At 47.9% G+C, this 70,921-nt stretch overlaps 2 protein-coding genes across 2 annotated transcripts; one reads left to right on the top strand and one right to left on the bottom strand.

The window, feature by feature from the left end:
* Positions 29,491 to 47,250, bottom strand: ZIC4 (Zic family member 4). Its single transcript, XM_018049149.1, is given in 6 exon segments — positions 29,491 to 32,288; positions 34,381 to 34,699; positions 39,198 to 39,815; positions 45,746 to 45,830; positions 47,010 to 47,030; positions 47,032 to 47,250. Coding segments are annotated over 6 exon segments (1,158 nt in total). The 5' UTR covers positions 47,146 to 47,250; the 3' UTR covers positions 29,491 to 32,287.
* ZIC1 (Zic family member 1) lies at positions 52,420 to 60,243 on the top strand. Its single transcript, XM_005675469.3, has 3 exons — positions 52,420 to 54,242; positions 55,668 to 55,831; positions 56,547 to 60,243. Exons 1-3 carry the CDS (start codon positions 53,261 to 53,263, stop codon positions 56,742 to 56,744), a joined length of 1,344 nt encoding a protein of 447 aa, XP_005675526.2. The 5' UTR covers positions 52,420 to 53,260; the 3' UTR covers positions 56,745 to 60,243.

Genomic DNA, 70,921 nt, shown 5'->3' with positions numbered 1-70,921 from the left:
CAGCAACATCCTGACAGTGCTTAAATCTTATGGTATGATTTTTGCTTCCAGCTTCCTAAATCTAGGAGTTGGTTGAATAAAAGAAATAAGAGAGAAGCTACCTAAGCCAGATGAAGTCTTATTCTTTAATGTCTGGGAGATGGTCATTATTCAAAATGGGATTTAATGGGTTTTTTTTTTCCTCAAAATAGAGGAAAGGGATCATGAGGGAGTTAGCACCAAGCACCAAAGAAAGAGCAGCCAATTCTTTATTTTTTCCCCTCCCCAGAGCAAGAAGGCAAGTGACTGACCCTTTGGCAAGTGTCATTAGCCACAGCTCTGGAATTTAGGCACCACTCTCATTTGAGGTAACCCAAGTCTCTCTGAAAATCTGAACCTCTTGGTTGACTTTGGATTCAATGAGGGCCCAAAAAGCAAGTCCCAGACATTTGACAGGCCTTGGACTTGACCCATCAGAACTTAATTTCAAGAAGTGCTTCCCACAGGTACCTCTGAACTGGGAAGCACAGAGTCTTAAGAGCTTGTCTGGGTGGAGGTGGGTCTGGAAGCTGTAAGAAGCCTCATCTCAGGAGCCATCTCTTGACCTCATCAGGTCCTGCGAATTTCCCCTCAGCCTGCACCCCCTCTTGCTCCAGGCTCTGGGCTGGGGGAGGGAAAAGTCATTTAACACTACTTAGTAAACTTTGGCTCAGCAGCTCAGGCTGAAGTTGCCCTGTAGTTCTGGGAGAACCTGAACCAGACAAAACCAGTTTAAAACCCTGTTACCCCTCCTGAGCGCTTCCAGCGCCCTGCCCACCCTTGTTGGATGGGGAAAGAGCAGGTGTTGCGGGGAGAAAGTGTAAAAATTTTAATTTTCATCCTTTGGAGAATTTAGGCCTACAAAGTGCCACCCAAGTGGGTTGAACCCTCAGGGCATTTCTGTCAGCCCCCTCAGTGAATCCAAGATCAACACACCTATCTCACAGCTAAGGAAAGGCACTTCTCTGGTCCCTTCCCCTGCCTCCTGCGTCTTTCCTCCAGCACCTATGCCAGCTTCTCCAAGGCAGACAACTTTCAAGATAAACAAGTGAAAGTCGTTCAGACATGACTGAGTCTGACTCTGGGACCCCATGAACTGTAGCCCGCCAGGCTCCTCTGTCCATGGGATTTCCCAAGCAAGAATAATCTAGTGGGTTGCCGTTCCCTTCTCCAGGGGATATTCTTGACTCAGGGATCCAATCCGGGTCTCCTGCACTGCAGGAAGGTCCTTTACCATCTGAGCCACCAGGAGAGCCAAAGATCCCCTGTTTAACAAGACCATTCTAGCTTTCGTGTTTATTGAGATTTTCAACCCCCTATTCTTTTGTTCTGTAATAAAGTCCTTCTCACCCCCATTCTCGGGAAGGGAGGGGGTCTTTCCCCGACTCTCCCCCCCTTCCCCGTCCCATTCTCTCCCCAAGTTCTGCATTTTTCGCACCCGTGCTCTTATTACTTAAGAAGAAGAAAAAACGTCCAGAGAGGCTGCGCTGCTTAAGGAAAGACCGAAGACAAGCCCTGGCGGCCTCGAGGGAGGTGGGAGGTGGTATGTGCAGCCTGGTCCTGTGTGTTCTGGTGCACAGGGTTGGCGCCGGAGCAGCAAAGGAGTCTCCGGCCCCGGCCAGACAATGCACGGCTGGACAACGGCGGCCCATACAAAGGGCCCCCTTGGCCGCCGCTCTGTTTACTTAGTGTCGGGCCTGACCCCGGGCCGCCGGCGGCGGTAGAGATGCTGATCCTGCCCTGGGAACCGGCTTTCTCCCCTCCGGCCGCTCCGACTCCGGCGAGTCCGCGCCTGCCCGCGCGTGTTTACAAACAGCTTCATTGACTTCTCCAGTATTCGTCTGCTGGCTTTGGAGAACTCGAAGGGGAGACTCGTGGGGCAAAGGCCCGCCGCCTCCAGAGGGTTGGCTCCCCACACACGCGTCCAAGCCGTCTGGCTGATTATCTTCGCCTCTTTCCGGAGGAGGCGGAGAGTCTCCAGCTTTTGAAAATTTACTGTTTTAATTTCTCAGCCACGAGGTCCAGAAGAAACCTGACAGCAAGCCCACAAGCCGCTGGGCGGATGGAGCAGCCGTTCTCAGAGTGCGCGCGCACGCACGCGCGCGCACTCTCTCTCTCTCTCTCTCTCTGTCTTTCTCTCTCTCTGTCTTTCTCTCTCTGTCTCTCTCTCTCTGTCTCTCTCTCTCTCACTCTCACTCTCTCTGCAGGCTAGACCAGAGGATTCTCTCTGTGCACGTGGACGAGACATCCATCTAGGACTGCTGCTGCTCCATTCTTTCCATGCTCATCTACCGAATCACCTTGGAATCCCCATCCCTGACTTTGCAACTTGCCTTAGACTTAAAAAGCGAAGTCCGTTAGCCTATTCTGCCAACAGTATCTCAAAAACATTTAGAATTTGTTTCTTAGATGTGCAATGAGGGGATGTAATGGGAGGTGGGGCTTCCCTGATAGCACTAGTGGTAAAGAGCCCGCCTGCCAATGCAGGAGACTTGAGAGACCCAGGTTCGATCCCTGGGTTGGGAAGAGCCCCTGGAGGAGAGCATGGCAACCCACTTCAGTATTCTTGCCTGGAGAATCCCATCGACAGAAGAGCCTGGGGAGTCCATAGGATTGCACAAAGTCAAACACGACTGAAGTGACTTAGCACACACACAAGGTGGGAGGTACCTCACTGAACTGCCCCCTCAAAGTCTTCCCCTTTGGCCAGCCCCTCTCTTGGAAGAGCTGCCAGTAACCCACATCTGCAAAGACAACTTTTGGGGTGCCAGAAAACTCCCAGACCCAGGATGTCCTATGGCCCACCCTGAGTCCACACCTTAGCCTAAAGACATGTCCTCTGCACCCCAGAACTGCACACCACGACTTAGCCTGTCCTGAGTTTAATTGGGTGATGTGAGAAGCCGGCCTAACACAACTTCTCTTCCCCTAATTTCAGCAGATCTCATTTTTCCTAAGTGCCCCTGTAGGGTTGAGGGTGAGGGTAGGTTTCTGCCAGGAGCTCCTTCTTTGAGTGCAGTGCTGACACCTCCCTGAGACCCACTGGAGAAGATGGTTGGAAACCAGGCTGGGCAGGGGAAGCCAAGTTCCTGGTGCCCCTGCTGCTGCTGCTGCTAAGTCGCTTCAGTCATGTCCGACTCTGTGCGACCCCAGAGACGGCAGCCCACCAGGCTCTGCCGTCCCTGGGATTCTCCAGGCAAGAACACTGGAGTGGGTTGCCATTTCCTTCTCTGATGCATGAAAGTGAAAAGTGAAAGGGAAGTCACTCAGTCGTGTCCGACTCCCAGTGACCCCGTGGACTGCAGCCTACCAGGCTCCTCCGTCCACAGGATTTTCCAAGCAAGAGTACTGGAGTGGGGTGCTATGCCCAGTCCCCCTTTTATTCCCCTTCATGGCATTGTTCACAGTGATGGTCTAGTTCAGATATGATGAGGCCAGCACCTCCCTTGAAATGGAAACAGAGGACTGAATAAAGAAGAAAAAAGTACTTTGTAGTCTGCATCGTCCATCTTTAATTCACAGACGCATCTATACTCCTGGGAGCTCTGCCTTTGATCTCTTTGATTTTTTTACACCAGATCTGTTATGGACTAAAATTCCTAGGTTTTCCATAGAAACATCTCCATTCCTTCGGGATATTGATGTTTTCTTCTTCCTGGGGGTTATGATATGGTAAATCAGATCCAAAAAAAGAAGAGACAATGCCAGCATTCATTGGCCTGGGGTGGGGTTTCTCTTGGCCTTCCCCCCCTTCCCCTCTCTCGTATTCTCTTCTCTTCCCCTCCCTCATTCATTCATATCCTCTCTCTCCCTCTGTTTCCCTCTCTCTTCCCCTCTCCTCTTTCTCTCCTTCTTCCTTTCCTCCTCCTTTCTTTCTCTGCTTCATTTTCACCCCGTTGTTCCCGGGGAACCGAAATAGGGTTGTGATTCTGGTCTCTTCAAGCCCTTTCAAGCGCCTTCAACTTTGGCGGCAGCAGCAGCAGCAGGTTGCGTTGCCATGGAGACTGTACTGTATGGCAGCGGCGGCCGCTGCCGCAGCTCGAATCTCCGGAACAATGCCGCGCCAAGTGCAGGTTTCTCGCCCTTTTCCGTGCACTTTTCCCTTCTAATGGGGCTAGTGGCCTCAAATGGGCGCTGCATCTTGACACGACAACAATCCCTACACCCTCTCTTTCCCCCTCCCCTGCTTTTCCTTCCTCCCTCCACGTCTTTGATCTATTAAAAATCAAAAGAACAAAGTCACAGAGGAAAGTTGGGTTTTGTTGTGTCTGCCACTGCACAAAATGGGGCTCTTCAAACAGTGTGGTGGAACCGCGGTCTGACAATGCTGATCCAGGATTGGTTGTAACTACAGGTCAAACTGGACAGCTCTATACAAGAGGACGCAAATTATAACCGGGCCGGGCAAGAGGCAGCCAGCCTCTCCAGCTCAAACTGGCTGTAGCTAAGAGCTTCTGGTGGTCAGAGATGCACCCACTAGGGCTCCAAGTGCAGCGTGGATGAGATCAGGCTTCTGAAGAGGCCCCCAGGTGAGGAGCCACACAGGGACCCAAAGCTAGAATATCTACTCAATCCTAAATCATGTTACAAAGCCCCTGCAATGGCAGTGGGCTCTGCCCAAACCTGGACAGGCTTCAGCTTTCTCCACAGTACTTGGCATACAGCAGATGATCAATAAATAATCGCAGGTTGTCCTGGCTGCTGGTAGACTGTCAAACCCTCCGCTAGGGGGCAGGAGAGGGGTGTACCCAGCCAGGAGGGAGTGGTTAAGACACAGAAGTCAAGAAACAATCAACAGCCATCCTTTCCCATAAAGGACGATAAGAGGGTTAGGGGAAATGCCAAACCATCTGTAAAGACACTAAATTCAGTGGGTCCCCCCCAAAAGTGACAGTAACAATATTATTATAATCATCATATGTCACTTGCCACAATAGATTTCTGGAGAGACACCTTTGAGCCAAAACATACTTGGGCCATTTTCCCCAAGCCAAGACCATTGTAAGAACTTCAACCTTAAGACACTTGAAGCATTTCTTTAGATAATATGTTCATCACTCATGACTTGAATATAAGCAATATTAATTGAGCCAGTTACACCTGTGTCTTATATGCAAACATGTTTACAGATTGATTGTTGTCCCAATGAATTTTCTACTTAGAAGAAAACACAAATAGATGTGTATTACATTCATATCAATTCAAAATTAATAAGAAAAGAGGACTTAAAATTTTTTACACTTAAGTATCCAATTCCTTTGGCAACCAACCTCTGGCTTGCTGTATTTAAAAGCTCCCATTTGAAATAAAACTAGGTAAAGCTCCACTCTGTTATAAAATCAGAAAGTAAAGAAAGGAAAGCAAGACCAACTTGAAATCTTTGAAAATCTGGATGATGATTGTTTTGGTAGTGTGATGTCCAACCTAGCATTTCTCAAGGAGCTAGTGTGCTTCTAATCTCTTGGAACATTTTAGCAATCTCTGTAATGTTTTGGGCTAGAATATAACTAAGAAAATGTGCCAACAAGTGGACATTTGGGGAAATTTATCTTCAAACCAGGAAAGAAGCTATGCATTAACAAAATTCCAGTCATTTTTAATAACAGGATTATAAGAGGGACATGTCAGTGCAGTTAGATGTTTCATAATGCATATTAGAACAGAATAATTATTTGTAATGTGGAGGGAAAGTTTGGGGGTTTTGAAATATTGCTAAGGATTTGTGAACATAGAAAGGTTTGTACAAACTCTAACCAAGATCTCCTTAGACATAGTCTCCAAAGGCAGACTAGAAATATTGGTCTATAAATATTCTCTTGGTCACTAAACCTAGAGAAAAGAAGATTATACAAAGTGAAGTAAGCCAGAAAGAAAAACACCAATACAGTACACTAACACATATATATGGAATTTCGAAAGATGGCAATGACGACCCTGTATGCAAGACAGCAAAAAAGACACAGATATGTATAACGGACTTTTGGACTCAGAGGGAGAGGGAGAGGGTGGGATGATTTGGGAGAATGGCATTCTAACATGTATACTATCATGTAAGAATTGAATCGCCAGTCTATGTCTGACGCAGGATACAGCATGCTTGGGGCTGGTGCATGGGGATGACCCAGAGAGATGTTATGGGGAGGGAGGTGGGAGGGGGGTTCATGTTTGGGAATGTATGTAAGAATTAAAGATTTTAAAATTTAAAAAATGAAAAAACTAAAAAAAGAAAAGAAAAGAAAAGAAAAACTGTTGGCAAAATCAGCTGGGATCAAATATATAAAGATGTTCTTGATCCATGTGACCAGGACTTGGGCTTTATATTGTCAAGTAAACCGAAATCTAAAACAAACTATTGCCTAGAATCATGAAGGCTTATGGTATGTGTTCTCTAACCAGTTAAGCATATCGCATAGACACACATATACCCACACAAAGAAAGTTGAATTTGAGAGATTTTCTTTTCTTTTTATGTTTTTCCTCCTTTATACACATACATTTGTAGTTCCAATAAATTAAGAAAACCATTCTCTAGAACATACATTGGCTAAAAGTTTCTGGCCCACCTTCCAGCCTTCAAGGACCAAAGGGAGAGGTCTATGATGCTTCTTTACAAGCAGATGGAGAGAGACCAAGATGTAATCATGGCAACCACCACCTAGGCTAAAGAAGGTGATTCTGTAGGGCCTGAGTTCTCCTGTCCATTTAGAATTAAGCCTAAACACAAAAGTAGTCAGCAAAGCCTCTAACACACACAGACACCAAGTCTCACAAAGAGTAAACCTACCCAGAGTGACTGGGCTTCCCTGGTGGCTCAGAGGGTAAAGTGTCTGCCTACATTGTGGGAGACCCAGGTTCAAACCCTGGGTCGAGAAGATCCCCTAGAGAAGGAAATAGCAACCCACTCCAGTACTCTTGCCTGGAAAATCCCATGGACTGAGAAGTCTGGTAGGCTACAGTCCATGGGGTCACAGAGTCGGACACGACTGAGCAACTTCACTTATCCAGAGTGACTAGCACTTTCAGTGACCAAAGCCCAATTCCCTCCAGTTCTAAACACCATAGCTTCATGAAAAATGGACACTAAGGGCTTATAAAAAGACATGTCCTGGACACAAGTCTTCTTTCTTTTTCCCAGCCTCTCATGTAAGAGGCTCTCACCATGAAGATAATTTGGTCATTTCTGGAGGAACTAAACTTTTGTCCGAGTGAATTCACACTTCCAAAGTATCTTCTGGCTTGGGAAATTTGGGGAGGGCACTCTTCCCATCTAGCCAGCATCATTCTACTGTTGAATGTCTATGTTCTTCAGACTTCTCTCTGTCTCTACTGCTGAGATGTTGTTTACATTTTCTCAAAAGGTGCTCCCATAGCTGCAGCCTCAGCACCACCTGAGAACTCATTAGAAACGCAAACTCTCTGGTTCTACCTCAAGTCTACTGAATCAGAAGTCCTGGGGTGGGGCCTAGCAATCTCTGGTTGTTTTGGTTTTTTTTAAGAGACTCTGGGTGATTCTGAAGCTTGAACAAGCTGAAAAACCATCAGTTTAAAGGACCCTATCACTCACGCTGCTGATGGATATGTTATACTTTTGAGTTTGTCTCTTTGAACTCAGAAGACAAATCTGGGAGTAGAGTCCAGGAAGCTGGACTGACAACTCTGAAGCTGAAAACTGACAGCAGAGAAGCCAAATCAGGGGACTGGCTTCCAGCTGCTCCTTATGGATGAAGAAGGTGGAGGGGAGGCAGCCACGCCTCCTTCCCCCAAAAGAAGTCTGTTTCCAGAATGGGCAGGGGAGATACTAACCTCTGGTGTGGAGGGAAATGTGGAGGGAGGAGGGTTTGAGGGAAAGAGGCTGGAAGCTAGCTTCTCCAAAACAGAGAAGAGCTCAAATATCACCAGGCCAAAGGCAATTTGAGGGGCTGGCCTCTGTACATGATTGAGAGTGGTGGAGGAGATGTGAATCAAGTGGGTGCAAGAAGTGGAGGCAATGCCAGGAGGCATTTGAGGAGTGTGGAGGATGAGGACTTGTGAAGGAAGTGGAGGGGAGTGACTGGTGTAAAAGGATTAGGGAGGTGCAGAGGTATCAGAAAGCAAGAGGAGCCTGTGGGGTTGTGAGAGGGTGTGTAGGAGTTTAATGGGGTATAGAGGTGAAAGGGTGTGGGTGGGGTGGTGAAGGACATGAGGAGGTTGAGAGAAATAAGGGAGTGCAGGACATATGAGAAGTTGGTGTGTGTGTGGGATAGGGTGAGAAGGAAAAAAAGTCAAGGCCTGGGAGGGACTAGGAAGGAGTGTGAGGACTAGAGGATTTGTGAAGGACTGAGAGAGTGGGAAACGATGAGAGAGTATGAGGTGTCAGAGGAAGTGGGAGACAGGGAGTAAGGAGGATGGTGCTGACCACAGGGGTCAGTCTCAAGGGCTGCTACAGAAGGCGGGGTCCTGCAAATAAACAGGGGTCCAAAAAGCCCGAGGAACTGCGTAGGAAGCCAGGAAAACTTCACTGCCGGCCCCTCACTCCCCCACCAGCCAGCGTTCTGATAAATCTGAGTATGAGCCCCCACCCCTCCGCACTCTCTCTCGCGGAACCGCCTCGCTCTTATCAGTGTAGATATGCTTCTGAGAGTAACAGATTAACATGCGCTGCGCGGAGCCCTATTGACAAATTAAGGGAACTCCTGAAATGTCAGCTGAGAATATGTTCCCAGACCTTTCAGGTGTGGGCTCTTTCCAGGGCCGGAGCCTGGGGCCCTTCACCCCTCTCTAATGTTTTCACTCCTCCCTCTTCTTTAACTCTGAATTCACAACTTTTACCAAAAATAGAGAGGATTAAGATGGAGGGGGTGGATTTTCCACAACTGTTCATAGGAACAAATTCTGCTTATCCAGGTCTCAAATCTCACTTCTCAGGGCAAAGATCTGCATGACCCTTGGAAATGCCCCTTGGCATTCAAGCCCAGTTCAGTATTACACCAGCCTTCCCCTTCTCTTGTCCAGGACCAGGTAATTAGGGCCTGATGTCAGATGCAATAGGCATTGGAGATAGGAGCACAATTTGGTCAGATTGTGTATCAGGAAGGAAGTGAGAAGACTCTCCTTTTCTGTTCCAAGAAAACCTAGATTTGTCATCAACCAGGGAATAGCTGGTCTCTGAACCCCAACGTTAACACAGCCTGGCTATTCACTTGCAGAAACGCAATGTCTAGGGGTGGCAAATTTAGGCTATTTCAACTCAAGTTCCCTTGTTAATAGTAAAATTCACATGCCTCCAAGCCATCTGTGAGTGTTCACTTGCTGTGTAGAATGGAATTTAATAGCAAGTAATTGTTGAGGATTATTAAAACAATATATGCCATGTCTGCATGAATTAAGGGATAAGAATTATCTTTGAAGGGATAAAATGGTAGGAAGGTCTAGGATGCTCTCTCCAGCACCTGAAACCTTACTTTTTCATTTTATTAATAATTTCACTGCATAGTAAGATTTTTAAAAAATTCACAGATCCTGGCAGATGTCATTTTATAGTCATCAGTAAGAATATTATTAACACAGAAGTTAATGTGTACTATAGAATCATCTAAAAGATGTTAAAGTTTCAGTGTCAGCCAAATGCAATCATTTTACCTTTAATGAACTGAACATTAATTTCATATGCAAATAAATTTTCAGCAAAGATTTTCTGAACTACTCAACTCATAAGAATAAATCAGTTGCCTTCATCCTTCATTTCTCAACTGTAGTTACAAACTAATTTTAGATCTATTTTTTCCTCTAAGGAAAATAACATTACTATAAGAGCTTGATTATTTTCAGAAATGATAAAAATCTTTCCTCCTTTATTTTCCATTAAAGTTGTTATTCATTTGAATAAGAATGGTTTTGGCAACTATGTATCAACATTTTGTGTCCATAAAATTATTATATGTCATCTTAAGCACTGCCAGTAAAAAACACAGACTTCACAATATAAATATTTGATGATATTTTAACTTTGGCCAAAAATATGCACAATTTCTAGATGTCTTCCAGCAATAAGATTGAATTGATCATCTCTCTTCAGTTTGCTTTATTAGAATAACTAAATGAACACAGAGACTAAATTTTTGATACCTAGAATATATGTGAAGTATGTTTTATATAACAGATACTTTCTAACTAGATGTGGTTTATCAAAATGTATCTATTTAGAACTAAGCAAACTTGGAAATTTCTTGGTTTCCTAAACTGATTTTTACAAGAACTAGACCTGAACCTCTCTTTTATATTCATCATCATGGGTTGTGAATTCTAGGTCCTAATTCACCCATAAGCCTGAACAAACTTCATCTACCTCAAGCACGACTATAGAATAGCTGGAAACATATTGCTAGAGGCTAGAAATATATTACTGCCCTGCTTTCTCCATATCATTGTAGAATATCTCAAAAGACTGAGCCCTAAAATGTGCATTCTACCTCTTTAATTTCTAAATTCTCTAAAAGATTGGGGAATGGTGACAAGGGGCAAGGAGGGAAAAGGGAATTCCTAGAGTCATTTTACTTTTAAATGAAACAATTTTTATAAGTTTAAGAAAATAAGCAAATATTCTCTGACAACTTAAGTCTTATTTCTGTGTATGTCCAATTTCCTACATTCCTAAACCTAAAAGCAAATTACACAGGCTATCGTTCACAGTGTTTTCTGTGAAACTTACAGACTGTTTTGAAATGGTTCATACCTACCACATTATTAATTAAATAAGGATAAACCAACGAATCTTACATGTAAATGAAGAAATTCTTAAGGAGGAATTACTGAAAAATAGAGGTAGTGTCCTTAATTTTCTTCTGTATCCCTTAGGTTCATTCTTCTTTTGAGCCCCTCCTGATTCCAATTCTCTGCAAGTTACTTGTTCTCAAATTTATCTTTTTCTTTTGCATTCTGGGCTTGTTGTTGTTACGTTTCTACTGTTTTTGTGCTACACCAAAATTATATGGGGGACAAAGGTTTTGTTAAACAAACTTCCCCCAGCTCTGACCCATAACCCCCCCCCCCCAGAGTGAAAAAGTAAATTCAGCCCAGAGAACTAGAGAAGGGATTCCAAGGAGAACTGGTGACCCATCCTCCTGCCCACCTGCCTAAGGTTAAAGGAAACCGGAAAGAGACCTGGCCAGTGTTTGGAGAAACTATAGAGGCTCTTGGGACGTTCATATCTGCATCCCCAGACTGTGGCTTGAGTTTGTGCTTCTCTGGTCAACACCACCCTTTTGAAACAAAGTAAACACTCCACTCACCCAAAGGAATGACACTCCCTAAAGGGAGTATGTCAAATGCCCCAGTTCTTTTTAATTTGTCCTCTCTGTTACTAGAGTTCTACCTGCCACAGAAATTAAGCCCTGGAAATTTGTGATGTGTTGCCATCTTGATGGCAAAGAAAGGAATGTGGAAAATTCTGAAGCCAGCTAGGAAACAAAGCCAAGGAAGTTCATTTTTTTCTCCTGTGTCAAAGTTCAGGGAAAGGCAGCCCAGCCCTCTAAATCATTTCAGATCTACAAAGTACTAGTTTTAAAAAAGGGTTTGAACCAATTTTAGATTTCCACAAGATGTTTTTCTCCACCTGCTAAAGTATTTAGTTTTATTGGAGGAAGTATTCAGAACCATAAAGCTCAAAAGTCGAGAAAACTTCCCCAGTCCCACAGGGTTCCTGGGGCCCGAGAGAGCTTCTTCACTCTCATGGCTCCTCCAGGAACAATAAATCCTCCAGGATCTTCGGGTTCGTTTCCTAAACCTCCCCATTACCAACTGTCCTAAGCATTAGTCCCCCAGTTCTCCCCACTGTTCCCCTCTCTTCCTTCATCCACTCCCCATCTTTGTGGAAACGTCATTTGTAGGAAAACTAGTCTTGTGTCATGGGTGTAATCAAACAAGAATTTCTTGACTCCCCCAAATATAAACTTTCCCACTACCAGTTTTGTTTCCTGATTATCTTATTGACTGTTTGAAGAGGGGAAGAAAGAAAAGACCAGAGAGAGATGTGTATCCCACACCCGAACTTTCTTCTATTTAACTAGCAACTAGCAATCATCCGACATTAATTTATACGGTTTGCACAAATACCTAAGCTATTTAAAAGGCTGCTCTGGGTCGTGTGTGGCAGGGAACATCTATCTGGTGAATAGGCAGTGTCACACGGTAGCATGCTCCCTTGTCAAGGCCGATTGTGTTTTAGGCAAACATTTGCGCAAACATAAAGGCAAAGGTCAAGGACTGTTCAGTCCCAGTATGTGCTAATTCACCTAGCGAACCAATGGGGCAAAAGTTGCATTTTATATGCTCGCCCCGCCAGACCCAAGAGCAAGAGTCGCGCCTGCTAATGAACAAAATCGCCTCCGATCCGCGATCAGCTCTCTTGTCAACTTCTCTCTGGCTTCCTAAGTCAGTTTCTCTGGGCTTCCTCAGCAATAACTGGCAAAGATTTGTTTGCCAACAACTGGATCGGCTCTGCCCAACCTTTGGCGCAGCTCGCGTTTCTTCCACTCTGCTAAGTAGGGGAGAACTGAAACTGATTAAAATCTGGCTCATGGAAGACGCAAGCAGATTACTGTTCAGCGCGTCAATGAACGACCACTCAGCACGGATCCCTAAATATTCGTGTCATGAAATACACAGCAGACCAACAATATTATTCAAACCACAAATCCGAATCCCAGAGCAGCGAGTTCGCGACAGTAAAGTGCATACAAGTACGCATCTCCAACACATATCTGTGGAAATGTGTGTGCGCGTGCTGGGAGCCGCCTTTCCAGTTTCTATGGGGCCACTTTTCTACAATTCAGCGAACACGGAGTATCGCTTTCCGGTGAGATGTGTCTCTCACACTAATACATGTCTACACCATCTCCCACAGATCACTCCTAGTTATTTTTCCCACCCCTGGAAAAAAAAAAAAAAAAGATACAAGCGATTTCGAGTGGAAGTCAGCGTAACCAATTCGGAAGTGGAAGACTTTTAGGGTTAAAGAAACGCGCCCGCGCTCCAACCCGTAGGGTTCACTTTGCATCAATAATCATCTGGGCGAGAACCAATGGCTGACTTTTTCGAAACCCTCCATTTAAGGGGAGAGTTTTTTCCCCTGATAAACCGGAGTCTCAGCTGTGCGCATCCACAGGCAAATAGTTTACACGTGCAAAATTCATTCCTGCGAAGCAAGTCCCTGGCTCAGCTGCGGAGCGGCGCGGCGCTCGCCCGGGGCTAGAGGCCAGGACTTGTTGCCTCTGCGGCCCGAGCGGCTCTCCAAACCCTTGACACCCTGGGCTCCCGGGCCTCTGGGACCGTGATGACAGGGATCGGGAAGAAAACGCCTCCCTGTAAAACACCCGCAAAAACAGAGCAAAGTAGCAGGAGGCAGCCATCCCAGGAGGGAACCTAGAGTTAGTTTCTTTTCCCTAGAAACAACAGGAAAAACTCTCCCCGAAGTGCATTTTTACTGCTATGTAAAACCAAAGAGAACATAGGAGAGGAAAAAAAAAGTAACTTACCCCGACCTGCCACAATACTACATTTTAGGCGTCCTTTTAACACTTTGATTCTTCTTTTAATGCTGCAGCCTTTTCTTTCCTCTTGCCAGAAACCAACTTTCAAACTAGCTACAATGTAAAAAATAAAAAAACAAACAAAAACTAAATAAAACCGAGTTTTACCCTTCTCACATCTTGCCAGTTAGGATCTGCCTCAAGTACTTCTTCCTTCATTCTTTCTTTACCCAAATTTCCTAAACACCACCTGGGCAGCTTCAGAAAGCTTAAAGTTTGTGTGGTTTGTGTGCGCAAATGTGCTAGTGTGTGTGTGAGTGTGTGTGTGTGTGTGCGAGCGCGCGCGCGCCCGCGCGGGTGTGGGAGTTAGTTGCTTTTAAAAAGACGTCGTTGTCATTCAGAGTAATAAAAGTGTGGCCCCCATCTTTGGGTGTGGGTTTTTACATGCACCTCTCATTTCAGTTAACTTTTTTCGAGCTGAGAAAAGCTGCTAGCTTACTTTCGGGAGACTTTGCTCGTTATTCATCTGTTTAGTCGCCTCAGAGGCACAAAAGCCGATCCGCGGCGTTATGAAAAATGGCCTGGGCGCGGAGAATGTCACAGTGGTCGGCGTATTATTTTAGCCTTCTTAAAAAAAAAAAAAAAAAAAAAAACCTCAGGGAAAGTTTGCTTTTGATGAATTCAATAAAAGCGAAGCTGCAACGGAAGAGATTTTCAGCTAAAATCATACAGCATGGGGCAGAGCTTAAAACAGCCAGATGGCCAAAGGTAGATAGACTCAGTTTCAAAACCCAGATCTGGAATTCCGCCGGCTGAGCTTCTTAGTTTATTTAATCCCGCATGTATCTTTCTTTCTTTTTTTTTTTTTTTCCAATTGATTTCCCTAGCTCTTTTTTTCACCTCACTTGTGGTCCCCCACCCCACTATCCACCCCAGACCTGCTGGCGAGACCCCGTCTTGGGATTTGCAGAAGTCACTTTGCAATTTCCCCTTTGATAATAGAGTTAAACTTTGCAGCGCACGCAGCCTGGAGAGAAGCTAACTCTGAAGGCGGTAGGCCCGCTGTTTGTGACCCATCGTCAGGTTCTTAGTTCAAATGCTGCGGCCTTTGACAGCTAAGGCCTTTGAATATAAGGAGAACTGTGTTCATCCCACCCTGCCGGACAGCGCCCCTCCCCCATCCGCAACCGCGGAAAATCAGAAGAGCTCGGCTTACTCAGTTTTTACCCTCATGGGTCCCTCCCATACGATCCCAGCCTGAACAGCGTTAGAGTCCCATGTAAATTTCTTAAGGGTCTCCTATAATATCCTTAGGAACTCCTATAATATCCTTAGGGTCTCCTATAATATCAAAGAGGAACAGATTGGAATGGCCACTGTGTCTTCTTTCCGACTTGGAAGGGGAGTTGTGAAATTAACATATATCCTATTTAAACCTTGTTCTTGAAGTCTGATGTTGGTTAAGCAGAGTACTTGGGGAGGGGACAGTGAAAACGGATGACAGGACTTAAAACCTGCGCCCCTCCTCTCAACATGTAAGGCAGGATCAGAAAGCACCCAGGATCCCATTCCTCAGATGCGGCCTTCACAGGATTTAATTTGGTTTGCCGGTTTGACCACCACCTCCAGGAAGGCCTCCAGATGAACTCTGTCCTAGAATCACTGAGACTCTCCAGGCTGAGGTGGGTGTGAGGAGGGCGGGTCTTCAGAAGGCGTTGGCGAATTGGGCACCTCCTCTTCTAGTTTAAACCCAGAAAACACCCCCCCTCGCCCACATACACATGGCAGATGGTTAGGGGCACGGCTGGAAAAGTGGACAGGATCCAGAGGAACAAGGATTAGCACTGGAGATTCAACTGGATTAGCACTGGAGATCCTGCGGGGGTAGAGAAAGGGGAGGCACCCCTTGACGTGCCCCACCTCCCCAAGCCAAAGGGGAGATGCAGCCCAGGAAAGGAGAACCCTGGGTCCTTCAGGGACCCCCTGCTCCTAGTACCTGCTGTGCCACTTCATAAGGGTCCCTGAATAAAGTCTCAGCCCTCTGTTTCCTTGTGGCTCAGCTGGTAAAGAATCCACCTACAATGGAGCAGACCTAGGTTCGGTCCCTGGTTTGGGAAGATACCCTGAAGAAGGGAAAGGCTACCCACTCCAGTATTCTGGCCTGGAGAATTTCATGGACTCTATAGTCCATGGGGTCGCAAAGAGTTGGACTCGACTGAACAACTTTCACTTCTGTTTCCTCAACTCTAAAATGGGCATAAAAGTAGACTGATTCAAACCGGGGTTTTGGTTCGTTCGTTTTAAGTAGGACTGAGAGTGCAAAGCACGCAGAGGAGCACAATAAACATTTACTGCCCTGTTGTCAGGGTCACTTCTGCTGTTTTTGATATAAATGCTGAGGTAGGCTTTGCCAGGACAGTCCCTTGAAGCATAGGCTCCCAACAAGCGGGTCTCTGTACCCACGTTCTCCCTCTCCCGCTGGAAATCCAGGATCGGGTCCCTGGAAACTGACAGAAACCTCGACAATCCTGGGGTTGGACTGGCTGTCCCCTCCCGTGTCGACCTAGTTCTAGTGGCTGCCTGGCTGTCCCCCTCCTTTCCCTGCAGAAAGCCAGGGAAACCACGTGCCTCTGGGAAGGCCTGGAGTGTCCCCCAACCTGGTCTCTCAACAGTGCCCAGACTCCAGAGAAAGCCTACAGCACGGATTGGAAAAAAGAGGCGTTTGCTTTCCTTTTGGAAGTGAAGGGAAACAAGTGGGAAAGGGGAACTGGTGGAAAGATGTGGGGGTGGCTGAGAGGCTCAGGCCAGGCGCCCGCTCACTCCAGGTTAACACCTCGGAGCTTCCCTTGCAAGTGTTTTTTGCAGGGGATGCCGTTTTGCTTTCTTTCTTTTTTTCTTTTTTGCAGACGGAGGAAACCTCTGCTGCAGGCCCCGCAGACCTGAGGGCAAGAGGGCGGAGAGGAGGGGGCTGGGCCATCCGGAATGAAAGTTGTAGCCCCCAACGGCTCCAGGACCCTGGAGGGAAGCAGCAGATCGGAATCCAGACTTCATCTCTGAAATAACTTATAATCAACGTCCCCGTCTTGTGGGACAAACCGAACTAAAAATCCACAAGACCTGAGGCTGGTTCACATCAACCAGCTTTAAGGGACACATAGACAACAAGCCCCTTTACCTCCACTTGGAGTCCTCCACTCCTTTGTGGTGTTGGAAGTTGAGAAAGGTGATTCCTGGTCCCCACCTGGTCTGAAGAGGCAATGAGAACCAGAGTTACGTCAATGTTTTCCCTACTTTGGGCATCTTGCACTTCAGACCTAAATTAGAGCACTCCCATGGGCCCTCAAGAGAAGCGGGTACTCAAAGAGGAGGGGGTACCTCAAGAGAAGGGGTACCTCAAGAGAAGGGGATACAACAAAGTCCAACTGAGGCCTCGGGTTCTCGCTCCTGCAGGGGAAGCTGAGTCAAGCATCCCTGACTTTAGGGCGGGGTCTGCTCCCTCCTCTCCTCTCCTCGCTGCTGCCCAGGTTCTTTCTCAGGCGGGTGACAGCGTTCCTGGTCACGCATCACCTCAAATATTTACACCCTCAAGAAGGACGGCGGGAGCGAGGGGGATTCCAGGACTGACTTCTGTGCCTAGGTTGCTCCGAAATGGGGGGAGTCTATTGGCTTACTTCTGAAGATTTCCGTAGTTTTCACTCAGAAAAACAAACTGCCTGTGGCCAATAGACATTTGTGGGGGTGGGGTGGAGCCGATTTACATAGCTGTCCTAACACACCTCTGACCTCTGGGCTGAAGATTTCATATGATTGATGAACAGCCTCTGCTTTGCGCTTTACAATTATAATTACACCTGTCCAGTTCTGACGTGATGAACCGTATGGTCTGTCCAAGGCACTTGCTTAACCTCAGCTTTTAGGGCACTCCATTCAGACAACACCACTGGGCCAATGTTTACTCACGACATATTTCACCCCCATTCCCTACCTGAAGTATCCCTCTCTTTCTTTTATCCTCTCTCTCTCTCTCTCTCCCCCTCTCTCAATTCTCCATGTTTTCGGCTTTCTATGTCTGGCAAGTATCCATAGAAAGGAACTTGGGCGCAGGGTGGATGACTTTCCCACCCGAAGTAGAGCTCTCGCATTAATTGTCCCAATAAATTGAGATATAGTGTGCATAATGCAACGGAACAATATGGTTATAGTCCACGTGTATGACTTAATTAAGCTATTTGCAGCTTGATGCTGCAAGTCAACGGGTGTGCAAGTGGATTAACAATTGCCTGCTCCCTTATCCTCAGGATGGCGCATAATTACTTTACTAGCGGTACATATCAATTTTTGATGATTGCGGAAGCCATGCTCGCTTCACCAAGAAGCCGCTTAATAACTCTCCGTTGTGTATTAAAAAAGTAGTGTTTGGAAATATTTTGAAGTCGCTCCCAACGTTTTTATAGGTACTGATGGTGGCCTTTAATGGACTGCCGTTTTATTCCTGATGTATATTTTATAAAGGGGCAAAGGCTAAACTCCTAAGGCCCTGCACCGAGAGAGCATTGAAGTCCCCCTCCTTCTCTCCACCCAGCGAACGCCTCGCGCTTCGCTCCAAGCCGAGTTGGCTGATGGGTACGCTGCGGATCCCTATAAAGGCCGGGGCAGCGTCCTTTAAAATCTCTTTCAGATTCCCCGCGCGCTCTCTGTCTCACACACACACACACACACACACACGCACACGCGCGCGCGCGCACACGCACACACGCGCACACACACACACAATCTCTTTCTACTTAAAGATGATTCAGAGTGACTATGAGCTCCCTCTCCTTTCCGGAGCCTCATCTCAGCTCCACAAACACCTCTGTGTCCTGAAGGATGTATGCCCTCATGGGTAAGCCTAAGAAAAGCAAGGCGTCTGGTGGCCCAGCGGGGAAGTATGTATAACACGGGTTGATAAAATTTGCAAGAGGGCTAATAAAATTACACAACCTGATGACAGAGACATTGACATTTTGACTTCCTCAGTTCCTTGCCCTTTGTTTGGAGTAAGATGGCGCCAAAGCCCCCCACCCCCACCCCTCACTTCCATCCTGGTGGCCTGCTGGTTGGGGATGGTGATGACGATGTGCATTTGTTTCCTGTGATTTACTATTTGAATCTTAAGTCAAGGCTGATCGTTTGACCTCTCTGGATTGAACTAAATTCATCACCTATAATTTTATTAAAAAGCCTCGTGGCCATCAATCATAATGAGAGCATTGAGAGCCAACGTTTTCCAGGGAAATGTGTCAACTTCACAGACACATGGCACTTACACCATCCCTTTCAAGCTGTCCTGAACTGAGCAGGCACGCACCTAGGGTTCCCTCTGAGGACACAAGGTTAATTTGGCTCCCATGGGTGATGACATTTGAAAAGAGGAGCTCTTTGCTTAAGACCAAAGCTGAGTGAGATGATGCCAATATTTAGGCTGAGTTCTAAATGAGTCCCCTTCCTTTGGACTCAAGAGATGGTTTAGGAACTGTGTGCCCATCCTCAATCCAAAGAAAATTTTAAAACATCCCCCAAATTCCTGTGAAATCAGGATCAGAGTTGATCTCCCTCATTCTTAATATTGCTGCTGTAAACCACTTTGAAACTACAGTCTATCTCAGCCCTACATCTTTTTGATTATCCATGTTATTGCCTTCTAGTGAAACAACTGTTACATCAGTCTCTTTAAAACAGTTAAGAAGGGTAAAATTTCCAGTGGTCTTTAGACCCAACTCAACATTAATTCTTAAAACTAAGGTGACATAGTCCCTATTTTGGAGGTTTCTTGGTTGAACTCTATTTGTTCTTCTACCTGAAGCAGGTGATGTTTCAGCAGAGACATCTGAATGACAGCGGGAGTGGAAGACAAATCTAATAAAGCCTAATAAAGCATGAGCATCGAAATGTCATTAAACTTACAAAGATGAGACTCAGAATCACCAAAAAGGTAAATGTCTTCATTAGTCTGATCTCTGAAGACTGTCGAACATTTCATTAATTTATAATTTATGATTGTTTGACAAATATTGAAAAGTATGTAAATATGAGCCCGGTAATGTCTTTTCTGCGGGAGATGAGGAAATGACCCAAACTGTACGTGCCTGCAAGATTACACACAGGACCCAGCTCTCTGTTATCAAACTGTGCCGCCCCTTTAGCCAACATATTGTGCAAGTGACAAGTGAAATAGTGCAGATAAACCAATGGTTTAAAACGTAATAAAGACAACAGCCATTTGCATTTTTTACATTTTATTACAAAGGTAATTTACTATGACACATTTCTGAATGTAATTTATGAAAACATGTTAAAGCAATTACTTCGCATATACAGCCCTCAGAGCTACAAAATTCAGATAAATAATAATATTATAGACCTTCAGAGACTTTCACTATTGAAAACATATCCTTTATTTCAAAAATGGGTTGTACAGAAGAAAATAATGGCATTAAATTGTTCAATTAAGAATAAAAGCTTAGAGAATAGAAAGTAAATGAATAATATTCTTTGCTGGAGTTGAAAAATTAAACCTTTATGATGACAATGTGCTTATTTCACAGGGTTTATTATCAAGTTTGTTTATTTGTTTGTTTTTTCCCTCTCCTTCCTGGAGTCAATGTTAAGTGCAAAGTATTAAAGGTTTTGGGGGAGAGAGCAACAAGAGGAATGTCGGTTTCCTCTTTCAAACTTCTGAGCTCATTCCTTCACCCCATTTCTCTTTTCCTAAGCACAGGACTGTGCCAGCTTTGAAAACTAAAGAAAAATCCATTCCCTGAAGGTCAGTACTGTCTGAGCTGATCCTTCAAGCAGATTTTCTACACTAGCCTGTCATGAGTTATCAGAATGGGAGAAGATTCTATGGGGGAAAGGAAGAGGAAAGTTTATATACCAGAACAGGAAATAAAAATTGAAATTAACCAGGAAATGTTTAATTTCTGCTCCCATTTCGCAGACATTAATTTATTTTATAATAACTTCATATTATGTTTTAAATCTGGAATGCATAGTTAGATACTTAAGAATCAGCCTCCAACTATTCTTATCAACTTTGGCGGGGGAGGTGGGATCTGCCTTCCTTTTGTTTTTATAGGTAAAATGTTTTGCAAAAGCTTTAGCTTTAAAAGTCAATGATAAAAGCAAGCCTGAAACGGGCCCTTTACCTACCTGTGTGGGGAATGCCATAGGTTTATTCTGCACCCTTGAGACTATCTGCAAGGCCTGTTGTATATTTCCTTGTTTTGCTTGGAAGATCCCTTAGGCAGTGTTATCTGCCATGATGGACTTATAGCCACAATTTCCCTCCCAGTCCTATTAAACCTTCAGCTTGAAGGAAAAACAAAAAGACCTTGACACAACTCAAATCCGAATTTGGGGGCACTGAAAGCATATAAGAATTGTGCCCAGCCCTTTTTCAATTGGAAAGTGTAACCGGCCTCCAAAATTTCCCCCATGCCTCCCTGTTGGACGGCTCAACACACTCAGGTGGATGCACAGGTACAAGGGTTCTTGAAGGGGGCCCACAGAGTGCTGTCCAGTTGCCACACGTGGACCGTCGCTGAATGTGGCACAGCACTTGAGGGGAGTGGGCAAGTGAGGCCCCTGTCTAGTGACCTGGACTCGCAAACTCTCTGCTCAAGAACTTGTGCTCTGCCCCTCCCCCTACTATACAGAGCACGTGCCTGATGTTCCTTCCACCTTCAAGAAGATGGCATGGGGATGCTCCTCCGACAAACATCCCACAGGCTGACGTCACTGATGAACATACCAGCAATTATCCTCCTACCCTACCCTTTCAGTGTCCTGGGTCGCCCTTCTACCTGGCTTTGGAGAGAATTCTCACTTTAACGCCTGAAATCGCCCCCACCAGCGATCCCAAGTGCAGCCAAGGCTGAGGCCTAAGTCTGTTAGTCCCTGGCCCTAGCCGGGTCTCGGTACCCCTCTTTGGCTCCAGAGCTGGACAGGGCCAAGGAGGTGGGCTGTGGGTTAGTTTTCACCAGGGTTAAGTCAGTCCTTGGTTCAGCCTTTGTCTCTCTTGAAATGTTTAGGGGCTGCATATGCTTTCGTGTTGGAAACACCAAGCGGGGTCCCCAGGAGTCCCTAAGCCCGTGCCTTGACGCGAGCACAGTTTCCCTGGACGACTGTGACTTGGTGGGCTTCCGGGTGATGGTCTTGAGCAAGCACATTGCCACGCACATCCGAGCCAGGGCAGACAGGCGGCTCCCGCCGCTTGCATACACACAGAAAGTTCCTGACTAAATAAGTAATTTAAGGATGAACTGCACTGAGGATGAACTCTCTGAATTCAGGGACTAGATGAAGGAGGGCAATATAATCAGGGAGGGGATCAATAAAGAGAAGGGGCAGAGGGAAAAAAAATACCTGCTGATGTGTCAACTGCAACGGGCAAACACTCTTCTAACAAATGAAACAATGAAAGGGCTGCATTGTTTCCTGTTAAGCGCTCCATCCATGACCCCGTTTCTATCTGCACAGCCGTGTTTTGATAACTTCGAGTATATGCAAAAACAAACTTTCCCCTGGCGTTATTTTTTTTCCCTCCTTCTACTCTGCTTGTCAAGCTTTTCTTTCCAAACAGTCAGATGATTTTAAAAAGAAGGCAAAGGAGAAGAAGCCGGGTGGGGAGGGAACTCCACCACCATCTCTACCCAAGAAATGATAAATAGCTTCGAATAGCTAATCGCTGGAGGGCGCGTTTACCAATTCATAATCATTTATTCTGGGTGATGTATGGCTCTTACTCTTAAATCTGAAAAGCTTCTATTTGAAGGTGTAAATAGCTTTTTTTCTTTCCTGCAGTAAACCTTCCTGCATTAGCAGTGATTGATCTCATGTACAATTCGTCCCAGAGTGCTATTTTACAGGGGGAACACTAGCTTTTGGAGATTAACTGGGGAGTCTGTTACATATTAATGAAGCCGGGAGATATACTAACGTTTTGGTAATTTAGTTATTTGTGTCTATAGCTATCGTCGTTATTTTCTTTTAGACCCCTGCGGTTGTTATCCATCGAATTAAAAAGTGGTCCTTAGAATTATTTTTTTTTCCACTGGCGACTAAACGCCATTTAATGTGAAAAACAAATGTTGACTTCTCTCTTGAAAGAAGTGTGTTTCTTGGCAAGACATCAAAGTGTTTTAAACTGTATTAGTGGATGATGTTAGTTTTTTTACTCCGCGGAGCCTGCGCTGAAGTAATAGCTAACTAGAGGAAAAAGAAGTCTTGGCTTGCCTCTGTCTTAGAAAAATTATTTGATCTTCTAGGAGAGGGGGAGGTTAAAACTCTAGGATAAATGCGTTCCTGGCAAAGGGTCCCCCAAAACATTTGGAAATCCAAATCAGTGTTGGGAATGAAGGTGGGGGAGGAGGGGCGGAGATTGCTCATTGATTTACAACTTGATAATTAATATCCCATCAAATGAGACATCAACGTCATTAATGCCTGTGTATTCCCGGAGAGAGACTTAGTGAATTGCAAACCCGAATAAAAGCCACGTTCAGCAAAGAAATTGCTTCATGGCCCGGGATAAGACAGCACTACTTCTCTGTTGTCTTGCAGGGGTTTTATGGGGAAGTAGGTTTCCTAAAATGCTCTGGATTCCCACCGAAGATCTGGGGGAATGTCCTCGGGCAGGAAGTCTCTCCTGACACACCCCAACTTCCCAGGGTCTGTTGGAAACGCGGGACCACTGCCGATTGCGGAAGCAGGGATAGGAGAGAAGAAAAACGGTTGCGGAAAGCTTTGGAGAGAGCGAGCGAATCGGTTTTGCATAGGAAAAAGTGGATCACCCATGTCCACTTCCGGGAATTGCCTGCTGAGTTCAGGAGCGGCCAGGAAGTGGCATAACATCCCCAAGGGACACAACTGACCCCTGGGTCCTGACCGTTTGAATCTTAGCCCCTTGGCCCTTGGGATCGCCTGCCACTGACCGGTGCGTCTCCCCTACCCCAAAGGGAGTCCCCTCTACATTCCCTTCGCGTAACCCATAGCCACTCTCCTTCCAGAAGCCCGGATCTGGAGCTCTAGATGATTGGGGCCTTCCAGCGCATCGTTTGCAGTGAGGGTAGCTTCTGGACGCAACAAACTTTCTAGAACCGCGAAACACTGAAGCGTGATGGCGCCAGTTGGCCGGGACGCGCCCCTTTTGTTTTCGGGGGGCGATTTATGTTCTTTATAAAAATGTGGTTTGGAAAAATAGAAAGGGCCTTGAAAACGTTGTTACAATGAAAAAGAACAAATTAGAAGACATTTTCCGTGATCAAAGGCGGGAGGGTGAGCGCGCATGGACATTCACAAAGCTTGACTTATTCACTCCCCTCTTTTGCAAGCCGGGGCAACAAGCGTGTCCCCCATTGACAAGGCGCCCTATTCAGACTGCAGGTGCGAAGTGGGCCGGCGCGCCCGGCCACATTATGTCAAGGTTGTTGGAGATTAGTGTTCGGCCTTAATAACTAAAGCGCTTGATTTACATTGGAAAAAAGCCCCCTCAGCCGTGAAAACAAAATCGTTGAACGCGTGATCATTGCGAGGGCGGCTGATATCCTAATACTCACATTGTTCTCAGCTGGGCCCAGGCCTCCCTGGCCTCCTCAGGAAGGGCAGAGCCCGAGTTTCTGGCCTTGGACCAGGTCTCCCAATCATACTGTCTGGGTTCTGGAAGAAAAGGCGATGGATAGGAGCTTTACAGGGGCCCATGGGAGACAGAGTGGGGAAGTCCCTAGGAGTCCAGATTTGGGCCCCCAATTTTGGCAAAACCGGGGATGGAAGAATCCTGGGGGATTGACGGCTTCAGGCCCAATGGTGAGGTGTCTTAAGGCTGAAGGGCCTCCAGTGTAACTTTGGTGGGACAGCCAGGGGTGTCATAGGCAAGAACAGTCTTACTCCAAGGTGAGGATTCTTTGGAAGTGACTAGAGAGCTGAAGGAACTCAGGAAGGACGAAGACACGCCCACCAATTTGGACTGCTCCAAACTAAGTGACTGAACTGAGTGAATTGAACTCAGTTGAGGAAGGCCAAAGTGTTCAGCCAAATCGCTTCTTCAAAGGAGAGCCCACTTCCAAGACATCCAGAACTGGTTGGAGGCCCTACCTTGCTTTTCCTGCACTTTCCTTATTTTCCCACACTTTCCTTGTTTTAGTTTCCCAGAGATGGAGGGGAGGGGAGCGGTGTCCACCTTGGCCTTGGTCCTGCTTCCTCCTGTGTGGATATTTTAGGGCAGATTCTCTCCTCACCCTCATATACTACTACTATATTTGGGCCTCCCAAACTTCCCCCTCCCTCGCCCATGAAAAGGAATGCAGAAAACAAGAGATAAGTGGTTGGGCCCTGAGATATGGATATGTATCTATTCTAATTGCAGTATCTTTTTTAGAAGTCTGGCTACTTAAGGCAGTTTCCCTAAGATCTGTGCTAGAAGAATAGGTTTGGTGGGGACAAGGTGAGAAAGCTGTTAACTATTATCTGACCCTGAAAAGGTCGTAAGTCAGCGCCTTGGTAGCTGACCTGTCAGAGGAAGGTATAAAGGCTTTATTCATGCAGTCGCTGCAATGTTCTCAGCTCTCACAAAAGTGTTTTTTATGATTCGATTCTCTTACCTCCTTTCTTAATTAAAAAGCTGAACCATTAGAATAGCACCTGCATCATGTCCTGACGGGGCCTGCATACTAATTCCAGAGCCTTTACAACACGTAATTATAACATAAAATCAGAGATTGAATAAAACAGAAGGATTTTGCTCCCAAAGCCCTGCTAATCCCCTTTTAAAAGGGTCTGGTGAAATAATTCAGAACAGTATCCGGAAGTTGGATTACTGCTCCTTTATTTTTTTTACCTTTATACAATGAAATGATATTTCACTTTTAAAGGAAGTTCTGTTTGTCTATAACAGTTTGTGTGTGTGTGTGTGTGTGTGTGTGTGTGTGTGTGTGTGTAAGAAAGTTGGCAGGTTCTTTGAATGATACAAAGCATTTGACTATGGATTCCTTGCTTACTAAATGCAGTGCCAGAAAATGTAGAAGAAATTTGTAGCGACAGGTTTGAAACACATTTTCTCAGGTGAAAGTGGCTGCAATGTGATTGAGAATTGCATATGTGCATCAGGCAATTGTTCTCCCTTCTCTCAGAGGAAATAAGCAAATCTTTTGGGGTGATATGCTTGTTTTTTGTGACTCAGAATATGCATATTTCAGGCAAAACACTTTTCACTAAGATACTGGGCGTAGTTTTTTATAACGCTTAATGAATACATCCTTGACTTCACAAAAGCTATATGCCTCCATTAAACCCTGAGCAAGTCCTTGCTGTGGCATAAGCCAAGGACCTTGAGCTATCTGCAGTTTCTCCCCAGTTCTGGCAAAGAACATTATCCTCATCTAGCTAATCTGATCTTTCATGGGCCAGTCATCAGTTGCAGACAAGAGAAAACTGGTTATCCTTCTGATTTTCTGTATGAATCATCTGATAATATTGTGTTTGGGGTGTCCCCCTTTCTTCTTCCCATTATTCTACAATCACGTGGCACAGACAAAACCATAGAAATTTACCCAATTTGGGTTTCTTTTCTCTGCACAGACATTTCTCAAGCCTGCCCATTTATTATTGAGGTTCAAAAGCATGCAGAGCCTGCTTGACTTGTTTTGAATTGATGAATATTTTTGCCCTGCATGTTGGCTCACACAGAGTCTAAATTGGATCTAAAGAAGCCAAAAACGCAAGACAGGTTTCAAGTTCATCTCCCTGGTCCTATTTATATTTTATCAACTTACATCCTGAAGTAATTTTTTTTCTTCCGTTTTCTCTCTCTCATTTCTTTTCTTACACAGCTGTTTTGGATGTTTGGAAAACCACTGGAAGGTTCAGAGGCAAACGCCAAGAACTCTCTTTGTTGTCTAATGAGATTCTCTTTTCTTAAATGATGTTGGGGTCTGGACTTGGTAATGTTCCTAGAAAACTCTCAGGCATTTTCTTCATTGAAGATATTTGGCTAAAAAGGCAATGCTGTCCTGATGCCCAGACAGGAAGTTGGTGACAAGTAGAACATGTTATTGTGGGATTCTCAGTCACTTGGTGACAAAGATGTTATTAATTTTCTCAGAACAAGAATGAGACTTCAGCATGTAAAGTGATTCAGCATTTTAAACAACTATGATTATTTTTTAAAAAAGGTTCTGATGCCTTCCTGGAAAGAATGTGCCTTTGTGTGACTTTTGCCCCAAACTGCTCTGTCCTAGGTTGTTCACTTTTACCCCCCACTTGCACATTCCCACCCTGCACACCTGGGCCATGAAAAGGCCACCATCTGGATTCAAAGTAACCGCAGAATTATGGTTAAAAAAAAATAAATCAACATCTGGGCCGGCTGCAGTGTTAGTGTCTTAACAAGTCATGGGAGTGACATTAAGACGATCGGGTTTCTCCTGCTTAGTTTTGCACAGAAATAAACTCGATTCCCTCTCATTTTTCTTGAGCTTTTAAAAATAAATGGTGTCTCTGCCTCCGTGCTCTCCTCCCTCCCCCACTGCACTAGCATCTAGAACTCTCAGAGTACAGACACTCATGCTGTTTCAGGACCCTCAGCTAGCCTAGGTGCTGCCTGGAAAGACACACCCTGCTCTGGAGCTTGAGACCTTTGCAAGTGCCTCGCTTTCTAGGAGGGTCTGGAGACCTAATTCAAGGAGGAGCTAAGTGATGTGTCTGAAAGATGGAGTCTTGTAAGTGGGCCTAATAACAACAATGTTAACAACAAGCACTTGACACCTACACTCTAAATGGTTTCAAGGATTATCCTATTTACTGCTCCAGGCAAACTTGTGAAGACAATTCTTGGAAATTCTCTTTCAGCAGACAAGGAAACTGAAACACAGGGCCACGGGTGGACAAGCCTAGCCAGTCTTCCCCTCTTACTCCCACTTTCCAGTTGGTGCTCGCATTGGAAGTAGCCAAGAGGCTAAGGCGTCCCCAGTCTTCTTTCGAGGCTACCAGTGTGGGATAGGAGGTGGGCAACTTCCCTCAAGATTTTCTCTAGGGTGAACTAGCCAGGGGCACTCGGGCACCAGTGATCACCCCTCTGCCAAAGGTCACACCATTCAACTTTTCTGCCAAAAATAACTTTTCTCCCAAGGAAACCCGAGCACTCTTAGGGGCAGCGGCACGCAGGTGCCCCAGCACACTTGCCCTTGTCCTCTCCTTCCCTCTCAAACCTGGCCGGTTCAATCTCGGGTCTTCCGCCAGAGACCCGCGTGGAGGGGTGGGGGAGATGGGGGCAAGGGCAGCTGCCCTCTCCACATCTCCTCTCGGCTCCGAGGGAAGGCTGGGCTACGACTCCCCCGGCGACCCCGCGGGCACAGCGTGGTCCGGGGCGGGATTAGGGAGGCGTAGCTGGAGGGTCCGTGGTCTCCTCTGGCGGCCGTGGGGAATCCAGGCAGGGGACCAGGCCCAGGGTGCCCCGGGCCTTTCTCATACTCACTTATTCCCCCAACAAGGATTCCGTCGGTGAACCGGTTTTACTGAATGCCCTCTCCCACAGGGGCAGGGCGCAGAGATCCAAACAGCTGGAGAGGCTTTACCTCGGCCCAGAGCCGGAGGAGGGGGACCTTTCCGCGAGAAGGACGGGAGGGGGCGCTCACCCCAGGACTAAAGTCCAGGAACCTCTTCCCCTGCGTCGCCCACTGACTGCGACGTGTCGCGGCTGTTCCAGGCGCCGTTCCCTCGGGGCTGTCTTTTCACACTCGCGTGTCGCCCTGGCACCTTTGCGCGCCGGGGTCCCTCCCGCAACTTTCTCTGCAGGCCTGCCACCCTAGCCCTACGAGTTGGTTCTCCCAAGGTGTTCTCGAAGGGAACAGCCAGACCCCAAGAGCCGTTGTCGTCCCACTCACTCAGCTCATCTCAAGCCCCAGCCAGGCCCGCGAAACCCAATTTCTCTTTCATCAGGAAGGGGTCCGGCGGATGCTGTGCTTGCGCGTTAGGAGGGAAGGAGCAAGGCACGCGGGTGACCAGAGGTTCAGTGACCTCAGGAGAGGGAGGAAGAAGGCTCTGGTGGTTCAGGTGGTACTGATATATCTGAAATAATTTATCCAGTGGCCAGACAGGATAGTAGCTTCTCCATCAGATGCTAAAACTCAGTGAATCCCAACCTCCCAATTGGGGATCAGAGAAGAGTCCTGTGGGCTGTAGCCACACAATCTTCGGGGAGGTGAATGGTCTGAGCGCCGGCTACTCTCAGAGGAGAATGACGTCCCCTGGGAAGACTCCTGCGGGCAACTGTACTCAAAGTACCCTCACGAGGGTTTATGTTCTGTGCTGCGCTGCTTAGTTACTCGGTCGTGTCCAGCTTTGCGACCCCCGTGGACTGTAGCCCGCTAGGCTCCTCTGTTCATGGGATTTCCCAAGCAAGAATACTCGATTGGGTTACCATGCCATCCTCCAGGGGATCTTCTCAACCCAGGGATCGAACCCACTTCTCCCGCATTGCAGGAGGATTCTTTACCGTCTGAGCCACCAGGGAAGCCCCATCGGGGCTTAGGGAAGACTTGGAGGCAGCCTGCCCTCTCTTTTTCTTTGTTTTATTCCTGCCAGGTACCAGTCATCTCTCTAAGAAGTTAGAGGTGGTTTGTGAGAAGTTGTGGTACAATTGCAAGACAGCCCCTGCCAAGAACACACTGAAAGCATCGGCCTACCTTTTCCCCTTCCGCGATGGAAACCAGTTAATGAGTGCCAATGTTACTGGGGTGAAATTGGGGGCGACAGAAGTCTTCTTTAAGAAGGGCTGCTTTGGTGGGTCCTTCTGTTTTTGCTGCTCCGATCGACAAGACTTTGGAGATGTATCTGGAAGTCGTGACGGATGGCAGGGAAAAGAAGGGATGCTGCTGGGCGGGCCCCAAATCTCTCCCAAGACGACGAAGCAATAACAGGACACTCGAATTTCAAAGGGAAAGGGGAACATCACATCGTTTATTTCCAAAGAAAATAGGGAAGTGTATCTCCATGTACACAAAAATCTTTGGAGGGAAAAGGAATCATGGGTTTAATTCATTTTTACATATTTACAGCAGATTAAACCACAGGTTTCAACTATATTTTCATTCAACAATCACTTTCAGTGAAATACATAACAACTTTTTTCCTTTCAAGTTAGTTCATAATTTAAGGATGCTAAGGGGACAGATGATAAATCACTAACAGTGTGGGTAGAGAGGGTACCAAATAGTCTAAGGTTTCAGCCAGGCTTTCTTGTGTGAGTAAATTACGATCACAAAACATTTGCCTGTCTGTATAATTCACATTCATTACAATCATTACATTTTCCCATAAATTAGCAATATAAACAAACATGTGGGGACCTTCAGTAAACAAATAAAAATCAATATAAGAGACAACATTTTGTAGCAACTATAATAACAGCATGGGTTACAGCTTGGGGAAACTTCTTTACAAATCATTTAGTCAGCACACACGGGGGTAGGGAGGCTGGAACATCCTCCTTTTTGTAAAACACCTTTAAAACCACATGAAAATGTCTGCGGAAAGCTGGACTGGGTAAAAGTTTCTCTCTTTTTCCTGGGCACAATATGAAATGAAGGACTGCACATGTGGATGGGGGAGCGGGACGTTTGCATGCACTTTGGGGTCGACGACCTTGTGAACTCCAATTGCCAAGATGCTGAAGAAAACAGGAAATTATAAAAATGTCTCTCTCCCTCAAGCCCCTCTTCTTTCTACTAATGGCAGAAAGGGCTTGCTGATAGCTGCTAGTGGAAGAAACACACAATGGGTCTATTTTTAGCTGAGATTGTCTTTGAAGGAGCAGGAAATATGAACAATTGCTCCGCTGCAGCTTTAGGTTCCAAGGACAGGGAACAAGAATAGTGGGAGCTTGAGGGGTCCCCAGGTGACCTGACTTGGACTGATTGAGTGCAGAGCAGCAAAGAGAGAAGCAGACCCACAGTGTGGGCTTAGGGTGTCTACCCTCTGCCTGCACTGTCTCTGCATTCTTTCCTTCGTGTCCCAGAGCCTGGGCAAAGAGCCCCCTCAACATCTGCACACCTCCACAGGCTCTGGACCTGATGTCGCTGCAATGCTTTTGTTTTCCCTTTGGCAGGACTTAGCCCTAAGTTACCAGTTAGTGTAGTGTGCATGTATTTTTTTTTTTAAGAAGTTAGATTTTATCTCTTTAGAAACGGTTTGAAACTAACCGGGGCAGAGGGAGTTTGACAGAGAGGAGAACAAATCGCTGACAAAGAACCTTTTACGTTTCATCAGCGTTGTTAGGACGACAAGGAGGAATGTCTCAGATAATAACTCCCACTTCAAAGATTTCTCAGCTGAATAGAAAGCGGACCATCCTTTTTATTCAACCACAAGGACTGGCACTAAAGAAGACTCCACTGTTTGATTTTTTTTTTTTTCCACCGTGTTTATTTTTCCCCTATTCACTGGGGTACTTGGATAAAATAAACAACAAGACAATTAAGAGAACATGGACTTCTAACTTTCCTTCCATCTTCCCTATCCCCTTGGCCTTGGGCTCTTGAATCTGTGCCCAGGCCAGCCAGGCCTGAGGGGTTCCCTACCACCTACCCTGGGGAGAAACAAGTTTGGGTGTGTGTGAGAAACTTTTCCGACAGAGAGGCCGAATCAGCTGTGCTGGGGGCCAGGGTGAAATGTCCCAAAGGCACAGTCTGAACTCCCCAGACTCATCCAGGGCGGTTCCTGCTCCTTCCCCCAAGTCCCATTTAAATTCAGGCCTCCAACCTGCTCCAGAGGCGGAGAGCTGCTTGGCACAAAACCGAGCTGGGGATGCTCATTTGTTAAGCTTCCGAGCTTGCCCTAAAGTTATTTACTCCTGACCCTGGAGCCTCTTCAGGGCGCAGTCAAGATGCACGGAGTCCGGCTCCTCCCTTTCCTGAAAGCGTCCCTGGTGTCAAGCGCCCCTCCCCCGCATCAGAGTGCAAGGTGAACCCCTAAACGCTGGCGAGGCAGGTCCTAAGGAGGAAGTATATACTGGAGAGCACAGTGACAGTATTAAATGGCGTGAAAGCAAAGGTCAGCGCAAATGTATCTTAATAGAGTGTCTGCAGTGAAGTGTGCCGCCTTTGAAGCGGCCGCTCCCCGCGCGTATTTCCATGGCGAGCCTAACGCAGCATGCTGATGCATCGTCAAACTCACACTTTCAACCCCAAAACCCGACTCTTTGAACAACCCGAGTTTGATTAGACCTTTCTCCTTTTCTTTCCCCTCTTACAAACCATTTCCTCGCCTTTAGAAACTCGCCATCAAACCCAAATGCGCCCTCTGATCACCGCAGAAAGCAGAAACAAAGGGGGCTGAGCGGCGATTCAAGCGGCCCTTTTCTTCCCTCACATTATTATCCATTTTTATTATGATCGGGAACAAGTGCCCATTCGCGTGGGTTTTGTTTACCGGAAATTAAATGAAAATGATTTAGTCCGCGTCAAACAAAAATATATACTTGTATACACAAGAAAAAAGGCCTGTTAGACGTAAATATTATGTCCTTAATGAAAAGCCTGGACGGGCTCCAGGCTCGGCCTTTCAGGATTTCAGTGCGACTTGCCCATTGCCATAGAAATCCTAACTTACCATGAAGATGCACCGTGGCGAAGAAACATTGCTTTGTGCGCGGCCCCTTTGATGTCGCAGGCGCGAGATGCGGGCGCTCAGCTGCGCCGGGCGAGATTACCTTGCGAGCAACGCGGTGGACATCTGTAACAAGCAAATGAAAAATTAAAGGCGATTAGTGATCGACTACGCATTTTTTATTTTATTTCATTATTTTGCATGGGGGTGGAAGGAAAAATGGGGCCTAGAAAAGCAAGAGAAAGAAAGGAGTCCTCTTTGGAGACTGTGACATTTTTTAACATCTTCAGAAGCAAGTTCCCCAGATGTCCCCTGCACCTTGGCGGCGGGGCGGGAATTGCTGGATGGGAGAGAACCGTTTGCAGCCGACCTCCAGCCCTTGGCCAGACGGCCTCTGGGCCCTGTTGTAGTGGGGGCAGGGCGGGAAGAGGACTGCAGAGCCCCTTCCACAAGGGCGGATTCACTAGAGATGTATTTGGAAGATTCTGGTTTTTATTAGAGGTAATGAAAACAGTCCCTCTCCAGTTAGGACGTTATTTATCTGATGGACGTGTATGGCGATGGGGCAGGAGTGACAATCTTCCAATGGTGTCTGAAGAGGAAGAACAGAAGAAAAGCCAACAGAGTGGGAGAATCTGGGCTAGTTTGCTGTGTCCAGCTTTTTAACTGAGCTCTTTGGGAGTTCCCCATAGGTAGGAGTATCACACCTCTACTTATCTCCAAATTCTTAAGGGCCTGGGATGGGTCTACCAAAACTTTTCCCAGTCTTTTTTATCTGCCCCTCCCCCCAAATCTTGGCAAGAATTTTGAGACAGCACCATCCTTCCCTTCAGAGGGTAACTGATTGGGAACCAGGCCCTGATCTTTCCTCCCCCTTGGCAACAATTGCAGACTTTTCCTTTTCCCTGCCCCCAACATCTGGTTCTTTTTCAGGGGATTTGGTACCCAGCACATCAAATACACATTCAATCTAGACCCATTGGGTGTTTGCCTTCAAAATATTTATTCTTGCAGTTTGTCTCTTGTCCCACGCGTCCCCTCCCGCCCCTTTTTAAACAAAACCAACATTGTGTGATTTTTGACAAAGACGATCACAGAATTGCCGCGATTCACCCAGACACTGTAGCCTAGGCGGGATCCCTTTGCTGTGGAGGCCTAGGCTCAGTGACGTCATTGGTCCACTCTGCATCCCAAACCGCCAAGCACCCACAAGATTCCACAGGCAGCTCCTGGACCAAGGTGGGACGTGAGGACAGCGTGACTGGTCTGTGGAGTCCTCAGAGCATTGAATCCCAAAGCCCCTTTAGCACACTTTCTTTTGTATTTTCTGTGTTGGGACTTCTTTCCTACCCCCGGTATATAATGCATACCGCAGCCGCAGACAAGTCCGCAGACAGTGTGCCTGGGCCAGTCTTTGGAGGAGGGGCATCTAGTCCGCAGGGAAGGTGCTTAACCTCCCCCTCCCACACCCCTACCCCCCACTTCCCTATCGTGTCCTTTACAGAAGTGGCTGGAAAATTTTCGATCTGGGACTTGAACAGCAGGGGGAGGGGAAGTGTAGGGAGGCAAAAGAGGAAGAAAACAGGAGGGAAGATAATGGCTCATGAGTTTCCTCTGCCATCTTCCCGCGTAGGAATTCCGAGGAGGCTCCGACTGGAAACTGGGAAGGGAGAAAGGGTCGCAGTTGGAGAGGCCCAGGCCTCGAGGAAAACATTTCCCATTCTGTGAACCACACAGGGCTTACTTTTGCCACCTGCAGTTGCCAAGATTGCGCAGAAACTCTCCTAAGATGTTTGTTTGTTTTTTTAACCTTCTGCCTCTTTCTCTATTTACCTTACCCCAACCCTGGCTTCACGCAATACAGTCGAGGGCATCTGGGTGGGTGGGTAGGGTGCTGGATGTGACTGCAGAATCCATGTAGGTACCATATAGATATTTTGAGACAATGTACATTATATCAGCAGATTCGGTGAGCTCTACCCCCTATTAGTGGTGACCTTCTTCCCTTCCTGCTTTCCTCGCTTACTTCCTCACTCTCTCTTCAAGCCCCAGTAACCCAACCTACACCTGCCAGTCAGTGGACGCGGAAGCAGCACCCACAGCAGCAACCTTAGCACAGGCGGCGGCGGCGGCGATAGCGGCGGGGCCAAGCGGTGGCGCGGGGCTTGGGGGCGCCGCGGGGGCAGCCGCTGCGGGGCCCGCGCCCTGACACACGTACCATTCGCTCAGGTCGGCGCCCCGCGCCGCCACCGCCGCCGAGGAGGCCGCCGGGGGCTCGCGACCGAAGTCCGACGAGGGCGACACGAGGGCAGACGGCGTGGCCGAGTCGTAGCCAGAGCTGGGCGGCGGCGGCGAGCGCCCGTGCACTTTCATGTGCTTGCGCAGCGAGCTGGGGTGCGTGTAGCACTTGTCGCAGCCGCGCACTTTGCACGTGTAGGGCTTGTCACTCGTGTGAACGTGCGAGTGCTTCTTGCGGTCGCTGCTGTTGGCAAAGCGCCGTTCGCAGCCCTCGAACTCGCACCTGAAGGGCTTCTCCCCTGGTGGAGACAACAGAGACATTAGTGCGCGTGGGTAACATCGTTACCCTTTCCCAGTTTCTCTTCCATTTTGGGGAAAAGGGCCACACCAAAAAATTCAGAAACCTTTTTCCCCAGTGCAGCAGGCCCGGCACCCCCTTTCCCCCACTCGGAGCGCGCCCCCGGAGCTCTCCTGCAAGCCTCCAGCCCTCCCCCTCTCCCGCCTGGGCCTGGGGGGAGGGGAGGGAGGAGGAGCGACAAAGGCTCCATCTTAGTCGAGTTGCCTTCCTTGGAACATCCCGATCCACTCCGGTTGTTTTCCTCCAAATTTTCTCTACTCGGAGCCAGAAGCACCTTTGCTCGGAGAATAGAGTTGACTGAGGAGCTCGCATCTGCTCAATTTAAAGTTGCTGTTCCAGCCAAGCGTCTCTGCTCGCCCCCTGCTCCCCGCCCAGTGGTCCACCCCGCACACATCCAGTTCTGGCCCACATTGTTTCCTAAAGTAGGTTTTGTGCAAACGCCAAGACGATGGAATAATTTCAGGATGCGCAGCTGATGCACACGGCGTGTGCCTAATGTGGACTCGTGTTGCAGGGAAAGGTATTCTGAGAAATGATTCACTTCAGACGCGATTTTTACGGGAAATGGAGCCCCCTCCCCCTTCCCCTTTACCCCCCGAGGGCAAACATTTAGCAGCATTCTTCAAATCTTGCCTAAACTGTCCCGGATCCCTCCAGATACGCGCGCAGGCAATAATATTTTATTACGCTGCTCCAGCGGCCTCCTGGAGACTGTGCCTCGGGCAGCCGTCTCTCCCAGTCCAAACTGACTGTGAGAGGTCGAGCAGCCTCCACAGACCACCCACGGCCCACGGTCCGGTCTCCCGGGCCTGAGCAGAGAAACCAGCAAGGCAGATTCTGCCCGGGCCAAGCAGGATCTATGGCCTTTCCAGTAATCCCACCCTTGGTCGCGGCGGCTTCAGGATGAGCGCAGCTGCTGCGGTCAGGCCAGGCCTGGCTTGGTGGACCGGAGGGCAAGCGGGCAGCCAGGGTAGACCCGGGAGGGCTCAGCCTGCTCCGCGGTGCGATGCCCTGTAGAGCCGCGGGAAGGCGCGAGAGCGCGTTAGGGTGGAAATACTGGCCGCGAATCGAGCCCCAGTCTGGGAGCTCACAGCCCGCTGGATTCGCTAGCGTCTGGGGGAGGAAAGGACCCCAAGAATCCGGAAGCTCAGGTTTCTGCTGGAGCTGCAGATGCTGCGGGAAGGAGGGGAAGAAATGTCCGGGCGCTTTAAACAGATAGAGGCTGTCGGGCTCCCTGGGTTGAGGGAGAGGCTACCAAGAGTCTGGCTAAGGAGGAAGAGATGCACGGCTGGAGGACTGTTTGCCTTTGTGGTCCTTCTCCCGCCGCTTCCAGGAGAGATGAGTGCTTTGGGGCAGGTTTGAATAAACAAAGCCCCTGTTCCCGAATCCCGTGGGCTTAGGCTGAACCAGAGGTTTGCGTACAACCCTCGTCTCCGCCAGGCAGCGGGTTAGAAGCCCAGGGCCCCCTCACCGCGCGGCCGCTGCGAGTTCACACTGCAGGAGTATTGTTAGTCCAGTGGAAACACTGGACAGTGCTGGCGTCTGCCGTTTCTCGGTACACTTGTATAATTTTATTTTTTTAAAAAAAGTAGAACGATGCAGAATAAACCAGTGTCCCGATATGCCTCTCCTTTTCTCCCTTCTGCTCCCTGTTAGCATCTGCAAAACTAAAACTTTTCTTCCTCCCTTTCTTCCATCTTTTCCTTCTAAAATCACTTACAAAAACCATGTAATTCAGAGCCTGCAAAAGAAAGCAAGATTTGCTAAGACAACAGAGGAGAAATAGAATTTGAGGTTGATTGCAACCCCCAATATTGCTTCCCTCCCCAGCCCATCTTGTGAGCACTTTGTTGAACATTCACATAAAACAGAAACAATGATTTCGTCCCAGACGAGGTACTGAGGCGAAAAAAGCAGCGCACTGAAGGTGATACGGGCAGGCTGGTAGTTCGCAGGCCCAGGGGAGGCCAGGTGAGGCCGCGCCCCGGCGTCCTCCCGGCCTCTCCCCAGCAGCAGGAGGAGCCCCGGACTCCTCGCCTAACTCTGCACACCCCATCCTACCCCGCCCCTACACCCAACACGCAGCCTCCCGCCCTCTCCCTCCCACCAGATCTGGGCGCTACGCCCTGGGTGGGTGGGTGGATAGATGTGGGGAAGCAGGGTTGGGCCGGGGTCCTGCAGCCCGCCCAGAGCAGCCTGGGCCTGAGGCTGAGTCCTGAAAGGCCGGCAGTCTCCTCCCAGAGGCTCAGCCGCCGAGAGAGCCCTCCTTCCCCGGCCCGGCGCCAGGCCCGCCGACAAAGTTGGGCAGCGGCGGGGCGGTTCGGCTCGCGCCATTTTCTCGCATTTGTGGCTGGCCGGCCTGTCCGAGCATCAGCCCCGGCGTGGTCTCTTCTCTGCCTTGGATCCCAGCCCTGCCTCCCTCAACCGTCAGCCTGGGAAAGTAGGGCGAGCCACCGGCCCAGGGATCCGGGGAAGGGCGCCGGGCAGCCGGCCCGAGTCTCCCTCGCGGCAGCACCATTGTTCCGAGATCGCTGTGACCACCGCGAAGAGAAAGCTGTCGGAGTGGGCTCGGAGCCGCTGCTTCTGAAGCCGGGCCCGGCATTCGGATCCTAGAAAATCTCAACTCCCAAGAAAGCGGCTCCTGATTGCCGCTTCCGCGACTCAAGGAAATGAAACGCCATTAATATTTGAAAAGGCAATTATTTTCCTGTTGAATCGAGAACTGTCTTCATGAATAATTTGTAGTGAGGTCTATTGCCATTTCAGAAACATTTTGTTGTTGTTGTTGTTTCTCCTCTTTTCATTACTTAGGAGGAGGGTTTGAGGGAAACGCCAAGGCAGAAGCTCTGTACAGAAAAAAAATTTTAACTCCTTGATAATGAATCAGGACTGCCAGTAGAAAGGGAAAGGATGCACTTAGAATTGTGTTCTGAATAGACGCAAACCTGAGCCAGCTCGGGCGCACTGAACTTGCTTCTCTGCTGTAGGTCGATTGCACTGAGAATTTAACCATTTTCTGCTTCACGGACTTCAAACAGTAGGCCGACAAAGAGCAGTAAAAGTTTGTTTGTTTAAAACCCCCTGTCATTAAAAATGAGTTCCTTCTCTGGCTCAGGACTCGAGTCTACCTTCGCGGTGCGGGTCGCCAGCTCCAAGAATAGCTAGCCTGAGGGCGGCGATCTGGGTCTCACTTCTCTCCTTCTTCCCCTGGATAAAAATCGGAGGGGGCGGGGAACAAAACTCTTGCACGAGATTGTGGCGGGGGGTGGATCCTGGAAACGGCTCGGATAAACCGTACGTTTCCGGAAATAAAGTAGGAGACTTAACAGTGGACTTTTCTTGCCTCCGAGTGTGCCAGTGTCCTGACGAAGACCTTCCCCAAAGCTGCAGGGTTTGGGGGGAGAAAGTGGGATCTTAGCAAGCTTTTTTTCCTGGGTAGTGCCAGCTTGGGGGAATTCTTTGATAATTGCTGATGTTTCCACCAAGAATAGAGGTAAGTCAGAGTGCCAGAGAGTAGAAAGGGGCACTAAGCTGAAACTTATTTCATCCTTTCTGTCTCTCCCATACGTGCCCTTCTCCGGCCCCCAAAATGGAGGAGGGTAGATGTTGACTTCATAAACTTTGAGGAAGCAGGACAAGAAAACCCTAGCTAAGGAGAGCGAAAACACTGGCTGCTAAACTAATTAATATAACTTCACAGGCTTTTCTGGGAAGTGTGAAAACTTTCTCCTTGCAATTGCATTAATTAGAGATGCTTCTGGCCAGTGGAGTTCAACTTTTCAGGCTCTTGAGCTTGCTCCTTTTCTTTCTGTTAACTAGAACTAACAGATGTTGTTGACACATGTCCCCATTTCACTTAACAGCTCAGTAAATGACATTTAAGGCAGATGAGTCTCCTTGGGTCTCTGCTAAAGCAAAAGGGTCTGTGAAACATCCGGAGTATGGGTGGCCAAGGCTTCAAAATAGAGGCAAAGTTAGCCCATGAGACTCCCAAATCCTAAAGAAGGCACCAAGCGCCTGGTGAGCTTTCAGTCCAGGTGGCAGTCAGGTTGTCAGGCTGACCACTGGAGAGTACTCCCCACACAATTCCAAAGGGACCAGGAAAACAAATTGTTCCTAAGTCTTTACGACTCTGATGAACAGTGCCCTTCAGAATACCTTAATATAAAACTCGATAAGCAGGGACCACACATTTGCACACACAGAAACTCAAGCACCCTCCCCCCCCCCCAGCAGAAATCTCACACTATCCTTCCCGCACACAGCCTCGGGAAACTTCTGCGATTCTAATAGAAGGGGATAATTAATATTTTATGAACGTGGCTCATGGAAACACCAAAATATTCCTCCTCCCCCCAGGTGGAACTTGAGGAAATCCAGCTCGAAGGCCCCTTTTCCCCCAGAAGGTCCGCACGAAACAGACAGTGCCGAATACTGACCTGTGTGAGTTCTTTTGTGTATTTTGAGATTTTCTGATCTAGCAAAGACTTTCCCACACCCCGGGAAAGGACAGGGGAAGGGCTTCTCGCCCGTGTGCACGCGGATGTGATTTACAAGTTTGTATTTGGCTTTAAAGGGCTTGCCCTGGCGCGGACACTCCTCCCAGAAGCAGATGTGGTTGGCCTGCTCAGGGCCTCCGACGTGCTCCACGGTGACGTGCGTGACCAACTCGTGCATGGTGCTGAAAGTTTTGGAGCAAAGGCGCGGGGGCATGGGGCCGTCGGCCGCCAGCCACTTGCAGATGAGCTCCTGTTTGATGGGCTGGCGCATGTAGCGGAAGAAGGCGCCGGGACCGTGCGGCGCGGCGAGGTTCATGGTCAGGTTCATGCCCCCGTAGCTGTGCAGGGCTGCGGCAGCTGCCAGGGCGTCGCTGCGGGACACAGGTCCCAGCGGGAAGGGTTCAGGTCGCGCGTACATGTCTCCGGGGAGCCCCAGACGCAGGAGTCCATTCAGAGCGCCGCTAGGGGAGGCCTGGGGAGGCTGCTCGTGAAGGCCCGGGAACACCGAGGGGCTGGAGGCGGCAGCGAGCTGGGGGCCATGGTGTCCGGAACTGCTACCTGTTGTTGAGACAAATAGTGCGAATGAGAACGTGTGGCGTGGGCTGAGCGTTCTACCGGGCCCCAGGGGGCAGGCCCAGCCCAGCCACACCACGGCCTCTGCGGTCAACGCCGGGACCGAGAGTCAGATGGCAGCGGTTGCGACCAGGGTGGACAACGCGGGGCAAGCGCCGCCACCGCGGTTCGGCTGGGCGGCTGTTTCGTAGAGCCCCCTGCGGCTTCACGAGCAGGAGAGTGATTGTGGCAGCGGGGTAGATGGAAGGGGTAGTGGGGTGCGCAAAGCTGAGTCTGTGGGTTGCTGGGGGTCCCCGGGCTCTGCTCCAAAGGGGTCCGACCGGCCGCTCCGAGTGCGCTTTGGCGGTCAGCTCCCCGGGGGAGTGGAGGTGGGAGAAGTGGCGATGTTGTAAGTGGCGGTGGTGCCCAAGCGCCCCGGCCATATATACGAATTTTAGCGCCCAGATCGGCTGAGAGAAGGAGGCTTGCTGCATCCCGGCCGGGGCTCCCTGGAGCTCCTTGGGTCGGGGCACTCACGCCACCGTCACCTAAAAGCGCGGAGGGGAGAGAACAATCACAAACAACTTCTGCAAAGTTCTCCCCCCCCCCGCCCCCCAAGTTTTGGGTTGTGACTTTTTTTTTCCCTTCCTCTCTCTTTCGGTCTTTAATGTCTACTTGAAATGCCTTACACTACAGAGGCGGCAGCGGGGCGCGTGAGGAAGTGAATAGAGATTCGGGGCCGTGGCCCGGGCCCGCCGAGAGGAACAATCGCCTAGGTCGCCCATTGGCCCGCGGCCCGGTCCGACGTCAGCGATGACAGGTCTCTCCGCACGGGGGACTCACACACATACACACACGTACAGAGTCACAACTGCTGGCGCTCCCCTCCCCACCCCCCATCTCGCGCCCCTACTGCTCATGCGCTTTGACCCGGGCACGGATTCTTTTCTCTATTCGTGAGCCCCCTCCCCCTTCGCTCCCGAAAGCTAGGCAGATCTGCTCGGCCTCCGCGCTCTCGGAAGCGAACGAGGCTGGGTTTTGCCTCTAGTCACGAAGATTTCGGGGAGGGGGCTTTGCGACGTGCGTCATGTCCTCCTGGCGGCCCGGAGCCCCCAACTCTGCCACCGCCGGCGCGCGGGGACTGCGGCCTGCTTCGGCAGCTGGTCCCAGGTGTCGGGAGGAGGCGAGGGCCAGGGATCCTGGGAGGAAAGGCGGCTGCAGATTAGGAGGCCGAGAGCAGGGGAGCTCCCGGGCTAGCAGCCCTTGCCCCTAATTTTGTTTTCTCGCTTTCTCCGAATTTGCTCGTGTCGCTCAGCTCTCTCTCTCTAGCTCTTTCTCCAGCTCTCGCTCTCAATTCCACGAGCCTTCTGACCACACTTCGCCTTACTACTTAGATCCTTTCTTCTCCGTTCCTCCTCTCTCTTCCCTCCACTCCATATTTTTCCCGTTTAGCCTTGTCGGCCCCTCTTCCCGGGTGCCTGGAACGCTTAGAGACGGGCGAACTCTAGAATCGGGCCCGGAACCGAGCCCCAGGAATGGGCCAGAGACGGTGATGACCTAGGAGAGGCTGGTTTCGAACCCACGCCGCCCTCCGGAGAGGGCCTAAGGATCCTTCCTCCCCGTCGCAAATCACAGCGAGCCGCGGGTCAATGGGCCACAAAGACAAAGGCGAGGGGAGCGCAGCGAAGAGGGCGGGTCCTTGACCACAGGTCTCTTCCCTCGGTTCGTTTGCGGTCCTGAACTAGGTACGCAGCCGCCAGACGGAGCCCCTGGGAAAGGAGACTTAAGAATCACTTCCACTCTGAGCGCCCTCAGGCCACTTGTTGCCCGCGGTCGGAGTCTGTCCTCTACTAGCTTTCCTAGAGCCAAGGGCACGTTTTCCGGCCGGGCTGTGAGAGCCACGGCCGGCCGCGGCCTCCTCTCCCCGGATGCCCTCCCAAGCTGCGGGTTCCGCTGTCTTGGGGTGGGAAGTCGGCGGTGGAAGAAGCCTTCACTCTTCATTCCCTGCCCAGCCGAGTGAGGCCTCAACGGGGGCGGGGGGAGGGTGGGGAGCGGCTCTTTGTTTGTGCCGACCGGTTGGGGCCGGCTGCAGCACCCGGCGATTTAAAGGGCTGCTTGCCTTCAAGCCGGCCTTGCACTCAGTAGCCGAAAATGCCAACCTAAGTTCTCTCGGGCCTCCCCGGCGGCCACAGAAAGCGTCCTCAAAGCAGTGAAAGACTTAAGAGAAGTTTTAAGGATTGGGTAAAATACCCGGCTCGCCTAGGAGGGGGTGAGGAGTTTGGACATGTTACAGGGGACCCTGATGGAGTTGACTGAGTTGTCTCAGCCAACCTCAGCAGCAAGGACTATTCTTAAACATTTCCTGGTCAGTCAAGAAGGATTTCTTTTAAATTTTTTAAAATAATTAACTTATGAATAATGGTTGGCAGAGTCTTTGAGACTTTATTCATTTAATGCATTGTTCCTTGCTTAGGGCCGCAATTTGGTGAGGGATTAACTTCCACAACGATTTCCCTCGGCTTTGACAAGTCCAGGTCTTTCTGCTACTCTGGCCGGAAAAGCTTAAGCAAGCTACCAATAGATGCTGCGTTAGCATTACAAAAAAAAAGAAGCTGAAGGAGAGCGTTTGACAGCCGGACCCCTTCTGCTCTGAAACCAAGGGCTTCCACCCAGTAGTGCTGAGGCTAGACTCGGAGGATTTGTCTCCTTTCCCGAGATTTCACCCTCTCCCACACTCTCCCTTGCCGGATTTTATCCCCTCTGCCCACAGGTGCCTCCTTTCCGTATGCCCGCCCCCCATTTTCCCTTCCACAAAGCGCTGGTTTCAAGGCGTCCCACCGAGAAGGTGTCTTTTGAATGGTACAGTGGTCTAGGCAAACCCACGAACCCATGATGGGTTCTGAAAACACATAGTCCAAAAACAAAACCGGTGTTTTCCTTTTTGGGACCTCTGGCCCAAAGGCTCTTTCTCCTAACCATTTACCACCATAGAACTTAGATCATCCTGTAGCATTCAGGCCTAAGTGTAGGGGCACTGCTGCAGTAGTCCAGCAATTAAATTATTAGATTTTCTTTCCCATCCAAAAGTAGGTGATCTACAACCTAATGTTCAGGTTGTCTGTCAAACTAACCATCTACTTTGGCTTCCATTAAAACTGATTTGCACAAAGAGGAACCACTTAGTATAGGCGCTGTGACCCCATCCGTGTCAAAAGCTTTGAATAACAGCACAGAACAGGAGTATTCAGGTTGGTCTTTGGTTGCGGACTCTTTTGGAAACCTGGTGAAGCTAGTGGACTTTAATAATCCTGTGTTTGTTGCCCACACTCATAGCATATAATATTCCATTAGAAGGTGGTGAAAATAAAGATGCTTTTTTTTTTTCCCTTTTGACCATCTGAGTTTGTGGACACTTCTTCCCCTGGAATTCTAAGCACTTCCACAGAAGTCAGGGATAAGAAGCCAGGTTTTACATACATAGACTATAACTATACCACACAGTGTCTCTTAATAATTTTACCCTTGAAAAGCTTTGAACATGTGTATGATTTTTTGTGCCAACAGTGAAAGGGCAGATGCATTTGATTCAGCCAAATTCATGGACAGTAACTCGGCCCCATGGAGCTCCTTCCCAGATGCAGCCTTCTCTTGAAGCACTGAAAACATCTGGATGCATCCTGGGTAGATGCTTCTTGAGAAGTCAGGGGTCAGTTGACCCAAGATCACTAAGGTTGCTTAATCTTTGCAAGTGCCTTGGTTCACACTTTGATTGGCTAAACACAGAATGGGACCATGCATTCTCCCAGAGGGACATTTCCCCAGGGATAGATATAGGGAGGGAAAAAATCCATTTTACTCACTATTATTTATAAAGAGGGACATTTGGGGTGATTACATAAGGGTCTTCAGGGTGATTCTCTGAAATAAACCCCAAAGCAGTATCCAGCTAGTCATAGATGACAGATGGGGCACCGAAATCAGGGAGGCATATTTTAGTTTTCAAGTCTCTTTCTCTGAGTCTTTCAGGAAGCAAGGATTCCAGGTTCCATTGACTATTGATTGGGCAGGTTGAGTAGTGGTGTCCCTCAGTAATGCTCAGAATTTTTCTTTCAGAAAGTTATCTCACCACACTTACCCCAAATACCAAATGCTTGACTGAAGCAGTCTACTAACCATGCTGGGGAGTATAGCATTGTTGAGTCCACATTTCTGCTTAATATACAGAAGGAAAAAAGATACATTCTGCAGCTCAGAGGTCTTCAGCAGAGTTTCAAGAAGCACTGGGGATTTTCATAGGAGCCTGTTCGGAGCAAGTTCCACCACCAGACTCCAAACATCCTTCCAGAGCTCAGAATCATGCCCTAAGCATGGTTTACTCCAGCCATGATAAAGCAACATCATATTAAAGTGATTTTCTAGTCCTGCTGGATAGAAACATATTTGGTGACCCTACCATCTGCCATAGCTCCTCACATCACTGGCTTAAGTGGGCAAAGGTCTAATTTCTCTTCCTTAGAAAAAAAAAAGAGAGAGAGATGTACAGTCAATAGCCGGGCTATTTTTTCTATTTTGATCTTTTCATCAATGCTAAGTGATGATCTCTTGCAGGTTATGTTGAAAGCCAGGATCCCAAAACCTGAGGGCCACTGCACAGAGCCTGGCCAAAGCACTAACTTTGTTGGCTGAATATTCTGCATCTCGGTCTGCAGTCACTGGTTTAATCTTTTCTTCTCTGTTTCTAGCTAGGGTCACACCCAAAGCAGGGGGGCAAATCCTTTCATAGGTTATTCACAGACAGAATTCAAGATTCCTAGAGTGAGAAGCTGTCTCTAGTCTTAAGGGTGGGAAAAATACCTTAAGCCCCTGAAGCCTTCTATGGGTCCATGATCACAGTATAAGAGGAGGTGAGATCTATCAGGATTGTGAAGATAAAGGAAGATACTCCTCCCCTCTGCTATGGAAGTTTGGGGTTTAATTATCATTAGTGGAAGTGCCTATGAAAGAAAACATGCTTGGATAAAATTTAATTTCCAAACAAACCATCTTTTGACAAATGATTAGTAAACATGGTTAAAGGATCTTCCAGAACAGCACTGAGGAATTAAAACAATGGAATTTACATAATAACCACATTTCTCTAGAGAATTCTGCCATCAAATCCTCCCAAAATAATAGAAGAGAGTCATTTCATAAGTTGTCCATTTAGCTTTTGTTAAGAAGGTTGCTTTTCCTACCAACAAGGCAGCTGTTGGTATTGGAGGCAACCTCAGCTGGTAGTGTAGTTGAAATGAGGCAGACTAGATGCCTGAAAGGGGAAACTCTCAACCCTAAATCATATGCTTATTCTAAATGGAATATTAAATTAAATTCTTCACAATGAAGGTATTCCTGACAGAGCGGCTGTCAGTCACTTCCCGTTCAGACACCACATTGTGGGAACATCGTGGCTGCCACATTGCAGAAGGCTGGTGTCCCTGGTAAAGATGATGCATATCATGTAAACCCCATCACCAAGATCAAAGTCTGCTCCTTTCATGGAAGCCAATACATGTCAAACCTCATTCCAATCAAATCGTCCGGAAATGAATTCAAGATGAATATGTCATAGAATAATGTGACAGTGGAACTGCAGAAGGTCAGGGGTTGTTGTTTCAATGAGAGAGTCGTCAAATATTAATTCTAGAACGTCCAGATGAGTAGACATTCAGGGGGATTAGCTGGTTGCTGGTGGAAAGTTGTGTTGTTGATTTGTATGCAAATGCATCAAACACTAAGGTGTTGTTTTAAGTTTCACTGAAACTCAAGAAACACCCCAAACTCACAACCAGCATAACCAAAAATCAACAACAAAAACAACAAAAACATACAAAAGTAACCTACTTCCGACTTAAAAATAACTTCAGCACACTAATATTCAAATGAGGATACTAACTTACTCGACTCTTTCAGGGCGTTTCGGTAAAGCCGTATTCGTTTCCTCATCACCAAAGAAGTCTTGGATCTCATTTTCTGACTTTGAGCCTGTTTGGGAAGAAAAGACAGTCACTAGTTAAATGATTTCCTAACACATTTGTATGGCAAGGCTGTGTGGACTGAATGTATGAGTGAAAGAAAGTGCTGGTCTGAAGAGCTTTTCATTGTTTCTTTGAATATTTTCAAATTTGGAAGTGAAAGAATTCTGCTGAGAACTATCCCTCTTTACAGCAAAATAATATATCCTGGGTGATGAAAAATATTAAGAAAACATCATTTTCCAACTAGATTTTTATATGTAACTTATTTGTGGGTCTCTTTGCAAACAGAGTTACGCACCCTTTCCATCAGCCAACGTTCAAACATGTCTCATACCAGAAACTGAAATTTTTTAAATCTGAGAAGCCCCCATCATTTTCTTTAAACTTATTAATTAATTAAGTTTAGTGAGAAGGCAGGCTGGGTGTCCTTTGGGAGGTGAGCAGGTTAAAATTGAGTTGTAAGTGTTGAAACTGATAGGAGAGGGAGTTTTTTGCAGGTGCGTAGCTCCTGTTATGCCCAAGGTGATGTGGAATCCCTAAACCTCATATGGCTTGCACCTCCTCACCCATTTGGAAGCCGTAGCTGTTGGTTTTTCAAAGTTCATGTAAAATTCATCAGATTTCGGGGAGATGTTTTCTATCATTTGGTCCTGGCTGTCCACATTTTTTACTCAAGAAGCTCAGAAATAACCCACCCCACCCCCAAAATATTCGCATTCCTTATCAGATTCACTTTGTGGATACAGCTACCCAGTCTTTGGCCATCTTAAAGACTTAAACCCATCCTGGGGAATCTTTGCATCTGTCAGGCAAGGCTGAAAGCAGTGGAACAGCCAAACAGGCGATTCACCCAGCCCCAACCCTCAATTTGGACTAGAAAGACAAACAGTCATTGAAAAGTTCTCAGGCTGGACAAACACAGCAAGCTCTCTGTCAATGAGGACGTCTGCCTGTCTTGACACTCCAGCCCACAGAACAAGCAGTTGTTTAACTTGTTGAACCACAGGCCAAATCCAAGTGGGGCTCTGCTATCTCAAAGGCTTTCCAGTTCTCTGTCCTCAAAGATCTCTTTCTCTAGCCTTCAATCCCCAACCCGGGCTTGAACTGGCTTAGGTGTTTTCACCCTTTCCTCTCCCTTCTTTTCTAGGTTCAAGTCTGAGGGGTGGGGGTAGGGGGTTAGACTCACCTTTTCCCAGAGTGTTTTATTTATTTTCAATTCTTTCTAACCAAAAGGCATCTGTCCCCAAAGGTAATAAGCTCCTTCCCGCACAGATCAGGAAAGAAAGGAAGCCCAACTTCGCATTCCTACAGAAGGGCGGCATGCTGGGAGTCCTTGCTCTAAAATTTCCTCATGGCAGGATGTCTGGCACAGGAAAAGTCCTGGTTGGTTGGAACTAATAGAATTTACTTTTTTGCTTCAGAGGGAAATGGGTGTGAGTTTCCCTAGAGACCTCTGTCCACCCACAATGCTGCCCGAGCCCTCCCTTTGAGAGGCTTGGGTCACTTCTACCCCCAGTCCTGGCAGTCCTTTGTGCATTATAAACTCAAAGGCACGCAAACAAATGTTTCAGAGGCTGGACTTCAGGCAGGCAACTGGAACTGACCTTAGGCTGCTCCTGTAGCAGCTCCATCACCAGCCTGTGCACCGAACCTGGGTAAATATCTTCTTTGGTTCAAACTCTGACCCCACTTAGCAAGCCAGTCATCTCACTGAAGGAGGGGTAAGAGAATCTAGGAGCTGTCCCTGGGCCCCTGGACCTCAGATTCTTGCCAACCCTGGGATCTAAAAGCCCTGAAAATTCTCGGCTTGGTTTCCTCCAAATGGTTGCTCCTGACTTGTCTCCTCACCCCAGCCTGGGCACTGAATCTCCAGCCGGGAGCACAACCTGGAAACTTATTAGAATCTGCCTTTCTTCTCTTGAGACAAGGAAGGGGTGCCAATGAGCATCGGTAATTCATCGTGTTAGGGGAGAGCCACGAAAGTGGGGCCAGTGGGTACAGGCAAAAGGCATCATTTTTCTTTGCGGGGGAACACAAAGGCTGCACGTTGTGGGGTCGTGAAATCCAAAGGGAGTTTCCTGCCCAAGGTCAGAGGTCGTCTTCAGCCTGCTTCCCAAGCCAGCGACCTCAGTCTTGGAGCCTTCCCCGCTGCTCCACTCTGATTACCCCGCAGGCACTCCGGCAAAGGGATGCCCGCCTCTCGGCCACAGCTCAGCCAGCGGGGCAGGTGCAGAGCAGGGGGCGGAACGGGGGGGGCGCGGGTTGGCTGCAGGATGCCTAGGAGCGTCCCGGCTAAAGGCGAAACGGCTCCCGGCCTCTGCCCGCGGTCTGCGCTCGCCAGCTGCACCCGGCACCTCCCGGGCTCCCCTCCGTCGGGCCCTCAGGCGCCAGGAAGTTGGTCTGCGAGGCTGAGTTGTGCGACGGCCTTGGCTCATTCTTCTGTTCCCTAGAGGGAAAAGCTAGGGTTCTTCCAGCTGGGGGCTGAAGCCTGGGCGACCTCCGTGTGCCCAGAATAGAATCTGCGTTAGTGGGTCCCTTAAAGGACCAGCCTGGACATTGAACCTTCCCTTTGAATCGCCCCCCGCCTCCAAGCTGCCGGCGGCTAAAGTGGAAGGGTACGTGGTGCATCTTCGCAGGTCGCTCTGAGGCCATTGCTGTCGGAAAAGGGGTAGAAATATGACCTTAAAGTCCAAAGGGAGTTTCCTGCAGACGGTGCAGGCCAAGTTGCGGCCCCTCCAACGCCCCTTCTCCATTCCTAAGACCTCGCTGGCTCCCAGCTGTCCCCACGGACTATTCATCAGCTCCAAACTTTCCTATTAAACCTTTGGAACGGTGCTAGATTTCTTTCACAGTCTGACTCTGTTCCCGCCCCACTGGTCCCTAATTTCTAGGGCCTCTAGATGTCTAGGGTAGTGCCGAGAACCCCAGATAGCTGCGGCCTTCTCCCTTGGGAGCTAGTCCTAGTCCTGGTTCGCATCCGGGAGAAAGAAAGCCAAGTCCCCATTCCACGGGAGGCCGCGCGCAGAAAGTGGATCCCAGCGGTCAGCGTCCCGAGGCAGGACCAGACCGCACAAGGGCGAGGATGCGGGCCCCGCAGCTGACCCAGCCGGCATCTCCCGGCAGGTTGGGTCGGAGAGGCTCCATCATCTTGCAGCCAGCCGGCCTAACTCGGCTCCTTTGACCCCGGAGAGGGGAAGCCAAGTCCTTCCCCACCGTCCTGGGTGGAGGTGGAGGGGGCAGGACGGAGAAGCTGCTTACAGGGTCCCCCTTCCTGCGCCGGCCTGGGGGCGAGGGAAGCTCAGGGCCATGACTCCCCTTCTGGTGCCAACGGTGGGGCACTCAGGCGATTTACAAAGAAGGGAGGGAAGGCGGGCAGGCAACGATCTGATCTTGGTTCGAGTGCCAGTGGGAGCCCCATTCAACCCCCTTGCCCACCCCCCTCTGAGAAGAAGGGATGGACTCATCCCCAGCGTAGCCTCTCCGCGGAAGGGCCCCCTCCTCCCCTCAATGTCAGTGGGGTGGGGCCTATACCCACAGTTGGGGGGCTAAGGTGCGGGGGATGGGGAAAAACGTCTAGCTGGGCCTTTTACCCCAGAGGGGTTTGGGTGCCAATGGCCGAGATAAGGGTGCGTTCTACCCCGCGGCTGGGGGTACAGGTCCGGTCAGCTTGCCCCCCGGACTCACGCACTTACCCTGCTCCACCTGTTGCCGGGATCGCCTCATTTCTGCACATCACTTTGGGGTGGCGGAGGGGGGACCACAGAACCCTCCAAGCCTCTCTTTTGTGGTTCCAGCGAGGCGGTCATCTTTCATTTCTCCTTTTCCAGCTTTCGGGGAGCAGTTAGGGAATGTATGATGAAGCAGAAATGAGCCGTCAGGATGATATTTTAATGGCTTATATGTCACGTTGGTGCATGTGGCTTTGAACTGGAGCCGCTTGCGTTTCCTGCAGAGAGCGCCGCAAATCCCACTTGATAACTTCTACAACCCACAACTTTTTTTTTCTCTCTCTCTCACATTCACTCTTACTCTGTATATTTGGACGCGTTTCCTAAAAATACCCTCTTGTCAACGTCCCCCTTGGATATTCCACGGACTGGAGAGGAGAGGACTGACTTTTCTTTTTTGAAGAATTATTTTCGCTCTTCCCCCCTCCCAACCGCTACCCTTCTCTCCTCAGTTCCCCTCCCTTGTTTTTTCTTTTCTTTCTTTTTTTTTTTTTTTGAAAGGCAAGCGAGATGGGTTCAATATTTGTTCTCCCTGGTGAAAGCAGTACAGCCTCTAGAGAAAACTTCACCTTGCAGATAAGATTTTTATGACTACCGTGAGGCAGGATCCAAATTCCCCTTACAGGAAACAGAAAAGACTCTTAGTGGCTCCACTGTATCTTTTTTGAACAAAGTGTATGGCAGTTAAAACAAACAAACCCTCAATCCCTTTGCCTCCATTCCCCATCCCAGTTCTACTCAAAGTTGGCAGGGGATTCGGGGGCTGCTGCACTCAGACTTGTTGCTGGGGACTGAATATTTGATTTTTTTTTTCTTTCTTTCTCAAATTTCTGTTTCCCAGCACAACAAGCTCAAATGCTCAGCCAGGTTCCCTCAGACACCAGGAAATCATCCTAACTAACAGAAGTACAGTTTTGAGGAGGGAGAACCCAGGAAAAGAGCAGCTCGGCTCACCAACCCCAAGCAGGAGTCTAGTTGGTGAAAAGACCAGAAAACCAGAAAGGAGGAGAGGCCGACTCTGACCCTGACTTCCTGCAGCCAGTGCAGCCTGAGCAGGCGGCTGGGCAAAAATATTCATTTTCATTTTCCTCTAGCCCAGGCACTGGTGAGTTTCCTAACCGGGCCGCCTGTGAAAGGATGAGTTGAGGTCTCTTTGTCTGAGAAAAGAGTTTAGGGCTCTGATTCAGCTGCAAAGAAGCCAAATGAAGTTAGAAACAAAGGGCAAATTGAAGGATTCCGACTCTTGGCTTTTTGTGTTTTCCTTACTAGAAAATAATTAGACCTAATGAATATGCAGACGCTTCTGCTAAACCCTCGGCCCGGGCTGCTGGGTTTTAAACAGAGCTGCGGAGAAATGCAACCTTCATCCCCCAACCCCCCGTAACTGCATGCATTTTTTGAAATGCATAAATGTTGCTCGCCTTAATTGATTGAGTCACAGGGATTTTTCCCCCTGCTTTTAAGTGCCATACTCCTCTACCTTTCAACAATCATTTTAATATATAGTCAATGGCTCTTTGTGGACGGGACAAAAAGCAACTACGCACAGTTGTTGAATAGACTTTGCGCTGGGCAAAGACAGGTTAATCGAGGGCCGCATCGCGAAAACAAGCGAGTGTTGTATGTTTGCACTGAATCCAAATGTCTGCATTTTCCTAACTAAATCAAAGGGAGTGTTATTTCTTTTTCTGCTCACTCATCTGAAGGTAAGTAAATTTTCTCTGGCGATCAAAAGCCTGGTCGGCAACAAAGACCGCGCCCGCTTTTTCCACCGTCCTGGTGTGGCGAGTTGCGGAATTTCAATAACTGTGACAAGGGTGACTGATTTGTGAACTAGAAAAGGTTTGAATGTCACAAAATTTACATTGGTCCTATCTATCGGAGATTTAAATACCAAAAAAAGTATTCGGGGATTTCTAGGGAGCTCTGGGCAATCCTGAAGAACAATGGCACGTTGGGAAATTTACAGTTTTACCTGAATGAAAGGGGCCCGGGTTGGGAACACGAGTGCAGAGGGAGGGGTTAGCGGGAGGGGCAGACAAGGGAGACTAGGGGAAAGGGAGAAAAGAAAAGAACACAGGAAAGGAAAATCGACAATAATGTTTTTAATTTGCTTAAAACAAAAACAAATCAAACATCAACCAGGAAAGTTAGAGCTCTGATCCACCTGAGGTTTTTATTTTTCTGGGGGGGGGGGCGGTGGTGGGTAGGGCACAAAAAGCCCGATTGATTTAATAACAGTGAGAAAAATCGAGGCAACCGCTCATCCTGAGAAATAACATTTCTTGTGAAGAGAGAGTGGAGTGTCTGTGTGCTCCCGCGATCTTAAATTATAAGCAGGAGGGGGACGAAGCAAGAGGGAAGCAAACTTCAAAAGGACCAAATAACAAAAGCCTCCTTTGCTTCTCTTCAAGGCGGGGACAGGGGAAAAGAAAGAAAAGAAAGTTGCTGAATCGGGACATTCTGGAAGTGCCTTAGCTGTGTTTACCAGCCCCATCCCCGCCTCTTGTTCTCGGAGACGCCCGAAGTCGCTAATCGCTCAGCTAAGAGCAGGTTTGCAGAAGGACAAGATAGAGAAAGAGAGAGGTGGAGAGCGAGAGGGGTACGAATAAAAACAGAGAGAATGAATATGACCGCGAAAAGGAAAAGAAATAGTGGCAAAAATTTTTTTGCATGAGAAGAGGGAAAAATTTGGCTAAAAAAAAAAAAAGTTGCTACTCCTGGCAGCCCTGTTTGTCAAAAGGGGATGTCAAGCGCTTTACAATACCTGGGATTGATGAGGCGGGCGGGCCAATGAACGGCGCGCGGCGCCTCGGCGCGCCCTCCGTTGGCGCGGCGGCTGCGGGCGGGGGGAGTGCCGGCACACCAATGGGCGCCCGCGTCAGCAGCACGTGACGCCTCCCCCTGCTCCCATTCATCAAGGGGGGGACGGTGTCGTCCTTTCAATTCATTTATCTGCAGGAATGATTGCTGCTATCAGTCTCGCGCTCACCGCCCGGCTGAGGAGGTGAAAGTTTCTCCCCAGGAAGATAAACCGCAAAAGACAATATTGTGCATGATTTGCGCCTTTTCTTTGGCTTTTTCTTTCTTTCTTTTTTTCTCCCCCTCCCCCCCTTTTTTTTTGCAAAAAGCAGAGGGGGAAAAAGGAGAGTGAAGGAGCGAGGAGGCGAGCCTGAGAGAAAGGAGAGAGAGAGAAAAGAAAGGGCGAGGGGCTAGTGGAGAAGTGAGGAGGGGCGTACGGAGCGAGGCGGAGAGAGAGCGAGCAGTCGCGGCTCCGGCGCTCACATTCCTCTATGCTACAAATCCGGGAGGAAGTTTTTTTGGGGGGCTGAGATGCTCCATGCCTTTCCCCGGGCAGCCTTGACGCGGGGTCCTCTCGGCAGAAACTGAGCGACGAGAAAGTGAGAGCCGGGCCGGCGGGGTCCGCTCGGCGGGCGCCGGAGCCCGCTTTGCTCGCGGCCCGCAGCCGTCCGGCTTCCCTGCGCTTGGCCAGGCGGGCGCCCCGGCGCGCCGCGCCGCTGCCTGCGGGCTAGGACTTCGCGAGGTGGGTCGACTCCTCCTCCCTCCTCTTCTTCTTCCTCCTCTTCCTCCGCCTCCGGTTCCTCCTCCTCCTCCACCACCACCACCTCCTCCTCCTCCTAATTTTCCCTCCTCGGCGGGCGAGGGTGGGGGGGGCGGGGGAGGCCGGGGCTCGCCCCGAGCAGCCACGATGCTCCTGGACGCCGGCCCCCAGTACCCCGCGATCGGCGTGACCACTTTTGGCGCGTCCCGCCACCACTCGGCGGGCGACGTGGCCGAGAGAGACGTGGGCCTGGGCATCAACCCGTTCGCCGACGGCATGGGTGCCTTCAAGCTCAACCCCAGCTCGCACGAGCTGGCCTCCGCGGGCCAGACAGCCTTCACATCCCAGGCTCCCGGCTACGCGGCTGCGGCGGCCCTGGGACATCACCACCACCCGGGCCACGTCGGCTCCTATTCGAGCGCAGCCTTCAACTCCACGCGGGACTTTCTGTTCCGCAACCGGGGCTTTGGCGACGCGGCGGCTGCAGCCAGCGCGCAACACAGTCTGTTCGCGGCTTCGGCCGGGAGCTTCGGGGGCCCACACGGCCACACGGACGCCGCGGGCCACCTCCTCTTCCCCGGCCTTCACGAGCAGGCGGCGGGCCATGCATCGCCCAATGTGGTCAACGGGCAGATGAGGCTTGGCTTCTCGGGGGACATGTACCCGCGGCCCGAGCAGTACGGCCAGGTGACCAGTCCGCGTTCAGAGCACTATGCCGCGCCACAGCTGCACGGCTACGGGCCTATGAACGTGAACATGGCCGCTCATCACGGCGCTGGCGCCTTCTTCCGCTACATGCGCCAGCCCATCAAACAGGAGCTCATCTGCAAGTGGATCGAGCCTGAGCAGCTGGCCAACCCCAAAAAGTCGTGCAACAAAACTTTCAGCACCATGCACGAGCTGGTCACGCACGTCACTGTGGAGCACGTCGGCGGACCGGAGCAGAGTAACCACATCTGCTTCTGGGAGGAGTGTCCGCGCGAGGGCAAGCCCTTCAAAGCCAAATACAAACTGGTCAACCACATCCGCGTGCACACGGGAGAGAAGCCCTTCCCCTGCCCCTTCCCTGGCTGCGGCAAGGTCTTCGCCCGTTCTGAGAACTTAAAGATCCACAAAAGGACGCACACAGGTACGGAAACGGCTGTCCCAGACAGCCCTCGGTTCCCTATCCCGGCCCTGAGACCCGCAATTCACAAGTCAGCGGCGGGGGCGCACAAACCCGGCCTCGGTTGGGTCTGGAAGTCAGATTTCAGCAGACAGCGAAAGTGTGCTCTGGGTTTTAGTTTGAGGCTTGAAAGTCTAATAAAGTATAGAGAAGGTTGGAGGAGAAGGATCTGGGCATATAGATTTTTAAATAAGAACTAAAAAAGGCCGGGAGAGCTAAGAGACAAACCGGCTTTGGGGAGTCCTTGGTGCGCGAGAAGACGGGAGAGGTGGCTGGCTCCCGGCGGCGGTGGAGGCGGAGGCGCCAACCGCTTCAGCTGCAGGCAAATCTAAACGTTTGCTTCCAGCCAACATCCCCTCTCTACGCACCTTCGTGAGGACTTTGCCAAAGGGAGGAATTGAGGAAACTGGAGGAGATCGGATGAAAGGGCATAGAAACAAAAACAGATAGAATAGAGGGGGTGGCGTTGGTGAAAGCAAGTCAGTCGGGCCTGTGGAAGCTTTTGGAGGTTTATGCATATTTAAAGAGCCCCGAATTTAATAATGACTTGTTTGTAAGTAGATTCGAGGAGTCGGGAGAATCGGCAGAAGGCGGAGAATTCCTTTTTGTCAATTAGATTCTGTGAGGACGTTTTCAAAACACCGAATACCTTGAGATGGTCTTTAAAAATAAAGAGACCAGTCGGGAGCAGTTAAAAGAAAAGTTCGCAGCGAGCTTAGGGCTGCAATCTGGGTCGGGCAGGCCGTTCTGGGCTTCTTGGGCCAACAAAGCCGGGAATGCTGCTTCATGGTTCTGCTGGGCCTGGGTGATTTCTGAGAATCGCGTTTGGAACTTGGCGTTTAACGCCTGAGTCAGAGAGGAACTTGCAGTGCTGAACTCTCGGCCCAGATTATCCTATAAAATGTGTGTATAGGAGGTGGGGTCGGGTGGGGGCGGCGACGGCGACGAGGAGGGTGCGGAGCGTTGAGGAGGGGGTAAGGGGAGGAGAGAAGAGCCAAACCGTAGGAGAATCAGCCCGGAATGTGAAAATTAGAAACCGAGACCTAGGTAGAAGCTTTCCGGAGTCGTCTGTATAGCCCCGGGCCTAAAAACCTGCAGCCAGACCTGCTGCTACTCTGGGATCTAAAAAACTACCACCACCACCACCAATAATAATAATAAAATAGTAAAATCTGGATATAATTGGATTGAGTTAAAATATTTCAGATGTTTATAATTCCAACGCAGATATATGATTTCATAAACGACCCGGGTTTTGAGCTTGAAAAGTGCTAACCCTGAGCTGCTGCTTTTTTTCATTTTTGTCTTTACTTTTACTTTTTTTTTTTTTTTTAAGAGCCGCGGGGTTTGTTCTAATCAGACCTGTCTGTTTCTCGCCTTTTGCACCAGGGGAGAAGCCCTTCAAGTGCGAGTTCGAGGGCTGCGACCGACGCTTTGCCAACAGCAGCGATCGCAAGAAGCACATGCACGTGCATACGAGCGACAAGCCCTATCTTTGCAAGATGTGCGACAAGTCCTACACGCACCCCAGCTCGCTGCGCAAACACATGAAGGTAATCGCCGCGCTCTCGCCACCGGCCTTGGAGCCAGGAGCCCTCGCAGCTCTTCGGCCGGGGTCGGGCGGCGAGTGGCAGCTGGGCGGTGGCAGGAGCCGGCAGAGGCGGAAAGGCCACGATTCCTTTCTGCAGACTTCGCAGAAAGCGCGGGGGCTGGAAAAGGGGATGTGGGTACCCAAAGCCCTTCTAAATTTACTGTTTAATAATGAAAGTCAAAAGAAGCGAGCAGCGGCTGCAACTGAGGGGGAGCCAGGACAGTCCCGGCGGGATGATGCTGCCGAAGCTGCGGCCTCGGCGGCTTGGCTGGCAGCGCCTGCACGGAGTTGGGGTCTTGCACGCGAGCCTGAGCGCTGGCTCACCTAACCCTGAGCCAGCAAATTTCAGCGGCTGCTGGGGAGCTTGTGTGTGTGTGTGGGGTGGACACCATCTCGGGCTCTGGCCTCACATCCAGCCTCCTGCTTCCCAGATCTCTATTCTTTTGTGAGTCGGGGGTGTGAGGGGCACTGCCCTTTTCCAGAGCTGGGTCTCTGCAGCGCCGAGGCGGGGCAACCAAGCCCAAGTCCCACGGGTCGGGCCTCCCTGGAGTTCAAGGGGATCCAGGGCTCCGGAGTAGGGGGTTGGGGGACGGCAGGCAGCGCTCAGCCTTCATGCTCCCTAAACGGCCGCCGTGGCGGCTCTTTATCTCCGTAAAAACGCGACTTTATTCCCGCAGGTCCATGAATCCTCCTCGCAGGGGTCGCAACCTTCGCCTGCCGCCAGCTCGGGCTACGAGTCCTCCACGCCGCCCACCATCGTGTCTCCCTCCACAGACAACCCGACCACCAGCTCCCTGTCGCCCTCATCCTCCGCGGTCCACCACACAGCCGGCCACAGCGCGCTCTCTTCCAATTTTAACGAATGGTACGTTTAAAATCAGAAACAAAACACCGAACAAAACCCTATTTAAGAGACTGAGCACACACGCGTATACAACACATAACTGAAAGAACCCTGAGCATCAAAACAGCATCCCCACCCACCCCCCAATTCTGTTTTTTTCTAACCCTGCCGATAGAACCAGGACCGAGAGAAAGCACCAAACCTTTACTTTTTTTTCTTTTCTTTTTTGGCAAAGGCTTGGTAGCCAACGGGTGGGAGGGTGGGCATGGAGAAGGCGGCCGCCTGACCAAATGCCGCCAACCCCGAAGGCCGGTTTCTCCTGGGAATCGGAACAGGCTCTCTGGGATTCGGCCTTTTTTTTTTTTTTTTTTTTGCTTTGCATTCTTGTAAATACAGAATTATTAGCTTAAAACTGTACTGTTGGATTCTGTATATAGTTATATCTCGGTTGGAACGGGCGGGTGGGATCGTGGCGTTGTGGTCTTTGCATTGGGGGAGGGGGGAGGGGCCGGGCGGGAGCGGGAGGGGGAGGGGAAGGGGGGTTGGGAGGCCGAAAGCCAACTGTTTGTACTGAATGGCAAGAATGTTCTAGTAAATGTGTACCAAAATGTGAATTACTTTGTACGATTACAGTCTCCACGTCGACCTAACAGAATATTATTGGTATTAATGTGCTTTTTTTGTATAAAGTGCAAACATTTCGTCCCAAAGTCTAAGTACCTTAGTGCAGTAAAATGTTGTTTCACGTCCTGTCAAGAATTCGTATAGTACGAGCCTGGATTTGCGTGTCAAACTGTTCCATTTGTTTATGTAAAGTGATATTAAAAAAAGATATAAACTATAACTGTCCAGTTGCTTTTGGCAAAAGATACAACCACATAATGTATATAATTCCTAGTTTCCATATTTATCCGCATGTAAAGGGCCGGTTTATTCATGTTACAGCTATTCAATATTTATGGCTAGAAGAACTCGTATGTACACTTTAGTTTCCAGACTGTTTGGTAACCTTTCGTACCTTATTAAAGATTCTGAAATCTCAGTGATTGTGGTAGGAATTTCTTCTTCACTCCCAGCAACCTGCTGCCTCTTCTACCAGCCTTAGTGGGTCTCGGGAAAAGCTCACCAGTCTTCCCTTTCTGTCATCGCAGGTCCTATAAACATGATAAATGAAAGCTACCCTGCTGGCTCTCCGAGAGGGTGTAATTAGTATTTATATCAAAATTTATGAAACAAATTTTCGGCCACAGTATAATTTAAATGACCTTTGCAGACGTAGAATAACAACCATAAAAATAACAGAAATAGATTGCACAGGCGACATCAATATTAATGTAGGTGAACTGTCAGAAGCTCAGGGGCTGGATCTGCAGCTTTGCAAATGAACTTGCAGCCTAGGGTTCTGCTGTCCCCCAAATTAAATTCCCCCAGCTGAAACCAAGTTGCAGATTTACAATATCATATTTTAAATTGCCATCTTCAATTAAACCATTTATGGCCATAACTAATTTTCAGGATGTCGATGCATGTTTTTCCAGGCCTGCCTTCTTTGTACAAAAGTAAATGTCCATAAAGCGTTTTACTTATATTTCTTCAAACGTGATGCTAATTTAAATTAATTACCTCCTATGATATGTTATTATTCCTATAATTTTGCCACTGTTATTAGTTCTCTCAAAAATACATCTAGGGAAGAGAATTATTTTATGTAATTTGATTATCTCTCTCTTTTATTTATTTCTCATTTACTTAAGAAATTCGTTCCATTGGCTGGCGTTGATACAGTAAATTTGTAAATGAGACAGTATAAAAAATCTAAATTACTTGTGCTTAATGACTGTAGCAGAACGCCTTTTCTCTAAATCAGATTGTCTTTCTTGCAGTTTAGTTTGATAGATTTGCAAGCTATGCTGCTCCCTAGAAGTTAGCTGCACTGGTAGGAACGCAAGCTTCTTTGTCTCTGGTTGTAGCTTGCATGATCGCCCCATTAAGCAGACAGCGTAGCCGGAGATCACAAATCAGGGTCTTGGCTGTAGCTGCAAGGGTGTAGCTGGATGGGTCAGAGCTGGAAGCAGAAACTGACCTCACTGAAGGCCAGGAGGAACCCAGACTTGGTTGTTTAATATACTGTGTGTATTCAGGAAGTCACAGGCCATACTGATTCTGAGAATGAAAGCAAGAGAGGAAAACAAGAACCCCTTAAAATACATCTGTTCCAAAGTATACCTTCAACCCTTTACAAAGTCAAAATGTTAAATTCTCTTAAATTTGGGGGGGCTTGTCCTTTTGTTGCTTGCTCTTTGTATTTGTCACTTTTAGTTAACAAAATTTTATTGGGTAAGGAGGGGATTTGCTACACTTTCTGCCGCACATCAGAAACCTAGAGCTGGTGGTGTTTAACTTAAAAAAAGTGTTATTGTGATCTATAAGATTAGATACCAACCTTTCATGAAAAGAGCGCCACCTTGCAAGGTTTGGTGAGATTTAAGGAAGTTGGAACACCTAAGCAGGAATTGCTGCTGGTTCTGAAATTTTGTGAGAGTAGAAGCTGCCTCCCAATGGCTTTGGAGGTTTAAAACTAACAGCATAGTGTTTGAGGTGACTCCAGACATTAGGCCCAATAATTAATAAACCTAGAAAGGAATAAAAATAGCTCAACTTTCTAGGAAGGAAAAGTAAGCACCTCAAAAAATAATCCTTTCCTTTAGAAATCAGAATTTCTGGGAGCCTGATATAATATTCATAATAACAGTAGCTTTGTAACTTTGTTAGGATGTTAACATTTAGGAAGATACTCAATGAGTGCATTTTTTCTTTGACTATTCTTGAAAGCAGTTTACCTCAAATTTTGAAATATAAATGTCTCATGATTTGTTATATACCTGATACTTTTAAACTTTAATAACATAGTGTAATAATGAAATATCATACTGTGATATAAGAGTTACATAGGATATTTTAAAGATAAATTTTAGGGATAAATATTTACTTCACAACTACTTCATAGTGTAAAAAAAATTTTTAGACATTGAAGGTCAAATAATTTTTTTAAAAAACCCACAAAACCATTTGAGGAGTACTGTGTGTGAATAATCACACTCACCAGAAAGGAATTTTTCTAGTAGCAGCCAATATTTATGTCAATTCCTCTTATGCATTCTCTTTTCTAACACAACAAAGAAAAAGTCATTAATGATGTAGGTTGCCTAAAATAATGCTTCATACTTAAATGTAGTCTATTATTTTGCTGGTACCTTTAATGTCTGCTTGTTGAGATGTATTCTTCATACTTTTCTTCATGGGCTATTAGGTTTTGAAATACATGAATGTGAACATCGAAATATATTGTTAGACCCTATTTAGCAGGAGCTGAAGATGCTGCAAACGGCTGGTTTCTGTGTGTAGTTGTGGATATTGATTTAGGCAGAAAGTTGTCCTGGTTCATATTTTGACTGCATTGTATTCTGTTACTATCAAATGATAAGAACAGCTAACAAGTTATTAAAAAGTTATATTGTGTCAACAAAAAATGCCTGAGTACAAGCAATCATATTTGAGAAATGAGAAATGAGTTGTGGTATGTGTGTGTGTACATTTATAGAGTAAGCATGTAAATATACAAGCACCATTTATGTGGGGGCTAAGTAATTTTCAAACATTTCAGGTCCTTTGTTTTCTTTTTCAAAAGCTACCCCCAACTGCTTTAAGCATTTGCAGCTGATGATTTTGATTTTTTAAAGTCAAGCATTCAAGTTAACCTTTAAGAAGCAAACCACCTCCAAAAGAAAGATGTAACCTTTCAATTGCCCCATATGCTTATCATTTTTTTTTTCTTTTTCCCTTTTTTTTTTGCTTTAGCTGACAATGAAAATAACACTAACCTTCTTTGCTGATGGGCCTGGCATTTAGATGTTTTTATTTGTTGATGGGGAAGTTTTCTCAGAACTTTTAAAGGCTGGCAACAGAACTAAATTCCCTAAATACCTTACCCAGCCTAGAAACCTTCCCGATGTTCCCTTTTTGAGGTCAAATTGTGATCAGTGTCCTGGAACCCTTGTTGAACCAGTGCTGGTGGAGTTGGTACCTGAGCATACTGCTTTTCAGGAAGCAGCTTGGGGAAGGCCATGGTCCTTAAAGAGCATCAACTTATGATGGGTTGGGGAGGAACTCACTATATGTGGTTTGGCAAAATCAAAATGAAGGCACTGAGCTTGTGCCTTTGATTAATTGTGAGCTAGGTATGATGTCAGCAGATTACCAACTCACCTTTCTTTCTTTTTTCCAACTCAAAATACTAATTACAAATTTATCTTCTCCTGTCTAGGTATAGAGTTCTTGTTCCTAGCATCAAATGTAGTTCTTAGAACTATGTGTTCATATAAGGAAAACAAAGTCTTTGTTGTTTTCATAAAATTTGCCACAGTTGATATCACTATCTGGTTTTAGAATTCTTGAAAATAGAGTGGCAATGGAAAGATTTATGTCATCTATGCCAGGCAAACCACTAAAGGTTCATATTACTCAGGTTTTTTTTCAACTTTTTACCAACCCATTCACATCAGTAATATGTATCCATTTAAACTGGTTATATAAACAATGTAAGATTTTATGGGGGTAACTATAGAGCAATCTCTTTTTTCAAATAGTAATCACTAGTTTGGGGTTAGAAATAAAAAAATGTTGACAACTTCCTATAGCATGTCACATCTGAGCCTTTCCCTCAAAAATTTTTTGCAACTATAATGGCATAATATTCAAAAATAAGGGAAGTGTTCTCTATTTATCTATGCAAGGCTAGTTCACTCCAGAATGTCTCACCAAGCAAGAGGAAACATGATCAGGCCAAACAAACCAGGGGCTATTTTTACCATGCAAACTGAATTCTGGCATTAGTTCTTAACATTTATTTCCACTTTAGAGCAAGGACCTAAAACAGTATGAAGTTTCCAATTGATGCTATACCGGAGGTGGGTTTTTCAAGAATAAGAAACTGACTTTAGCTATTTAGTATGGAAAGAAACATTGCTGGGCAATACTACTAGAGACTTACCATTGTCTGTCAGTTGTCCACAAAATTTTGGCTGTCCCTGACATAGCGGGTGTACTTTGTAAGTCTATGAGTAAGAATTCGTGGGTCGTGAGACTTACACAGTGATATTTTTACCTACAGCATACACAAGAATCAATTATTAAGCGTGGATATAAACAGATGGGAATGCTATCTTTAAAAAAAAATAAGACGTTCAAAGGCCAGCGACTTTAGCAAACTTTAAAAAAGTATGATTATTTTGCATCTACTTTTGTGTAAAAATCCCCATTAAGCTACAGAAAACAAGGAGGAAAGAAGCTGAGAGAAGCTCACATCCTAACCCCTTTAAATTTTTTTTTCTGTCTATCCGGGAAAATCCTAGCCTCTGGCAAAGAAAACTGAAAGTTGTGGAGGAAGGTAAAACCACGGAAAAGGATCGGGGTGGGTGAGTCTGTGAGTCAAGAAGATTTTTGTCCTGGAGAATTTCTTGAAAACATATAGACAAAGGCTTTGGAGGTGAGTTTGTGGTGGTGGGATGGAACACCAAGGCGTCCCCACAGCACCTTCATCAAAGGTCTGGCAGTCAGGGTTTGATGGGCCCCCTATGCCACCCTGCACCCCAGCGAGGTGCTTTCCAAGTCACTGCCGCGGGCTGGGTCTGTGGCTGGGAGAGTAGTACGCATGCGTGGCCCTAGGCCCGCGACTCCACGTGCTGATGAATATGCATGAGGCGTCCCCCGCCCACGCGGGCCGCGGAGGAAACAGCTCTGAGGCTTCGGCCTGCGAAAGCCTGTGGCCTGGCTGCCAAAATAGTGCGGCGAGGAAGCTGCACGTGTTTGTTTTGAAACCTCGTGGGTTTAAGTGAGATCAGCAAGCCAGGCAGACAGCATAGGCTCCAGCAATCTGGTGGGCCCTGCAATTTCCCCTTCCTTAAAGACCGCCCCGGTGGACCACAAACTATGCCGCTTAGAAGCGGTCCTCCTCCTGTCCCCTTCCAGGGAGCTGGCATCATGGCTGTTCTAGTCACCTGGCCCCTCTCCAGTCACAGACCCCACGCCTGAGATGGTGGGCAGGGTACTAAGGGTTTTCCTATCATCCACCCTCTTTCTTTGCTCTGATACAGGCCTGTCTTTGTCTTTCTCCTCCTTTTCCTTTTTCTCTCCGGGTTCCCAGTCCTGTTTCTGACTGTGTCCCCCAGTCCCTACCTACTTATCTGGTGGACTGTCAGCCCCTTGTTTGAACGACTGCTCTAAGGTTTTAACTCGACCCATCCCAAACGTTTTATAAACGTCCGCTCACGCACGTGTAAGAGCTGATGTAGTTCTATATAAACTCAAAAGTAGCCACTGGGGGAGGAACTACTCTGTCCAGGAGACCTGGAAAGTGTAGGGTTTGGGGAGAAAAGCCCAGAGTTCAGGTGCTGGGCTATTGCTTTGCCTTCCTGGTGACGTTCTTTGGGTTCTGCACTTTGCATGATATTTTGTGGCCAATGTGCTGACATTTCAGAGCGAGTGCATAAATTGTCTAGTGGAGTGACTAACACTTGCAAGCAAAGGGGAGGGGTCGTGGAGCGCCCCTGGGTTACTTCATCCTCACACCAGTGTCCATGGAGTTAGGCTTTTGAGTGTTTCGGTCAAAAATCCTAGGTTCCATAACATCAGAAAATGGCTCCCAGACAGGTCCCAATCCTCCTCTGAATTTTACTTTCAAGTAGAGGCAGACCCATTCCATGGGGCCCACCCCTGTTGCTCCCCTCACTGCCAACAGGAGAGGCCTTTTGTCACTGCCCGGTTCTCAGTGCAGCTAACCAAGAGCCAGCTTCACTCCTGCCAGTTCTGAGATCCCGGCGCCATAGCATCATTTCACCTGGCAGCCATCACTAGCCAAGTCTTCAGCTTTGAAACGGAGGTGCAGCAGAGGCGTTTTGGAAACGTTCCTGCTAGGAAAAGGCCTACCCGGAGGCTCAGAGCTAAATAACAGGGATGGCTGGATTAGAGCTGCCGGGGACCTGGGCCTGGGGAGGCTTGGCAGAAGTCAACCAACCTGGGATCGGTCCCAAGGACTCGGTGGAAAGGGGTTGGCGCATCAGAGTTCTCTTGTTCGAGGTCCCGGGAGGACAGTGCACCCCGCGTCTAATTAGGGGAGACGAGGCCCTAGATCCACCGAACCTCCGTTACAAGGGCCACCCCACAGGAAACTCGCTCCGATTTGGGTCCCTTTGTATTTTAGTATGTTGGGAAGCGAGGGGGGGGTGGGGTGCAATTTTAATTCTTAACTCCACGCTAATTATGAAGACCTGAGTCGGCTCATTTTAAGCAGAAAGCTCTAACTCAGCGTGGGTTCCTGCGTTCTTGCCCCAAAGGCCAAGGCCCAAAGAACCCTTTTCATTTGGCTTGGGGCTCGAGGGGAGGGAGGGGCGGGAACGGGAGCGGGCCGGGGTCCGCGAGCCGGCGGCCCTGCGTGGCGGACAGGCCCGGCTTCCCCGCTTGGCCGCCAGTGTCCGTGCGGGCGACGCGGTTGCCCTCTCCGGGCCAGAGAGTTGGGGACGCCCCTTCCCCGCCCCCGGCGCCCCCAGCGCCCCCGGGGTCGGCGCCAGAGACCTGGCGGCCCGGAGGCTCTGACTTGAGGCGGCGAGGCGGGCTCTGGGGCCTCCCCGAGCCAGGACGAGTTTAGTCTGAGGAAGCGACGGCAGGGGACGCGGGTCAGGGCCAAGGAACCGGGGACCCCAAACCGGACGGGCGCTTTATTCCCCTCCCCCTCCCTCCGCCCCACTCCCAGCGCCTGCCCAAGTTGCCTGCCTCCGGTAGGACTGACCGTCTGCCCGGCCTTACTCTGCTGCCAACCTTGCCCGAAACCTAGACCCCAGATCCGGTAAGTCGCGTTCTCCCCTCACCCCGCCCCGCCACCTTTCTAGCGGACTCCGCGGGCGGCTGCGTGTGCGCGCGAGCCGCCGGAGGCGCGCGCCGAGAACTTGGGCCCCTGCGGCTGGTGTGTGTGAACACAGAGTACCCGAAGTAGTCAGAGGTGTCGTGGGGCTCCCCTGTGAGGAGGGAGCGGAGCGGGGTGGTCCAGCCTCGCTCCTCTGGATCCTCTGTCCCTGTGGACACCCACCAAAGCTATCTTTTAAGAATAAGCTTTCTGCTGGTCTCGTGAGTGTGTGTGTGTTTTGGGTGAGGGAAGCAGGGGGAGGGGAATTGCCCCTTCCCCTAAGCAGTTTCTAATTCCTGAGGTCCCCAACAAAGTTTACTCATGATTTCCATTCGAATGCTGTGAAGTTATTATCATTACTATTTCAAGTGAAGATTTCTGAGAGTCGCAGCTTCTCAGATATACGTGCCTCTGGAGGGCATTTCGACAATTACCTTGTCCACTAACTCCTCTCCCTTCCCACTGGAAAAAAAATAAACTTAATTTTTCAGTAGTTGCCTTAGGACACGTCGTTTACAAGTCCCTAATGTGAGGGAAGAAGGGAAGAAAGAAAAACAACCTTGGCATTTCTCGTTGGGACTCTGCGTGCTCTGTTATTGAAATGTGAAAGATGGATTTTTGGGGGGGAGGGGGAGGCAGAGCGCTGGAAGAGTGCTTTTGAACCGCGCTGCCCTGTTGCACGGGGCTGACCTTTGGCTGACACGGCCACGGAGCGGGCCGTTCGTTAACGAGGATTTGATACATTAGACATTCGAGCTGGGCGTGTAAACCCACACTCTGAATCCAGATTTCGCTCAAATTAGTGTACGAGGAAATGATCTTTTTAAGTCCTGAGGCTTAACCAAGTGTCAGGAGGGCCGATTGCTGCCTGAAAAGGGCAGGGAAAGACACTGTGTAAAAGGCACATTCACTGCTCCTTAAAAAACAAACAAAATCAACCCCCCAAATCATCTTTGAAAAATTTCCGAAATCCTCCCAAGTCGCTCCTTTTAAGTGATGCTTATAAATAAGGCTAATCATCTCGTTCTAGTGAATTCGGTTGTATTAATTCCTAACACGAGGCAAAGCTGTGAAGACAGTGTCACAGTTATGGATATATATGTGTGTGCATGAAAATATATACACATATATTATATATATGTAATACACAATTATATAATTTTTTTCTCATTAATCGCTGGAGATGTTAGAATGTGACAGTTCATTTCTGCCAGGCAGTGGGGGCACATATGGAGGGGAAAGTCACAGATTTTAAAACCGTTTCAAAGTTGACGCGTCTCGATTTAATTTGGTTCGACTCGTGTCCAGACTTCGGAGCCCATCAAGGGAAGGCAGGCTGGCCACGGGGATCCCGGCCTGGCGCGCGGGGGCGGAACTTGCAGCTCGCCAGCCTCACGGATGAGACTGAAGTTGGGGACTTGGCTGTGACAGTGGAATAGGAAGCCAGTTGGAGGCCGCAGCGGCTCCCGCAGTATTTACTGACTTTGGAAAGGTGTGATTTTATTTAAGTTGACAATAGAGCTCCAACTTAAAAAAAAATAAAATAAAATAAGCACCTCTAGAAAATGTTTTTCTCCTCCTTCTCCCAAAAGCAGAGCCCGCGAAATGCTCTGAATTGGAGAGGGGGGAGAAATTCGCTCCTGCACGAGTTGCCAGCCATTCTTAGGGGTGGAAAGGGGAGGAGGTATCTGTGCCCTGCAGCCCTGCAAAGGCCGATTGCTCTCAACTACCATCCTGGGGGAGGGTCGCAGCGGCCGTGGCAGTTTTCTACACCTGAGTGTTGGATTCTGCCTCAGGGTTTCGCTGGGGCTGCACTGGGGCGGTTTCTGGGACCAGAGTTTATTAGGCGAAGCAATTTTTGGCCTTAAATTTTGCTCTGGGAGTCTGCCTCCAATCCCCTCTTGTCCTCTGAGTGTGGATAAAAAGATGGAAAATTAACTATCATGAAAAGAAAGAGACAGTTTAAAAACAAGGATGCTAAGGGAGAGAAGTGATTCTCCCAGACCTACGATAAAGAAATTCAGACAGGGCCCAGGAGAGGTACAGGATTCATTCCAGACAGAGCTCTCTAGACCCAGTCCCACTCACAGGCTGACAGGCTCGCATGTCCCAGACCTTTCGGATCAGGGCAGCTGAGCGGGCGGAACACTTTTCTGGATTCAGGCTCTGACCCCCTTTCGAAAAATCACACCTCTGCACAATCTTGACAACAAACGGCCAAGGTTTGGGAGGGTTACAAAAGCTGGCCTAACGGTGAACAGGAGAGTAGGGGAAGAAGGAAAGGTTGGGAGTGGAGAGAGCAGAGTTTGCTGCCAGTCCTCTTCAAGATCGAGTTCATTTTTCCCTTGTAGCGGGTCCCAGGTTTGTAGCATCACCAACCATGCTTGGGGGAGAAACTCTCCGGATCACCAACTGCCAAAGTTGTGTCAAGTTTGAGGTAGAAAAACGGTGGGTCTGTTTCATTTTAAGGTCCACTTCTGGAGTCAGTGGAAACCATCTAACGTTGACTTTTATAAAGAGTGGAAGGAAGGAAGCCCCCGCAGTTTGCAGACTAGTCTGGAGTTTCTTTGGTCCTCTTGTCTAGACCGCCCACCCACGTCCAGCCCCGGGAGTCTCCACAAGCGCTGGGGCCTCCGCACGCGGTCTGGAGTCTGGGTGCCCGCTTGTGCTCGGAAGCCGCGGACGCTGTGGTTCTGACTTCGGCAGGACTTTCTGGCGGGCGCCAGGGCTGCGCCTTTCGCCGCTGGGGGGTTTCCTCCGGCCCTGACCCGGGCTTCCTCCCCGTAGCCCCCCACAGCCCTAGGCCTGGCCACCCCAGGGACTGCCCTGGACCTGACATAGGCAGAGCGGTCGCTGACGTCAGGGGCTCCCAGTGACCCGAATTCCAGCCCCGGCCAGGAGGCGCGCGGCGCGGGCATCATTAATTACCAGACGCTAAATGTTACAAAGGAAGCTCAAGGTTTTTCAGGAGGCAGCTGATTCTGAGAGTTATATGTCTCTGTGTGTGTATATATATATATATATATATAAATTGGTGTGGGGAGCGAGAAAAGAAAGTGGGGGGGGGGAATGGAATGAGAAACAGTGATTTGGTTTCTCAAAGCATAGTTAGTAACTTCTCACCCTCCAGTGTCCAGGTCCGCCCCCTATGTGCACCTTTCCGTAGGTGTGGGCTCCTCACTTTGTAGCTGGTTTGGCAGATTTTCGGTGGAAGCGCTAGTATTTGTTCCTACGGGACTCTCATCGACAACTTCCCTGAGGATTCAAGTTTGAGGAGTTTAATTATCTCCAGAACCCAAGGGGGTGAGATAGGGTGGGCACTGCGTCCTAAAAATAGATCTAGGATGTTCGTATCACCCTTTCTATTTGGTTAGATCTTTAGCCAGAGATCTGATATTATTATGGTTGTTGTTGAGTAAAAAGAGGAGGGAAAACCCCACGTACACCAATAGGGTCAAGATAAATGAATAGTGAAATTCGGTATTAGCAACGAAACCTTTCACTGGTAATGTCAAAAGCAGCTTTCCTTTTTTCTTTTGTTTTAAAAGGAACTAGGCATGCAGTATCTAGCTCAAAATAGAATTTTAAGCTGTAATAACTTCTTCAAAATCACACCAATTATTGGTTCTAGCTCTAATACATTTTCAAAAATCCTTTCTCGGAGGATCACTGCCGAGTAAACACAGGCAGGGTCACTGTGAGGCATATTCTCTCTTGGGCCCTTCTCTGCAAAGGGAACAAAAATCGTGCAATATGATAAATTCCACAGGTGATAGTGAAGTGACTTTCTGGAAAAAAAAAAGAACAAAGTGAACTTAGAGTTAAACTAAAACCCCCCCTAAATTAAATTTTTTATGTAAATGGAAACAATAATCTACAAATTCAAACATCTTAAATATTATATTATTTGCCATAAATAATTTCCTTGAAACTGGCTAGTTGAATTAGCCATTTGGAAGATCCTGAATATAAAAATAAAACTCACATATATCACTGCATATCATCAGTAAATAGCAGCTCTCACAAATATAAAATTATCTTTATACATGTGAATACAGAATGCATCTGATAGTACCCAGAGTCAGAACACAAAGCCTCTCTGGTTATATCTATAGGAGGTAGAAATATCCTGAAAAGTACTTTAAATAGCAGGTAATTTGTTAGAGTTTCACTGACAGAATAAGAATGAACTGAACTTTAATTTTTCTTTTGAAACTTTTAGAACCCTGTAGGCAGTTTTTGATTCAGATCTATGATGATGACCATTTTATTCTGAAATCAGTATTTTGAACCAATAATTATATGATAAACATTTAACAAGTATATACTGATTTCTCAGAAGAGATCTAGTTCATAAAATATGACGAAAAATGGAGCCCATGCTTAATACCAAGTGTAAATATATTTGTAGTATAGAAATTCTATGGAGAATTTTAAAAAGCTTAAAAGGTCATATTAATACCTGTATTGAATACAAAATTCCAGAAACACACACCAATAAAAATTTCCAGGAATTGTGTTAAAAGTATTTGAAAAGAGATATTTGCATACCAAGAGGGAAAAAAGGAACCTCAGGGTAAATAAAACAAAGGTCCAAGTTCCAACCTTTTTTTAATTATTATTATCTGTTTTCATGGCTTGTACCTAGATTTTTACTTTGAATTCCAAAAATGTGTGTTAACTGTAATAAGAAATATTTGAAGTTGAGGACAACAGTTAGTCAGCATCCAGCAACTTCAGTGCTACTTTACTTACTACTACTTTTATATACTATAAATATTCCCAGAGAGTTCTGCTCTTTTTTGGTGCAACAGGTTGAAATTTATGGGTCTGAGATATTTTCCAGACTGTATGTGTTACACTCTGGCTGAGAAAAACCTTGAGATATTCATTAGATTAAAAAAGTCAGCTAATATTGGTATAGTTTCTGAATCAATTAATTATTTATAGATTTAAGGCAATAATTGAATTGAAGTGCCAAATTTCAAGGTCATTATGTATGTATGTGTATCTCCACATAAGTAATCTGTACAATTTGGATAGTATCCTATGGGCCTTATGTGATTTTTGGTGTTGCCTAGTCAAGATTTCACTTGCTGACCTGGTAAAGTTAGTTGATATCCTTGACTCAGCTTTTTTAGTGTAAAATTAGTGCCCTAGATAAGATGCTCACTGAATTTTTATATAGTTCTTAAAGCAATGGTCTTGGTTACTCTTACTTATAGATTGACATTTTAAAAACTTTTAAAGATAGAATTTTATTTGTGAAAAAATTAAATCAGGAAAATTTACTTAACTGATTGGATATAAATGTAATCAGCAATTCCTATTGTAAAACTCATCGTTAAGGTTTTTCTTTTGTGTGTGTGTACTTAAGAGAGAGAGTCCTGTTTTAGAAATATGCAGTCTATTAAACAAGGGGTGGGGGATACAGGAAATCTATCTTTCTCTTTTTCTTAGTTTGAAAAGGAAATAACATACATTCCTAATGTTTTGTTTATGTGAATTACAAGGACCTGGGGCAGAGAGTACTTAGGAGATGGAAGCATTATTAAATTCAGTGGTTTAAGGGCATCCATTTGGGAATTATGAACTTCAAGTTCTGGTTGTATGCAAATGTATGTAAAATATGTTTGCAGTACATATTAATTCACTGAATTTACAGATCCCACTAAGTCAAATAACAAATATAAGAAGAAAACACAATTCTGCACACTCATTCCTGGATCAGTGTGAAGGGCTAAATATATTGAGTATATTATTCAATTCTACAGGTTTTGTAGCTGTTGCCTGTTACTTACCTATAAGCTGACTACACTTGACTGGACCAATTAATTAATTGAATTGATTGATTAATTAAACCAACAAACATTAAAGTCAAGTATGGTAGTTGTTATTGAGAGTGTGGCATTTCAAAAAAATTTCCAAATGCTTTCTTCCTCCAGGAATACAATGGGAGAGACACATAGAATTAAACAGAATTTAAGGTAAAATATGATATTTGTCAAAAGGGAGGCATGAACAAAATATGGTTGGACAATGTTTGACTTTTTGATCACCTGCTGATTTACAAAATCAGAACAAAATACTGCATCACAAACTTTTCTTTCTCTCTCCTTCATACTCTCCTTTTCTCCATTCCCTCCCTTGCTCTCCTCCCTTTTCTCTTCCCCTCTCCCTGACTCTGGAACCTAAGGCAATATGACATTTGCAAAAGACCTTTCCAGGGTGGTGGTGGTGGGTTTGTGAGC

The sequence above is a fragment of the Capra hircus genome, chromosome 1 (genome assembly GCF_001704415.2).
Source record: "Capra hircus breed San Clemente chromosome 1, ASM170441v1, whole genome shotgun sequence".
NCBI lineage: Eukaryota > Metazoa > Chordata > Mammalia > Artiodactyla > Bovidae > Capra > Capra hircus.
This window is presented reverse-complemented; position numbering and strand designations above follow the sequence as displayed.

What these genes read in the sequence shown, in the direction of transcription:
- ZIC1 (XM_005675469.3), top strand. Translation starts at nt 53,261, where the DNA reads ATGCTCCTGGACGCCGGCCCCCAGTACCCCGCGATCGGCGTGACCACT. An exon ending in CCACAAAAGGACGCACACAG is followed by an intron (nt 54,243 to 55,667) that starts GTACGGAAACGG and finishes CTTTTGCACCAG; the next exon opens with GGGAGAAGCCCTTCAAGTGC. An exon ending in CGCTGCGCAAACACATGAAG is followed by an intron (nt 55,832 to 56,546) that starts GTAATCGCCGCG and finishes TTATTCCCGCAG; the next exon opens with GTCCATGAATCCTCCTCGCA.